The sequence below is a fragment of the Apteryx mantelli genome, chromosome 22 (genome assembly GCF_036417845.1).
Source record: "Apteryx mantelli isolate bAptMan1 chromosome 22, bAptMan1.hap1, whole genome shotgun sequence".
In the NCBI taxonomy this organism is placed as follows: Eukaryota; Metazoa; Chordata; class Aves; order Apterygiformes; family Apterygidae; genus Apteryx; species Apteryx mantelli.
The window spans coordinates 1,439,992-1,512,080 of NC_089999.1; the positions used below are offsets into that span (position 1 = coordinate 1,439,992).

General features: G+C 44.4%; 1 protein-coding gene across 1 annotated transcript; it reads right to left on the reverse strand.

Moving 5' to 3' along the window:
- Positions 1-11,337: 11,337 nt before the first annotated feature.
- LOC136993925 (transmembrane protein 164-like) lies at positions 11,338-42,334 on the reverse strand. Its single transcript, XM_067309552.1, has 7 exons — positions 41,966-42,334; positions 34,176-34,225; positions 32,280-32,346; positions 22,992-23,070; positions 17,627-17,727; positions 16,886-17,232; positions 11,338-11,355 (listed from the first exon to the last, which is right to left on the reverse strand). Exons 1-6 carry the CDS (start codon positions 42,332-42,334, stop codon positions 17,026-17,028), a joined length of 873 nt encoding a protein of 290 aa, XP_067165653.1. The 3' UTR covers positions 11,338-11,355; positions 16,886-17,025.
- Between the last annotated feature and the right edge of the window lie 29,755 nt (positions 42,335-72,089).

Sequence of the window (72,089 nt, forward strand, 5' to 3'; positions counted from 1 at the left end):
GGAGCAAGGTCATTGTTGCACTTTATTTCATATGATCTGGTGAAGAATTTAAACATACATATAAATCTAAAATGCAATATTTGACCTTGCACTGATGTCAGATGATGGAGCAATATTTAATTGTAAGAAAAGACTCTTCTATAAAATGCAAATTACATGTCTGTATAAAATTGATCCCCTTATAGGGATTTCAGTAAATTGTAGCAGTGTTTTGTTTCTGTTTTGTTTTTAAAGCAAGTCCTAAATGCAGTATAGCTATATGTGGAATGAAATATGGAGTGGGTGGTACAGTGCTATTGACCATCTTTACAGTTTGTAAAAGCTACCGACTTTCACGTTTGTCATATTGTGCTATTGGTGGCTTGCAGAAACTCTCCTAATTAAGCGATGGGATGTCTGGTCAGAGATTTTAACAGCTGATTTATCCCTAAACTTGCAGTGCTAAAGTTTTCTTCAGTTATGTACTACTCACTGCTGGTATTTAATCCCTTTTAAAAGCACTGGCTTCCTGGGGTTTTTTGGATAGACAGAAGGGAATTGGTTTCATAATGAAAGCCCAAATAATGTCATTATAAAAGTGTCCCTTATAACAGAGGCACAGACTGAAGCCTGTGAATTGAAAGAACTACGTACGGTAGTTTTGTTGGATAGCAGTCTGTTGTGCTAAGCAGCTAACTCGGACTACTCACTAATGGTTTTTCTCTTCCAGGCTTGACAGGATGTCTCAGTCTTTTAAATTTTGCATTGTTGGTGTTTGGTGGTTTTTTTTTTTTTTTTAATTTCACCTCTTTATGTTCAGATTTGGTGTACTAAAGAATACAATGAAACCTTCACTAAAGATCATCTTTAATAAATAATTCTGTCTCTAACCAGTCACTTAAAAGTTTAGATTGCCAAGGCTTTTTTTTTTTTTTTTTTTTTTTGGTAATTAAAGATCTGCCAGTTAGAGAAGTGTTTTTTCAAGATCCTTGATGATCACTTACAGGAGGTTTCATAAAATTCAGGAGTTTATTTAGGTAAAAATTTTTAAATATTCTTAATAGACCATACATAATGATCTGATTCTTCATGGCACCCAAAACTCTTCTGTTTTTTCCTTTTCTTTCTTTCTATTGCAATGATATGACTAATCTAAGCATAGCATGCCTTTGGAAATAACATGTCTAACCGCTCCCTTGAAATATTAGGCTTTCTTAAATCAATACATAAGAATTTTGAATAGCAAAAAGACTTTGAGAGCAATAATGAACCTAAATTCTATCTGGATTTTTAATCTATAATTTTTATTAACCAGACACCCATAACATGATCTAGTAGTTCTGAAATGAGAAGTATCATTGCAAAGTTGACAGCAATATTTATGGCGGAGTCCAATCTCTAAGTCCTTTGCACATGTTTAGCTAATCTTTCAAATTGTATTTCAGATAGAAATTTAACTTTTCATACTGTTGTATCCATTTATAATGTATAATAAAGTGATAGTGATACATGATCATAACTTAACATTTCAGAAGAGTGTAATTTTGTATGTAACCCCCAATCCAGGAAACCTGGGTTATAGCGGGTCCATTTTTAAAATATTTCAACTGCAAAAGAAAGGTGTGTGTTTGTACAGCAAACTTAATGTAGAAAGAAATCCTATGCATCATATTTCCTTCAACTGTCTTTTCTTAAATGGAGATGTTTTATAGTGAACTTCAACCAAGCACTTACATGCTGTACTGTATTTTTGCAGCATCTACTTTTATCACTATATTTTTCACTAACTTTTATTGCTATAAAATTCAACAGGATGGGACCACATTCAGACCATAGATTCCTTACTGAGAAAAGGAGGCTACAAAGCTCCAGTTACTAATGAATTCAGGAAAACCATAAAGCTAACCAGGTATGTATCACGGGGTACTACAGATAAATTGTTTTTGTAATACCGTGATATGTTCATTTGTGGTAGGTGGCTGTTTCGGACATTAACAGTAAGCATTCTTGTTTATATTAATTTCTTTCTTTCCGCAATAGCAGTGTGGATTTCTGAGAATATCTGTGTCTTGCATTAAGCCTAACAGGGGTTACTGGCGCTAAACAAGGAAGAGAACAGGCTGCCATTAAATATCAGGCTGCAGATGTGTCAGGCTGCCTGCATGTTTCGTTTCATACTATCGCTTTAACATCACAACTTTGAAAAATCTTAGCAGTGCCTTAGATCTTGGTTTTTCCAGTTTGTCTGTTGGCTGTGATGGATCTCTGCGGGCTGTGGTTAACGGGGATCCCTTGCTGTTGTCAGCCCGTATCTGAGCGTACGGTGCACTGTGGGCCCACTGCTGTGAGGTCCCGGCGGCCCCTCGGTACCAGCAGTCTGGTCCCTGAGAAAGCATCGCCTCTTTTTAGCCCTTGTGGCGCAGCAGCTTCCCCTGCTATCCCAGCTAGAACAGCTACGCCTATAGGTATGCCTCTATAGAGCTATACCTGGCTGCTATACCAGCGCTAGGTGCGCCGGCGAGGTGCCCCATGTGACAGTCAGGGTGCCCGTTTGGCTGTGGCAGCGTATTCTCAGTAGCAAAGCCATGGATCCAGTACTTGCTTTCATACTCTCGCTCTCGCACACTAGCGTGCTTTGATTTGCAGTGCTGGTTGTAGTGTTGGTTTAATCAAATATGTTCTTGAAGGCTTCTTGGTGGGTGAGGGCTAAAATATTTTAGAATTACTGGCAGATACCCTGCCCATAAAGTTGTGGTGAAGGATGGAGGAGTAGGTGCCTATAAGAAAGCCTCTAAAAATACGTATTTTTATGAGAAAACTAGAGCTCAGTCATTTTATACTGTAATCGATTCCATTCTTGGAGAACTAAGAATTTTATAAATCTTATGTCATAAGGAAGTATTAACTCTTCACCCATCGTGTTCTTTTTATCTCTTCAGGGAGGCCGCACTTGACGTACTATTAATACAGATAACAAACTTAGTAGTTAGAATGCTTTGTCCTATGTTTCATCAGTTTTTAGGGGCTCATAGGATCACAAGATTATTTTTAATTTTTTTTATATATATTGCCTTTTCTTCTGTGTCCTGATTTCCTTGGGAATTCTTTCCTTCTCAGTGCAGCTAGGCGTAAGCCAGACTTGACTTCCTGGTCCATAATTAAAACCCAATCCAATTCACTTTAGAGATTTAAAAATATTTGGATTCTCCTGATTGTTTGCTCACTGTTATAGGGCAAAGATCTGAGATTTTTGGTTCTTTCTAGCTCCTTCACTTGTCAAGAACTGTCCTGTGTATGAACAAAGCTTTCAGTTGATGAAAACTACTCTATTGCTAATTTTCCTCACTTCAAGTTGATGGCCAGTAGTTCTGGCCATGTTTTGAAGAATAGAGCTAAAATAAATGCAAATAACAGAGCTGAAAGAAATGTGCAGAATATCTAAGGTCTAGGATAACTGCATTTTCTTTCCCATCTCCTTAAGTGAGCAGCTGTGATTCTGGTCAGGCTGCCCTTGGCCTGCTTTGACCCATTTACACCCAGCTTCATTAACTGCCAAGCTTACGGTTTAGTTTGATAGTGGCAGGGGATTTCATGCACAGACCAGCTTACGCATCAAGTGCAGCGAGTGCCCCGCTCCAATCATATCAGCTCAAGAGGAGCTGAAGCTAAACTCTCAGCCAGAGCCACTGGCCATTTGTTAAATTAGTACCTTATGAACAAACATTGTTGTATCAAGTAAGCGTGGGCTCCCTGGTGCTCGGGAACGCATGCACCAAAGCAAAAGGCTGCACCTGCCTAAGGTGCTTTGCTCTGTTCTGCTGACAAAGATGGTTTCCCCTAGCAGAGGCAGCGGAAGCAAATGTGTTTGCCACCTCAGCTGCTGCAACTGGTAACCCAACAGTAGTTTAAACTTTTGTGTTGGGTTGCGAGTGCAAGTGGCAGAGGCATCTGTTGTATTTTTTCAGCCCTGAAAGGGGAGGAGACGATGGGAACGACTCCAGAAAAGACATACAATAAACGGGAGGCGGCAACATTTTGAACCGCTGTAGCTGGATTCACCACATCTGTCAAATCTCTTATGCAAGGTCTTTCTAGGTGATATTTGTGGAAATACAGAATAGCATTGTTTTGTGTAGATACATGATTTACAGTTTTACAGATGAGTGTAGATGTGGCAATATGTTCCACGCTGTTGAAAGTACTGATGCTAAGTTTAACCAAAATATTTGTTGTTGGGACCAGGTTTCTGATTTAGTCGCATATAGTCTAAAGAGGATGCAAGTCCACTTGATGTAGCTGTGATTCTTTTAAAAGCAGAATTTGGTAGACAATTGATATTTATTATTTTAAGAATCCAGAGATTTGTGGTGTTTTTTTCCAGGGTTTTTTCTCCTAGGCTTTGTGTAGAGAGTTGGCTGAGGTTATGGGACATTCTCAATAAGTCACCATCAGTTTCTATTCCTTCTACCTCAAGTAATGTTGTAGGTAACCATTTATAAGAGTTCTGTATTTTTAAATATCTTTATATGAGCACTTAGGTTATGATTTGTCTAAGTATGATTCAAGAATAACTACCCTGAAAACCAGTGGTAATCTCCCCACCCTTGTGCAACTGAGGTTAGTCTTATCCCTAACATGAGAAGTACAAAGTTGTTATCATTGTTAAACATACAACTAGTGCTATACTTCTACTGCTACTCGTAGCTTCCTGGTAAAACTTGTTGAATTCGCTTCTTTGCTCCTTTCTAGGTACCGTAGTGAGAAGATGACCATGAGCTACACAGAGTACCTTGCCCATCGTCAGCATCATCACTTCCAAAATGGCATTGGGCACCCCCTTCCACCGTGCAACCATTATTCCTGACACTGAGCCGCATGATCAGTCACTGGACCTCTCTGCAGACCTCTTCCCAGGAGACCCTGCCCCTTCTTGGTCTAGCTATCTCTATTACTGTCCCATTTGATGATGATAGTTTCCGTTGCCATGTTGAGGCTTCTCCTTAGTCGGTTAAGCTCATCGTGGCAACGGGTGGGAAAACTGCATTGTTACAAAGATCCCATACCTTTTTTTTATTGAGTCACTGCAGATTTTTTTGCAGCATATATAGCCCTTGGGTTTTTTATGAAATTTTAAATTTCTACTTCATTAACACTGAATTATATCAGTCAAGACTTTCTGTGACTGGATGGAAGGAAAGAGTTTAAGGGTTACAGTTAGGCATTCTTTGTTCAGAAAAAAAGGCATTTATGGCTTTTACATTAATAGCTGTAGCAGGGAATGAAACATATCAGATTCAGGTATTAAACTAGACAATGAATTGCATCTTCATTACCTTCTTAATAGTGTCATGTGTACACTATCTCACCCCTGCGGTAAAGATTTCATGTAGCTATATACATGATCTTCAGACCCAGCACATACAGCCAAAATTTGAAGGATGACATATAAAAAGCTTTATTTTGGATGAAGAGAAGCTGTTGTATCTACAGCGAGAGGTAATGTTAATATGGAAGCATTTTCAGAATCAAGTGGTCTAACTGCTAAGGCATGACAAAATCCATCAGGCTGCTAGATGCCTTTGTCTCCCGTTCCACTCTGGGAGCCGAGGGCGCTTTAGCCCTGTCAGGACTAGTCATAGTAGTGCATTTATAATGGGACGATGCCTTTCTCATGATCTCAAATTAGGAGTCACTTTGGTTTGTAAAAACAGGTTGGTGAGTAGCAGATGTCATATTAGGAAGAAAATGGATTTAGATTTTGGTGCCTTTGACTATGACATAACTATATACTTATATATAAAATTCATAGAAAAAATATAGCAAATGCGCCAGATGTTCTAGCAAAATATATTGAGTTCTCTGCTGATCTGGCATCAGGTTTCTTTTTTTTTTCTTTTTCTTTTTTTTTTTTTTTAAGTGGTGGGGGATATTTAGTTTGTTTGTTTTGAGCAAGCCTGTTTTGGAAAAGACACCTCCCCTCTCCTCCCCCCCTCCCCCCCGTTTTGTTCATTTTTCTTTTGGACTTACTGAGTTATATCAAGTCATAGTTAGATAAAAGTTAACTACTGTCTTTTAAAAAATATATGATTGTGTTATGAAAGAGCACAGGACAAGTATGCCATAATTTTACATGTCTTCATGTATTGCAGGAATAGTACTTGAGAGCTCTAAGTACTGTGTGGTAATTCTGATAACTCTCCACAAGTTAGAAGAAAGAAAACCAATTGGAACTTTTTACAGCTGTAAAAATAGGATTTAGTAAGAGGTATGTGTGGTATAGCCGCAAGCCCAGGACATGCTGGGAGCTAGCTCCTTGCTCGTGTGCCTGCAGAACTACCACTAATACCTGATATAGTTCAGTGCGTATTCTAAGGGACAACACATCCCATCTATTATAGAAAAGACCTTTCTAATATGGATGAGTAAACTACAGTAAGCAGAAATTACAGATATTTCAAATAACAAATGTTTGTTAAAAAAAAATATAAATATATATATATAATTCAAATAGATAAATTGAGTTAAGATGTAACAAATGTCAGACTAATTGTAAAATGTTTCAATGTTTCAAAAAGATTTGGATAAATTATGCTCATCCCTTATGTGAGATTAGCTTTGCTACTTAATTTTTATAGAGGTTCTTATAGAAGGTCTTCGGTATTCCTTCATCCACAGCATTTGATGTCCAAATATTAACATTTTCAGTTGTGATGCCTTAATTTATAAGTAAACAGAGGGCCTGAAAATTCAGGAGCCAAGAGGTGCCAGGCAGACGCTGCAAAAATTAATAGATGTTTATATAGAGGCTATTTTGGATGATACTGTTGTGTTTCTACTTGGGGAACATTTTTAAATGGATTAGTCTTCAAGTGGAAATTGTGAACAAGTGGCTACCTGACAGAGGTTTGTTTGTTTTTTGTTGTTTTTTTTTCCTTGCCCTTCTAGGGAAACAGAGCACAAACTGAATCATATTGTCTGCTGCAAAAAAAGTCATCCAACCCCATCTTTATCTGTCATCCCGTTACAGCAAGCTCATGCTTCTGTATGAGCTCATTGTTAGAAGTTTTTTAAAAAGATCTATTATATATAAAAATATATATGTATTGAAAGGTGCTAATCAACCTCAAGCAGGTCACGTGACTGGTCATGCGGATCTAAAATCATATCAGATTTTTTAAAAAATCTTTGATATATGCAGATATTATACAGAATTTCTTACCAGTGTAATAATGATATACTGATGAATAAACAATTCTGCAGGTTTTTAAGGACAAGGTCAGCAATACTTCCCACCATGGCTTGGGGGGAAAAAAGGATAGTTTTGTCTCCTTTTTGTATACAGCATCATGCACAACGCATTTTTGTCTATCTCTCAGTAGCTGCTGCTTAAAAATATAGTTCAAAGGGTGTTATACAAACTGTAAAGGTGTGCTTTTAAAATGAGTTAATGCCAGACCCTTCTGGACCAGAGTTTTGTATCACTAATTAAAAAACTGTTACAAAGTCTATGGTCAATCAGATTTGTATGATATTTTATAAAAATGCTTAGAATAATCAGTCTATCTACAGTGTTTCTAGGGCACCTACCTCCTCAGCATGCAAGTGCTGAGAATGCTACAGATTGTTTCTGTGTAATTGTGGGTTTATTTGTACAAAATGCGCAGTTCACTGTGACATGCACTGGGACAGAATAGGTCTGTTTGCTTAAAGCTGATCAAGAAACACTTTCATAAATGTCATTCCCTCGTAATTATGTTTATTGCCCTTTCAGATATATTGCTGGTTTTAGATGCAGACTTTTTTTTATTATTTGGGGTACTTTATGAGTAGTTAAGGTACAACCAAGTAGCCTGTTTCACTGTTTTTACGCTGGAACGCTAACTTCCACTGAGAACTAATCAGTTTGCCTTATTCTATTGAAAGGGTTTTCTTTCAATTCTTTTGCTTAACGTTCCTAAAACCCACGTTCTATAAACCGAGTTAGACGGCAGACCCCTAGAGCTGACGTGCAGCTCTTGCTCGGTCGTGCTTCGAGCGGCCTTCCTGCCGCCCAGGCTGCTGCAGCACGGCCGCTTCACCACCTCACCCCAGCGCTGCTTGTGGCGGGGCGAGGGCCCGCTCGCGCTCCGACCTTGGATGTGCTACTATTTAACCAAGAGCCAAATCCACTGGCACACCCTGGCGTTTGCATATGGACCTCCTTACTTGTCTTCAAATGTGCGGGTTTTTAAAATTGTTGTCTGGAGTAGGTTACATCTCTTGCGTGTGTTAGATTGAACCAAAGAAGCCTCCAGCTGTGCCCAAATGCTGCTCCTAAAGCCTGCCTTCCAGTCCTTACAAAATCCCTGCAGGATTAAATGTATTAACTTTTTTATTTTTGTGCAGTTTCTAACTGATTTTTGCTAGTGATGTTAATTGAATTAAGTTTATTTGGGGAGGTCTGAGTATCTGCTCCATTTAAATAAACTGGTGACTTTCCTTTTATGTTGGGGGGAAAAAAAAAAAAAAGAAAAGGAAACCCAAAGTGTGCCTCTCAGATTTAAGGGTTTCTGGTTACATTTATTCTTAAGACCAGCAATGATTCTTTATATACAAAGATATGTTTTCCTCTTTTTTTATTACTGTTAAAGAAAAAAATAAAGGATAAAAACCTCTTTCTTTGCTCTGGACCCAGTAATTGCGCTGGTACATAAACGCACTGAGAAAACAAACTTTTGTTTGAAACTTTTGTAACAACTTATGACTGTTTTTGTATATCAAAGTTGATTCTTTCAAAATATTTGGATCTAGTTTCTAAGTTATTTGAGTGTTTTATATGTTTCAGAAAATTACTTTGAATTGTTCACCAGCATCTTGAGTTATCTGTAATGCAATGGTGACACAGTAGGCTCAAAGCTACCTGGAGTAGCTTGTAAGGCCTCTCTCTTTTCCTTCCTTCCTTAGTAACTTGATTGATTACAGTAATATCACAGATTACCCGAAACCCCTTCCTTTATAACTAGATCCTCCTTCCTTCCACATTTAATTGCTATTAGTGTGAAGAAACTGTTGAAATGGGCATTTTAATATAAGTATGGCTTAAAAAGATAAAAATGAGGAAAAGCAAAAAAAATTATATAGAAGGTTATCTGTGGGTCTGTGAGATATGGCTGTGGAAAGATATTGTAGTAGTTTTAACACTATTGTTATTACCTTTTAAATCATTTATCCAATAAAATATGGAAGAAGAATCACCATTTCTTTTTATGTTTCTCTCCTTAATTGTGTGGCTTGGTCAGGGTTTTTTTTGTTTTTTTGTTTATTGGAACATTTAAAATTAATGCTAATTCTAGATGCTAATGATGTTAGGAAATATTTCCCTGTGATTAACTCAGTCTTCATTTTGCCTACTGTAGGAACAAATTGGACAGGTGCAGCTTGCAGTCTAATTCAGAAGTGAGTCACTGAACACTCCAACTTATATCCGCATTTCAGGTCCAGTTCTGTACTTTTTACGTCTAACTTTAAGCACTGAATTGTGTCCAGCATTGGGCCTTTTACTCTCTCGGAACTTTTTTAAAACAGGGCTTGGCTGCAGAACCAGTTATACTGGTGTGACCAACACGCTTCCCTGCAGTACAATAGGAACATTATTCAACAGGATAAATAGTGTTAAGTTGAAAAATGAATTCATGCAGCAAAACTTATATCAAATAATATCTTCAAGTAAATAATTTCAGTATACTTTCTTTATATTACTCTCACAGTAGAAGGTGTAATTTTAAAGAATATCAAGGTTTGCATTGCCATGAGTGGTTTATTTCACCCCAAAACTCTTAGTCTAAAGCAGTATGGCCCTTTTTAAGTTTTAACCTGGGAAGGAGAGCCAGTGAGAACAGCGTACCAGAACCACTAGAGTTCAACAGCTGTAACTCTCAGCAGGGGCTTTCGGTGTCCCCGCAGCAGCAAGGGGCTTGGGGGCAGAGCTTGCTGGGGCGCCCGGCAGGAGGGGAGGAAGGCTGGGCGCACCTTCCCCTGGGCGGGCGGGCGGGCGGCTGGGCTCCTGCTGAAGGGAAGGGAAGGGAAGGGAAGGGAAGGGAAGGGAAGGGAAGGGAAGGGAAGGGAAGGGAAGGGAAGGGAAGGGAAGGGAAGGGAAGGGAAGGGAAGGGAAGGGAAGGGAAGGGAAGGGAAGGGAAGGGAAGGGAAGGGAAGGGAAGGGAAGGGAAGGGAAGGGAAGGGAAGGGAAGGGAAGGGATGTTCGTTTGAGGAGCGAGGAAGGCGTGTGTCCCTGCGAGGCAACAAAGCCCCCATCCCGCTGTGCTGATGACAAAACACAGTCCCAGACAGAGGTAAAACTGACTTTTAAAGCCGTGTTTCCTGAATTAAATGCCTATTGCGCTGAGAGGCATTTTCTATTGCGTATGAGTGAAAGGGAACATACTCCCTCTGTAGGATAATTATTGAGACAAAGCAAGAAATTTTTAACATGCCTCTGCAAGTGTTTTTGTCTTTGACTAATCTAAGACTTGTGTCTCCTGTCCATAGATGCAAATTCCTAAAAAATAAATAACTAAAAAATCCACGTAACCTTTAGATGTCGAGGACTGATACAGACATTACTCCGCTTGCTTGAAGCCTCGATGTGGAAAATAAAAATTAACTCTGCAGGGAAAAGCTCCTCAAGTAAATAGCTTACCTTGTCATTTTAGCATTTTACAGATTTGGTAGCGGTACCAAATCCAAATCCATCTTTTGGATTGATGATTAGCTGTCAAATATTCAAGGCCCTCTAGGAATCTGTTAGTATTACAACTTGAAGTGGAAAGCCAAGTTCAGTTTTCCTACCTAGTTTTAAAAAGTCATAAGCAAGACACAGTGTCTGGTATGTCTAGAATGAAACAAACTGTACAGTATCCCTTAAAATGCATTTATTTGTTTTAATATAAAGATTTAACAATTATTTGCCCAGTGAGCTGGACTTAGGGCGCAACAAAAAACAATTGGACCAAATAATTACAAAAACAAATACACAGATTACCCCTTCTTTGCAAATGTTACCTCATAACCAAATTTTAGCACATTACAAAGTTTACTAAATGCAGAACACTCTTACAGATTATTCAGAACTAACAGCCCATGCGGCAGTTCAGCCTCCCCACACCAACCCTTGTCCCTGCCATTCCATCCTGTGCCTGCATAACACGATGCTTGAACGAGAGAGCTGGGCAAGCGGAACTGCCAGTTTCCGAAGACAGCGTTGTGCCTCAGCCCAGTGCACGAGCAGCGCCAGCTCCCTGGCACAGGCCGGTTGGCGAGAGCGGTGGGGGCACGCTCACTGTTCTGCCTGCTACGTCCTCTGCAGCACTGAGATAATGACATGGTAAATGCAGAAATGATCTTTAAAAAAAAGTACGAAATTGACCCTGAAGAAAAATAAAATCAATTTTAAAACCACCTTGGCTTTAACTTGGAAGTTGAAAACTACCCTTCAAAGTGGAGGGGGGGGGAGATACTGCAGCTCCCGCAGAGGGAGGCAGGGCAGGCCAGGAGGCCGGAGGAAGGCAACGGGGGCAGAGAGACAGCGGCTGTTGTCGAGAGGTTTGCAGTGCCTGGAAGCACAAGTGCAGAGGGGGAAATGGGGTAGTGGAAGGGAGAGAGAGAAAAAGGAGGAAGGAAGGAAGGAAGGAAGGAAGGAAAGAAAGAAAGAAAGAAGGAAAATGAGAGAGGGTAGGGGAGAGAGGGGGAGGGGAGAGAGGGGGAGGGGAGAGAGGGGGAGGGGAGAGAGGGGGAGGGGAGAGAGGGGGAGGGGAAGGGGGAGGGGAAGGGGGAGGGGAAGGGGGAGGGGAAGGGGGAGGGGAAGGGGGAGGGGAGGGGAAGGGGGAGGGGAAGGGGGAGGGGAAGGGGGAGGGGGAGGGGGAGGGGGAGGGGGAAGGGAAGGGGGAGGGGAAGGGAAGGGGGAGGGGAAGGGAAGGGGGAGGGGAAGGGAAGGGGGAGGGGAAGGGAAGGGGGAGGGGAAGGGAAGGGGGAGGGGAAGGGGGAGGGGAGGGGAAGGGGAAGGGGGAGGGGAAGGGGGAGGGGAAGGGGGAGGGGAAGGGGGAGGGGAAGGGGGAAGGGAAGGGGGAGGGGAAGGGAAGGGGGAGGGGAAGGGAAGGGGGAGGGGAGGGGAAGGGGGAGGGGAGGGGAAGGGGGAGGGGAAGGGGGAGGGGAAGGGGGAGGGGAAGGGGGAGGGGAAGGGGGAGGGGAAGGGGGAGGGGAAGGGGGAGGGGAAGGGGGAGGGGAGGGGAAGGGGGAGGGGGAGGGGGAGGGGGAGGGGGAGGGGGAGGGGGAGGGGGAGGGGGAGGGGGAGGGGGAGGGGAAAGGGGGAGGGGAAAGGGGGAGGGGAAAGGGGGAGGGGAAAGGGGGAGGGGAAAGGGGGAGGGGAAAGGGGGAGGGGAAAGGGGGAGGGGAAAGGGGGAGGGGAAAGGGGGAGGGGAAAGGGGGAGGGGAAAGGGGGAGGAGGGGGAGGAGGGGGAGGGAAAAAAGGGGAGGGAGGGGGGAGAGGGAGAAAAGGGGAGGGAGGGGGGAGAGGGAGAAAGGGGGAGGGAGAGAGAGAGAGGGAGAGAGAGGGAGTGCACGAGAGAGAACGCATGCGAGAAAGTGAGCGCACGAGAGAGGGCGCATGCGAGAGGGTGAGGGGGCAAGAGAGGGCAGGTGTGGGAGAGAGAGGGGGGGGGCAAGAGCCGGCGCACGAGAAAGAGAGAGAGAGAGAAGGAAGGCGCGCGTGCGAGAAAGGAGGGGGCAAGAGCCGGCGCGCGCAAGAAAGAGAGAGGGGGCAAGAGCCGGGGCGCGCACGCGAGAGAGAGAGAGAGAGGGGGCAAGAGCCGGCGCGCGCACGCGAGAGAGAGAGCAAGGGCCCGCGCACGAGAAAGAGGGTGTGCGTGCGTGCGTGTGTGCGAAAGAAAGAAAAGAAAGAAAGAAAGGAAGAAGGGAAGGGGGAGGGGGAAGGGGGAGAAGGGGGAGAAGGGGGAGAAGGGGGAGAAGGGGGAGAAGGGGGAGAAGGGGGAGAAGGGGAAGGGAAAAAAGGGGAGGGAGGGGGAGAGGGAGAAAAGGGGAGGGAGAGGGGGGAGAGGGAGAAAGGGGGAGGGAGAGAGAGAGAGAGAGAGGGAGAGAGAGTGAGTGCACGAGAGAGAACGCATGCGAGAAAGTGAGCGCACGAGAGAGGGCGCATGCGAGAGGGTGAGGGGGCAAGAGAGGGCATGTGTGGGAGAGAGAGGGGGGCAAGAGCCGGGGCGCGCGCGCGAGAGAGAGAGGGGGCAAGAGCCGGGGCGCGCGCGCGAGAAAGAGGGGGCAAGAGCCGGCGCGCGCGCGAGAGAGAGAGAGGGGGCAAGAGCTGGTGCGCACGAGAGAGAGGGGGGGCAAGAGCCGGGGCGCGCGCGAGAGAGAGAGGGGGGGCAAGAGCCAGCGCACGCGCGCGAGAGAGAGGGGGCAAGAGCCGGCGCGCGCGAGAGAGAGAGAGGGGGCAAGAGCCGGTGCGCACGAGAGAGAGAGAGAGAGGGGGCAAGAGCCGGCGCATGTGAGAGAGAGAGAGGGGGCAAGAGCCGGCGCGCACGAGAGAGAGAGAGAGAGGGGGCAAGAGCCGGCGCGCACGAGAGAGAGAGAGAGAGGGGGCAAGAGCCGGCGCGCGCGAGAGAGAGAGAGAGGGGGCAAGAGCCGGCGCGCGCGAGAGAGAGAGAGGGGGCAAGAGCCAGTGCGCACGCGAGAGAGAGAGGAGGCAAGAGCCGGGGCACGCGAGAGAGAGAGAGAGGGGGCAAGAGCCGGCGCGCACGAGAGAGAGAGAGAGAGAGGGGGCAAGAGCCGGCGCGCACGAGAGAGAGAGAGGGGGCAAGAGCCGGTGCGCACGAGAGAGAGAGAGGGGGGGCAAGAGCCAGTGCGCACGCGAGAGAGAGAGGAGGCAAGAGCCGGGGCACGCGAGAGAGAGAGAGAGGGGGCAAGAGCCGGCGCGCACGAGAGAGAGAGAGGGGGGGCAAGAGCCGGCGCACGAGAGAGAGAGGGGGGGCAAGAGCCAGTGCGCGCGAGAGAGAGAGAGAGGGGGCAAGAGCCGGCGCACGAGAGAGAGAGAGGGGGCAAGAGCCGGCGTGCGCGCGCGAGAGAGAGAGAGAGGGGGCAAGAGCCGGCGCGCGAGAGAGAGAGAGAGGGGGCAAGAGCCGGTGTGCGCGAGAGAGAGAGAGAGGGGGCAAGAGCCGGTGCGCACGAGAGAGAGAGGGGGCAAGAGCCGGCGCGCATGAGAGAGAGAGAGGGGGCAAGAGCCGGTGTGCGCGAGAGAGAGAGAGGGGGCAAGAGCCGGCGCGCGCGAGAGAGAGAGAGAGGGGCAAGAGCCAGTGCGCGCGCGAGAGAGAGGGGGCAAGAGCCGGCGTGCGAGAGAGAGAGAGAGGGGGCAAGAGCCAGTGCGCGCGCGAGAGAGAGGGGGCAAGAGCCGGCGTGCGAGAGAGAGAGAGAGGGGGCAAGAGCCAGTGCGCGCGCGAGAGAGAGAGAGGGGGCAAGAGCCGGCGTGCGAGAGAGAGAGAGAGGGGGCAAGAGCCGGCGCGCGCGACAGAGAGAGAGAGGGGGCAAGAGCCGGCGCACGCGACAGAGAGAGAGAGGGGGCAAGAGCCGGCGCGCGCGACAGAGAGAGAGAGAGAGGGGGGGGGGCAAAAGCTGGCGCGCGCGAGAGAGAGGGGGCAAGAGCCAGCGCGCGCACAAGAGAGCAATGGCCCGCGCGCGAGAAAGAGGGTGTGCATGTGTGCGTGCGTGTGTGCGAAAGAAAGAAAGAAAGAAGGGAAGGGGGAAGGGGGAAGAAGGGAAGGGGGAAGAAGGGAAGGGGGAAGAAGGGAAGGGGGAAGAAGGGAAGGGGGAAGAAGGGAAGGGGGAAGAAGGGAAGGAAAGAAGGAAAGAGAAAGGGAAGAAAGGGAAGAAAGGGAAGAAAGGGAAGAAAGGGAAGAAAGGGAAGAAAGGGAAGAAAGGGAAGAAAGGGAAGAAAGGGAAGAAAGGGAAGAAAGGAGGGAAGGGGGGAGGGAGTAGAGGGGGGGAGAGGTGAAGGGGGGGAGGCCGCTTCTCTTTTTGTTGCTCAAATTTTTCCAGTAGCTACAGTATTTTTTAGAACAGATGAGGAAACAGGAATGGTTCTTCAAATAATAGTAACTAAAATTAAAAAAAAAAAAAAAAAAAAAATCAATAAATGCCAATGCTGCAAAATTTGATGCAACGCCAAACATTCTTCCTAAACCGGATTTAATCCAATTCAAGGCATTTTGCAAATTTCTTAAGTAAATAAATAAAACAAGATAAACTTAACAGTAGCTGGGGGGAGGGCAGAGTGTGTGTGTGTGCCTGTATTTTACAGCCAGGCACGGAAGCAAGCCAGAAAGCAGTTTGTAAATTAGAACATGGGGCAAAGCACTCCCAATTCAAGTTTGGGGTTTTTTGGTTTTTTTTTAAATCAAGTGGAGTTAAAATATTTGGAGAAGCCATTTGCTCTCTCTCCAATGAAAATTTTGCTCTTTTAAAACAGGAAAGAAAAAAAACCCCACCACGCTTATCATTCTTACTTTTCTTCTTGAGGTATGCGTGACTGTACCTTAACTCCAGAATATATCTTCAGGTGACTGAGCTGAAGGAGGAGGTATGGTGGTTTTGTTTTATCTTACAAGTCACAGCCATGACAATGCAATGAAAAGAATCTATAAATTGCAACAAACTTCTGTACAACAAAATTCCTGCAGCCCTGAAATACAACAGTCTGCACAAACAATGGCCTTAAAACTAACTATCGGAATAGCTACAGGTCACGAGTTCCCATCTTGCCGCGCAGCCCTTTCCCCCTCTGGACGTGGCAGAGCTGAAGAGGTTCACCAGCTGACTGTTTATAATGCTCTCTACTTGCATCCCATTCTACTCCAAAACGTGTCAACAAGAAATTTAGTGCTATCTCTTCATATAAATGCAATCATACTAGTAAACTGGAACACTGCCTCTCCAGTAGAGGGTGGACTGATTTAACTCTGCTTTTTATACCTATACTTCTAAATCTGTATACAGAGCATATCAGAGCTGTAGAGAGAAAATAATTTAATTTTGTTCCCTCACTAACCACTCTACTGAGGTCAGTGCAGAGCACAGAGCAGGAATGTTTCAAAAGCTAGTAAGTTTAAAAAAAAAAATTGGATGTTCACATTGCACTTTGTATCTCTACTCCCGCTCCAATCTAAGCTAAATGTCAATAACCATCTTGTTCAAAGGCAGGTCAGAACAGTGGATGAAATACCTATTTTAGCCTAGATGTTACACGGCTTTTTGAAATAGTTTCAACCTGGTGTTTTTCCAGTCACTCAAAAACATCTCCAAAGCTTTAAGACAAATGGGACCTAGTTGGATATTAATCTACAGCAGCTCATAAATAAAGTAGCCGATTAAAACATAGTTTTTGTTTGCAACAATTTTTGTTGTTACAAATATTGTTGCAACAAGTTATTGTTGTTATTCTCCCATATTTTCAACCAGCTTAATGAAAATACAGTAGAACCTCATTGTTTCACACTTGTCACTGGGAGATTCAGTGTACATTTCTTCACTGTGACCATTTGACAACATTCAAGCACTAAGAGTTAAGCTAGGATGATGTACTTCAAGATATGCTCTGTTCTTATCAGTGATGAGTTATAATTCAGCTTTATCTCCTATTCCGGGATGTAAGTGTACTGATATTTAGTAGAAAAAAAGTCATAAAACGAGGCAGCACTGACACTCTCTTTGCTGGAATGTGGACAGATCCTGGGCCTAATTTTAAAGGGTGGCTTCGCAAGATTCTACTGTAATCTACACAAAATGTATAAAACACGGACCATTTCCAGAATAAGGCCACTAATTCTGCCATTGGCAATTAACAGTGAGAAACAGCAGTTAAAACACTCACTTGATTACAGAGGTGTTTTTGAGGCAATAAACTGTGGGAAGAAGTATAAACACACAGTCCTCTCATCCCTCCTCTTTCTTTTCCAGTATGAGTATAGGTGTCTCTGCTTCCTGTATGTACCTATTCCCTGAGGAGAAATTTCAGTCTGTTTTCTTAGTGGGGAATCTAAACAAGCCCACGCTACATTTAAAGATGGGGACGGCGCTGTAAAACAGTAGGATTATAAGTTTCCCATGAGTCATAGTCATGACAGTCTGATGTCCAGATGCCCAGATTCGATACCAGCGCCCATAAAAAGGGTCCGAGATGGCTGGGCATAACATGTCGTTCAAATTCACTTCTGTGACCTAGGAAATGGACAACAGATTTATAAATTAGTAACATTTTGTGTTGCGCTGATTCAGACACCTAAAATGGTAATTTTCAAATTACCAGAGTAATCAAAAGTGTTTAGCTGGCAATCCTTTGTTCACCATCAGTAGGCCAGCTTTCAGAAGGAAAGCAGATCTGAAGGCAGTTGTGCATTTAAGAGATGGATTTATACACGTGCATAGCTGATTTATACAAGGTTTTGCCACTACTTGTGAAACATGAGATACAAATGGCCATTAGGATGTGCAATTAAAAATTTGTATTCAAGTAATTTTATCCATGGGAATCTGAACACTTTGAAAAACTAATGAGTGTTTTTACTTTGAATGTACCTGCAAACTATCCATGTACTAATGCACATTTACTTACCAATCCCAGAATCTGCAAGATGCTAAAATGATATACGAACATAAGCCCAGTAGACAGAAGAGCCCACCAGAAATTGGAGAGTGGTTCTGGAGTGTCGATGCCTTGAAAAGAAAGGAACACATTAGTATTCAGCTGAATTACTGTGTCCAAACACTCATGGAAAATCCTCTTTTCTCCTCTAGATGTTGGGGTATCTGGTTTTAGCTGATAACCTAGTGACTACTGTTATAGTAATTAATATTTGAGAACCTTACTTCTTACCTGGAGCATCTGGATCAGTTTCTTCCCTCCTTCTGCTCCAGCATTAAAACGTACAGTGTATTAGCTCATTAAGCTTGCCTATTTTCCACCAACACCAGTGATTTTCACCTCATTTACCTAATTTTTCCTTCTAACACAGAAGTACTAAATGTATCTAAAAGCAGGTTGTTAATCGTACTCAGACACCTGCTCGTTATGGGAGCTATAACTTTAGCATGCACAGAACTAACCCAGGTAGTGGCAATTACTGCGCAGTCCTGTACTGGAGTGTGGCTTGATAGCCATTTCCTATTTTATTGTTGGTTGACATCTATTCAAGTAATTTGCACCAATAATGCACAGGAACAGAAAACCTTTATAAAGTAGTCAATCCATTAGTGACAGACCATGCTCTTAAGTGAAAATTGCTGTGGAGATACTCTCAAATATACCCTATAAACAATTTTATGTTCAGTAGATATCACAGATGCTGTAAAGTATTTGTCCCCCTCAAATGAAGCAGCAGGTACCACAGTATTTTGGGCCTCTCCTCCTGAAAATGAGTTTTGGCAATTTAGTGAAAAAAACACAATGTCACATGATCTAGAGTTTACCAAAGAAGTAAGAATACTCTAATAAAAGTACCTTCAGATGCAAGACTATTTTTAGAATTAAATAGTCACACATATAGCGAGAACAGAAACAGCTTACAGAGTTGTCAGTCTTACTAACAGACACGTTAATAAGATGTGGGGAAAATATTACTTTCCTTATGACTTTAATAACCTAGGGACACACACACAAAAAAGATGCACACTGTCATGCTGTTCAGACTCTGTAAAAAGCTGTAGACTTTCAGACAACTATAAAAATACACTGTCATTTTTATCTGCCTTTGCCTGCTCTCTGCCCTGTTAGATATTATCAAATGTTGACACGTATATTCATTACTCAAAGGATGCCTTGTGGCAGAGACGGGCATATTCATATTACCCTTCACTAGCTAGCACATTCAGCAATAACCATAAAGATTCAATAGACTTCAGCATAGGCTGTACAAGCCTACTGGAGACTGAGAATAACTATGCACATGTGTAGGTAGCTATGACTACTCACTACACTAAAGCTGGTATGAGTATGCCTATGTACGGTATCTTATGAAGGAAAAGGCAAATAACTCCTTTTCCCTGCTTCACCGCACCACCATTCAGTCATGCATGCTCTCTGTTTTAAAACCACCAGAGGACTGCTTTCTCCATCCTTATTGCCCTTTTACAATCCTTTCCTGCATTTATTTTTCTGTAATTTTGGCTGTCATGCCAGGTAGCTACAGCAAAATCAATGTAATTTAAAGAGAAATTTCTGAAAGTTACAATATTCTTCCCAAAATTACCTGCACTTTACATTCTAAAGCAGTAGAGCTATCCATTGTCCACTGAAAATAACATAGCGGCTCCGTTCCTAGTCAGGAAAGAGCAAGAAGTTGGTTGTATACTTGAATGACAGCACACGTATGCACCCCATATATCAATCGCTCTCACTGTGACTTTAATAAACAACAACATTACTGTAATTTTACCCAAAATACAATTGCATACCATTGCTGTGATTTGATGCAGCCATGACAAAGAGGAGCAGGGAAGCTACTTTGAAAGCGTAAGGCAGCTTATAAGAGTTCTTTTCCAGTGGGCGGATGAAGGTCAGAGGAAGTGTCTGAACTACAAGCAAAATCCAAAGTTAAAAGTGAACTTGATATGAATAACGGAGTCCTCTGTAGTTAAAGGGAGAAAATTCAGACTCGTCTAATACTTCTAACATACTTAGCAAGTATGATCTAAGAGCTGGGGGGTATCCTGTTTACAAACTAGTACAGAAAGCTTTACTTAAATAGCAATGATATTAATTAAACTCTGCTACCTGAAAAGGTCGGTAAGATGGCAGATACATGATACCACCTGACATATGGTTTTTCATTACAGATAGTGAGGGAGGAAGCAAGTAGCTTTGGTGTCAGAGCTTAAGCGACCACAGCTCTATTACCAAAGTACCAACTTTAAGTGACCTGGTCAAGCTATACATAAACTTTTGTGCTGCCTCCCCAGCTGTAAAGAAAATGTCATTTGACTTGCAAAGTTTTTAGTGTTGTCTTCGCAGTTTTAGGTGCATTTTTAACCTAGATGCAATATACAAAATAATATTTAAATAAGTTAAGCTATCTAAAACAGCTCCCAGGAACTGGCAGAGTAGTGCTATACCATATTTGTTTTCACATGAACTCACCTGGTTGACATCTACTTATGTTATTTCAGAAGTATTCTATAAAGCCTGAGAACAGATGGTACTAGACTAAAGAGGTAAACATTCAGAAAAGCTAGGATTCAGAGACCTTGATATTTGGGGGACAACTTAGGGGCCTACATTGTTTCACTAGGCAACGTGTAAAACTCTAAAACAGACAAGCGGTCCTAGCTATGAAACAGGCTTGGAGGAAGAAGGCAGTCTTTAAGAGATTAAGTAAATTGCCCAAGATTACAAAGCAGAGCAATGGCATAGTTTGGCTTTGAACCCATGTTTCTCGTATCCAGCTCGAACAATCTAGTCAGAGAATCATGTTTCAGCAGACACTTAGGAGAGCTGTTCAGGTTCTTCCAGCTAAGAATTTTGCACTACTACATCCTCTTTTTTTTCTTGCAAAATTAAAAAAAAAAAAAGTTACTCTCACACTCCACAGACTTCTGATCTCACCAAATAATAGAAAATCCCCCTCGCTTGCTAGACTTCACAATCCTGAAAACAACAGTATGATATTCAGTAGTGTCATTATCCAGACATCGAGGGACAAAAAGGAAACAACGACCTCCACACAGAAACATTTCAGAGCGATCTGGATTCCCACATGTGTTTTGGGATACTAATTTTAAATTCATATCTGGGATATTTTGTGAACGTTTCTCATTAGATAAATAATCGCTACAGATTCTACCTCTCTGCAACAGTGCTATTCAACAGATGACTGTTTAACAGGCCAGGGTGATCTACTTTCCTTAGCACACAGTCTGTTAACAACGGCATACAAAAAGGAAAACTGAGATCCAACTGAGAGGTTGTTTGAACGGCCTGCGGTGGGTTTGTCACAAGCTATTTGCTGCTCACATGGGAAATCAATTTCGATATGTAGCGGTGAGCTTCACCATCTCTCTATTCACTACGAATCACAGGCAGTTCTTATACGGTATGTTAAGCACATTCAAAAAAATTTAATCCGACTGCCAGTCTGGCACTAATCTCATTCTCAGAAACGCTCATGCCCCAGACAGTTGAGACCATTCCAGATCAGGGGCATCCAAGTAGGCTGTATATTTGCTCTTGTGTTGAAATAGCATGGTAATGGATATTTCAGTTTAAACTTTATTATTTCAGTAGCGCTGTTGGGAAGGACTTAATATGGATTCAGGAGATTTGGGTTCATCATCTGCTTCTGCAATAAGAACTCATGTGACCTTGGACAAGTCAAATAGTTAATTTTGTCATCTAGGCAACGGAAGTGTGGCTTTAAAATCTAAAGATCAACAAGGAACAGAGACTACATTTCTTTTATACTTTTTCCCCCATGAAGTCTTGTGCTAGTTCTAGTGTCCTTACTAATTATTTATTTTTATTCAAACTTCTCAAAAAATAGGCTTGTGAAAATCTTTACAGAATTTAACAGAAACTAATACTCTTTTGTATTTCCATCTAAGCATAAGGTAGTAGAAAATTACTCTTCTTTTGATTGCAAGCGGAGATTTATTTTTTTCCCCTGCCCAAAATACAACCAAATCAGTTTACTCTCTCCACAGTGTGGACAACCTGGGTTTGAATTGTGAATTTTGCACACCCATCTTAACAAAGAGGATGCTGGAGACTTAGCTCCCCCTGCAGTCTAATATGTCTGAACCATACAACGACGCTGTTTGACACTGAAGTGACACTGATACAGAGGCCTCTGACTAAGCATAAAGGATATTCCTGGAACTTCAGGTACATCTGTTCACACATCAGATTGCTCCATATGCTGGAGATCTCAAACTGTAAGAAGGATTATCACCTGAACTCTACTGCTAAGGAGTAGCCACATATTAACTCTTATTCCATACCATTGTGGAATGATGCCATTTGCCCACAGCACAAATATGTGGCTGGCATATTTCACTAACAAGAGACAAACAGAATGATCTCTGAATTACCGTACTTCACTTTTTCTTTGGATCATTTTTTACTTCACTTCACTCAATAGTCAAGAACAAAAAGAAGGTTACAAACTTATAGTATAGTAAGCGCAAAGGATTATAAGTGGCGGCTGCTGCTGTAAAACACAAGAGATTCACCAGAATGAAACAGGCTGAATTTGTTCTGAGCATGTGCTAAATTGTATCCCACTGCTTGGCATCACATCCCTAGGTTGTCAACTGAAGCTACTGAACATCCAGACCATACATTATGAGCTTCTATTTCCTAAATGAAACAGTGCAGCTCTGCTGGACAATGCAGCTGAGGGCACATCAACACTAGAGGGGGACAAAGCATCGCGCTTGAGGAATACGTTCTACATTACCTTCTCGGGGTGATGATTAGAAAATCCCCTGTCGGCGCAATGGTTTAGGATTCCCACACTTACTGCAACAGTACAGTAAAGTGAATGCAAGATAGTAATCCTGTTTGAGCAGACAACAAGCAAGCTAGCCTATTTTACTAATGTGTGCCACTACAATTCATTAGAGCTTCAAAATTCCAAGAAATTATCTAACTAGCTGATTAATATTTACCTGGGATCTAATGATAAAAAGAGATCTTTTCAGCTCAGTTTAAGGTGCAGTACTTCCCAAGAAACATCCAAGAAGGCAAAAGTCTTGAAAACAACATAAGCCTTTGGGCAAAAGACCATCTTTTTATTCCCCTAATTCAGGGCCTGACGCTGTTATCCAGGATGGAACTCCAACATATCACCAGAAGCTATTAAGTAACAACATACAAAACAGTAATATATACTTTAAGAAAAAGAGCAAAATTTGTGGTAGCCATTAGGCACATCTTGTTCCATTGGGTGGGACGAATTCAACATACAAAGGGCAAAGTGCCAACCTACCTCCTTTCCGCAGCAGATAGATGGGCACAACATAGAGCATCACATGCTGGATGTAGTAAATTTCCATTTCAAATGGGAGCTGAGGAATAAGGAAAACATTTGTAAATATTTTTCATTATTAACACCTGAGTCACAAGGAACCATTTTTAAGAAGGAAAACTGCTCCTCATGCCCCACAAGAATCCCTTCATTTAAGTTCTTCTGTCACTGTGTATATTAACAAAGTGATGACAGACATTAATGGTCAGTGCTTTGAAAACGCAGCTATCTCTACCCGTCCCATCCTCCTTGCCGCTAACACAATACAGTGCTTCTAGCAGAGAATTCGCAAAATTAGCCAGCAGCACAATAAAGGAGGAATAACATAAGATAACATAAGCTTGCTCTCTTCCTTTTCCCAGTTAGCATAAATTACCAACAACAATGCAAAAAAGCAAAGTAATCAAACCCCCCCCACATGGCAGCAGCCTATTTACAAAAAAAGTTAACTGCTAGCTTGCAAGTGATAGAAGGCTATAAAGCAGGTATTTTAAAATCATTGTAATGAAAAACAAGTTATTGCTGAGAGAGCTTGTGCAAAAATTTTCAAAAGACCTGATTTAGCAAACTGCACACATGTGCAAAACTACTGCGCTTCTCTTAAAACCAATAAAATTCAAAATAGACGAATACCAGTCAATCTTCAAGCTGCAGAAGAATGCATATAAACAAGTTACCTGTTAGCAGATGAGCAATACCTGATTTACCACTAACAACTTTTGAGAAATTACTGTTAGACATTTGTCTGTTTAGTTGAATTCATGTTACCTCTCACAGGAGAGGTCAGACAGACTGTGCTAAAATAATACTGTTCTAAAATTAACCTGAACCAGAGCCCAACTAATTCTAATTCTAGCTCTGTACGAGTTAGAAAAAGTAATACACTATATCTGAAAGTTATTCCCATCTCCTGTAAGTGTTTTTGTCTATATCCATTTGTTACAAAAAAAAAAAAAAAAAAGGTTCAAACTAGACCATAACACATTTAAAATTGAACAATGGCAGGAAAAATTCAAATTCAAACTTCAGAATCCAAGTTGTTGTTGCAGTTCACTTAAAAGGCTGAAAAGACATACTTTTCTAATATATTTCAGATGTGAAAATTGGACAATACCCTTACTTGAGTCTGAAATCTCACAGGAATAATGCAAAGCCAAATCATTAGCTTTGGTTTAAACGCAGGCTCATTTTAAATGCTAAAATGCTAAAGTGACTCCGGATGCAAGTATTACTATCATGGCTTGTCTGTTCAAAAAAAAAAAAAAAAAACCAAAACCCCCACAAAAAAAAAATCTGCATCAGCAGAAGTCAGAGATGGAAACAGTTCAATTTTCTTCCTAAATAAGTCAATAAAGAGCAGGTAAATACTACAGTGATGTTTTAAAGTCTACAATTTTTTTTAATCCAATTTTGAATGTAAAAGCTGTTAAACCCAACAGCTGGATTCCATTAGTCCTGGCATCCCCCAGCTGAATACTTTAAACACTATCAGTGTCCTGATTGCAAACTCCAACATGTTAGCTTACTCTCCCAAGAGTTGGCTGAAAGGATCTTCCATACAAGCTGTTGGGTTAACTTGCTCCAAGTATTCTGTATCAAAACATAAAACCAACCAAGATAATAGTATGCAAAAGCAAGAACTTCACAGAAATCCTGAAGTTTCTTCAATATTAATCTTTCTTTTGTCTCCTGTATTACCTGTTGAAAGACACCTAGGGCAAAATAAGGAAATCAAACAAGAAGATTTGAAAAGAGGCTAACGCAGCTTTAGTAATGGAAAAAAATCCCTGTACCTCTCCCAGCTGGAATACGCACACTTCAGAAACAATAGCTCCTAATAGAAACAATACAACACGAGGCACTCAGTCCCTGCCAAGGAGCCTTCTCTAGGATCCTGTGGTTTCATAAGGGCTTCTGCACTCGCCGAGTTGTGAGGGTCAGTTACACAAACATCACACTCAGGACACTTCTGAGAACAGAGTAACAGTTATTTTGCCGCAGTAGTGTGGACAGTAACTTTTTGTGTAAAACAAAACTACATTTTTTTGCTGTGAAAGATTGATTGTTCTGAAGCCCGGCTAATTATGCAAGTGCATTTCCTGGTATGGAAGTGACAACGCAGACTTCTCTGTACAGGCAGGCACTCAAGCTGTACAGCCAGGCTACAATAAAGAGAAAAGAACAAACACAAAAGATTAACTGTAAAGTGGTACAGAACAACTGACTCATCCGGCTCTAAAGGTCTGGTGTGTAAATTGTTTTATCAATAAACACTCATTCACAGATAGCAGATAGGTATCTTGAATGTGCAACAAGAATTTGCAAGTGGAAACAACACAGAAAGGATCACCCATCAATCCAGGATTTTAAAAACCTCTTCATGAAAACAAATCAGCAGTTTAGAATGTGATCAAGTTTGAGATATCCAAAAATCAAAGCAACACTTATTCACAGAACACAAAGGAGCTCAGAATACTGCCTCCTGAGTTAATTCATCATCAATTCATTTGATGGTATGCAGCTGCAAAGGCCATGAGGATCTAAATCCACACTCCAACAAACTAAAGTAGACCCTTGCCACAGGCCCCAACAGACGTGTCTTCTCCCATCAGATGCCTTTGGTGGAACACAGCAGCCACTCTCAAGAGCAACAAGGAATTCCCTAGTAACAGACCAATGTCTTGATGGTATATTTCTTTATCCACACCCGTCCCCACATTCAGAAACATTGAATGTTCATTACCAAGATGGACCACTCTGAAATCTGTATATTAATTTTCAATCTGTTTGCTGACTGTTTGCCCTAAACTCCTCTCTCCCTTGCAGGCTGCTAGCATCACTCTTCCTGCATTTCACCTTGTTTCCCTTCTCAGGGCATTAAAACTAATAAAGGTACAAGACAAAATGACAAATTATCCATTTCTTCTACTAACTCATATTCTAGGCTCTTAACAGTCTAAATGAACACAGAGTACAGGCTGCCCCGTTACTCAAGATAATAGGTTCTTTTCCTTTAAAGGTTCCTACTCGAAGAAAAATCTGTTCATTGTCCAGTCACTGGTTTTAACATTGGTATAAAATCGTGCTATGTTCAAAACACAACCTAATACTGACATACACAATTCTTCAAACAGGCATACAAAATCCAGAGTACTATTAGCATATTTTGAAATAAACATTCAGACTATTCAGTTTTTACATTTTCTGATGAAATTTTGGTTAGAAGATATATACGGTGTTTTGTTTTTCCAGGAAGAGTTCAGCTCAAAGTAGCCACATCTGCTGCTTGCCCCCACATCAGCCCAGTATGGTGCAGATTCAAAAGTGCCACATTCCCAGGAGACTTGCTAAGGGCTCACTGGAGACGTACCAAGAATAAATAGTGAGCAGGCAGTAAGTTTTCATCCCAGGAACAGGTAAGTTACGTTCAGTGGTCTAGCTAAACTCTTAGCAGCCACTTCTACTGCTTGTGAGACTGCAGAAAAGAGAAACTATGTGATGAAGGATTAGAACTCGTCTCTGTCTTTTATCTGAGCAAGAAAAGTCACAGCCATCAACAGCAGTCCTCTGAGCACGTAACGGATGCCCTAACTTAAACCAGCTATTGCCCTAAGGAAACAATTAGGTCTTTCCATTGACTGCACTAAGATTTAGAAAAAGCTCTTCAAAACTATAGGCTTCTGGGCTGAACTCTATTCGAAGTGCTGATATTTAGATGCGAGTTCCTCCCTGCCCTGCAAAGTGTGGCAACTAGTGTAAACCCACTTCAACTCAGCAGTTGGTTTTCAGTGGAATAGGAGGTTGCTACTTTGCTCTATTTTCTGAAAGCAGTACTCCTCCCTCTGTTAATTATTTATTCCTTGGTTTTATATTTGCAACAACAGCTCAAGCACCGTGTTGTGCAAGAACTCTCCCTCCACCATCCCCTACAAAGACTGCAGGGTATGACAGAAAAAGGGACAAAAGTCATTCAACTCTGCCCTTTTCTATAGCACACCCAGCAGGAAGGCTAGGTGTCTGCAGGAAACATCAACTGGCATTCTGTACCAGTAGCTTTCCTAGACACAGTCAGTAACCCAGATTCATAACCTATAATTAAGGACTAGTTTCCTAGACAGGGTCAGTAATCCACAAATAAACCACAAGCAGATTTTTTAATTTAACCTGAAAAGCAAACCACAGTATATGGGAAATGGGAGATAGGGGCTGTGTGTGTGTGTGCGTGTGTGTGTGTGTGTATATATAGCTGTACAATGCAGAAATCATGGGGCAAACAGCTACTAGGCCCATGTAACAGATGTTGGTTACTTCTCAACATACTCAGGATAGCAAATAACTTACTTGGCAGAGGAGAGACAGCTGCCAGAGAAGTTTAGGAGAATGGTCTAAGGACAGACAAGGAAGTCTTTAAAAAGAAAAAAAAAATCCAAAACAAAAACACAAGTGGCCTTCAGAAAACAGATTATTTCCAGTCCTGCTAGGACTCATTTCTCAAGCAGACATCCAAACTGGCAAGTAGCCAAGAAGTTGACCAGGGCTCAAGTTACTGTTACACTATTCAGCCAATTTACAGCTCAGGCACCAGTTTGTCCACCTGGCATAGATCAGATAAGGGATTCCCACATACCTGAGTGAGGCAAAAATAAAGATATGCTAATGTTGGCATTAATGTCAACAGCAAAGCCACTTAAAATAAGTGAGTAACAGGGCTGTAGCTAAGTATCAGGCACCCATCCGTGTGACATCTGTGCTAAGGTCTAAACCAGTTTCCCCAGATTTTATTTGCAACAATTCCTTTTCTTATATTTTAGGGGCAGCTTGTTGCATTCAGATTTCCTGCCATACACCTGCTTGTCTGTAACTGATACAAATACATATTGACGAGTGTCATCCCCCCCACCCAAAAAACCCTAATCTCAATTTCAAGTAGGCATCTGCCATCGTCTACACAATCCAGTCAGTAGAGAGAATTATAATATAATCCCTTAAGGTAGCATTAATTGATCAGTTCTATCCAGTTTTATCTAGTTCTCATTTTCAATTAATCCTATGAGGGTGGGCATATATACACAGAGGGAGAGAATCAGAATCTGCATCTGCTACCAAAGGGAAGTGTTAGCATGCACAAGCACAGTCATGAGATTTATAAAGAGAATCTGTTTGTGCTGAAGATTAGTAGAGTTAAGACATGGTGGAACACAGGACTAGGAAAAACACCTTGCTACAGGGATGGAGGGGATCAGAAACATAACAAAACAAGAACAACAACTATATTTTTACTAGTATACAAATGCCAGAAAATCCAGCTAGGGCAACCCCCCAGGATTCCAACTCATGACATACCCAAACGCTGCTAACTTGAGAGGGAATTTTTTTCTTGGCCTGTCACTACAGAGGATGAAGCTGACCAAGAAAGTTAGGAAAATGCAGTTGTTCAATGCACTGCTGAGCTCAACGGTATGCGTTTATTTTAACTTTTATTAGTGTTTTCCTTATTTGACCAGTGCTAGATTTGATGTTTATTGTATCTCATAAAAAGGCATCCCAGTCTCCTGGTCACTCAATCTGATCGTACAAACCAGCTTACATGTAATGACTCTAGGGACACAATCAGGCATCTGTAGAACTGAGTCCAAGATAGAAGATGTCAGTTTGGTACAATCTCTCAAGGTGATGGGAAGCAACAGTCTCCTGTTTCCTTGATCTCACTGATCTCAGAACTCTCTCCCACCTACCTGCCCATAAGCATGATCTCCCTCCCCCATTTTTAAATGAGTAGTTGGGTCAGGTGTCCAGCTTCTCATGCTCTTACTTTCTGCCAGACGCTATCTATTACAACTCTTTACAGATGTAACTAGCTATACAAAGTTTTTATATCAACCATGTATACAGTAAAATATATGTCTTAAAATATCACAAAACTGAAATAAAAAGTTGAGGCATAAAATGATGACCATTCCTGACTGAGTCAAAAGCTTTTCAGGAAGGCATTACAAATCAGAGCAGAGGAGCAGAGAGCATGGACAAATTTACTGCACTTTTTTTTGAACTTCCTACTAAGTGTTAAGAGTTATTCAGTGCTTTCAGGAAAATGTCATTGTAGACAATTGCAATGACAGTTATAGAGCAGAATGCGTGTCTACCAAGAGATAATTTGGGCCAAAGCTGCAGTGCTATAAAACATCACCCATATTATCTTGTGCCAGAAGACACACAGAAAAGAGACCGGCCTAGCAAGCAGCTGTTAAGCCAAAAATATCTTAGAGCTGTATTTATTCCAAAAATATTTTCTCTTGGACATAGTCCTTTGGCTCCTCTACCTCTAGTTAAGGGCAGAATTTTATATAAGTAGTCTGTATTTTTCCTGTTCAATCACTACTGCCCAAATATAAATGAGATCTACTATAATATCAGAGAAAATACAAGCTAATGACTTATTAAAACATTTCAACATTAGTATTTTAACCTTAAAAGGTTACTCCTAAAAATCCGATAGAAATCAGAAAGCTACCTAATTTGAAATATGAAATGAGAAGTATTCGATTATGAAGAAATCATATTTGAATTTTTCATTTAATGCCCTTTCTATTCAGCAGTAACTAGTTTTAGGAAAAACAATTGCAAACTGAAAATAAGCATTTCTAGTATGAAAAAGAATATGTGTAGTTACCAGATTAGGAAGGACAACCTAAATCTTGAAGAAACTCTAGGCTTACGCTACTGAATACACTGAAATCTGAGAATGATGATCAAGCCTTCTGTGCATGTGTGTCTTATGCTGTATGGAAGATTATTTCTAACGTGCAAAAGCCTACAGATGAACGCCATTAATATCCTTTCTCTGGTAACTAAACCATGTCTCAGTGCAAAGTTTCATAGTCTTAAAGAAGGGAAGGAAGAGACCATGTACAAATCCATAATAAAATCTTCAGTTTTCAGGTCTCCTAGCTACCAGTGTGGCCAATCAACATATCATCCATAAAATTCAATATGGAAGCAGATTTTTATACTTAATCCTACTAAGACTGTCAAGATTTGCAAATGGACAACCACTTGTAAGATCTGCAATGGCAACTTCAGACTCCAGTAATATAGATAAGTAATAATCTTGCTAATAATATAATTAATTCATATGCTATACAGATACAGATATGAACATTTTATCCAGACACCATATATATGTAAGCAGGTAAAGTTAAGAGTGAACACTATCTTAGAAGAAACATTTAAATAACTGCAACAAAAAAAATTCTTGCAAAGAAGTCAAAGGTATCTTTACTTGAAAAAAAATGAGCAAGCATGTGTACATACATACATACGTGCCCATATGTGCATGCATAACAGCTCTTAAAAATAATCCTTAGAAATATTTTATCCGGCTCAGATTCAGGACAACTTTTCTTAGCATTAATTCTTGATAGGTTTGAGTATTACTAAGGACACCAACAGGCTAATTTTTCTTCCAGAAGACAGGAATTTTGTGGCAGTTTTGAAAACTTGGAGGAAGAAACCCTGCTGTGCCTAATTTGGGGGGAGAGCAGGTGACAGACACCAACAACACTGGGCATTTTCCAGGCCTGAGGAATCTCCCATACTCACGTGTACCCATTTCTAGTTGTTTTAGTCTCCCACTACAGCATTTTAACCATGGGCCACATGCTTTCCTTGAAGCTGCTTTCAAAGCCATCATGTTCACTGTCAGTTTAAAGATCAAGGTGGAACCGACAAAGAACTTTGTTCCACACTTCCACTCTCCACGTTATTAACTCTCCACATTGATTTATAAGCACAATCACAAAAAATTCCAAGACTAGTATTTTGGATCCATTCTAGTGACCTGTACCAGGAATTTACAGGCTGGTAAAGTGGACTGTGAATTTTCCTAAAACCAAATATATTTACTTAGCATTCACTTTGATCGTAGGAGGGCTGTTATGTGACTTCACTCAGGAAAAAAGCTTATTGATTGAGGTAAATAACTTGAAGCAAAAAATCTAATTCAAACTATAATCTGTAGGACTAATAGCTCCCACCAGGCTGAAATAAAAGACCATATCTATAGCATATTCCAAGGCTTAAATGATGCTGACAGGCATACATCTACTAACAATCTAGCCTGCTTCAGTACCAATAATATCAAAACTTTGGCAGCAGAGATTTCAGCACCAACTATACAACTCGAACCCTGAATATGCCCTTGTATTAGCAGCCTACACAAACTGCATTGCCACATCTTCACTGGTCTTGCTTGCCAAAGTTTCCTAGATTAAACCTACCCTGGTTACGATACGATGCCACGGCTACATTCCTGAATGCACTGCTGCCACCCTACAAAAGAGCTTAGACTTTTGAATTAACCTAATCATGTGAAAGATATAAACTACTTTTTTTCATTAACTTTTTTTCCCCCATAATCAATTTACCCTGTAAAACACAAGGACAAAAGGTAGGGCAGTGTAGCAACCGACCTCCAAAAGAAGTCACGCTTGACAGCTCCATCTCACAACTTAGCCATTCTACAGTCTAACCTTCTTTTTACACTTAAATTTTATTTATAGTTTTACATGCACCTGCTTGAAAAGAAACTAGTTCTTCAGTTTCAGGCATTCAATACCGTTGTCTCAAACACCGTCAAAATACTTACAAATAAAAAACTGCATTTCAGAAAGCAGTTTGTTTGCTCCAGCAATGTAGAAGAAACACCTTTTAGATAGCTTTACAAAAAGGACTGGGATGAAGAAAGGCAGCTACTTGCAAGTGTTAGTAATCTGACTACCATATTCAAAGTGGCAAGTTCTTCATAGTAAAAGAAGCAACTCAGTGATAATCTAGTACTTCAGAAAGATCTTAGCAAAAGAGCTAACTTACCTGCTTTGAGTGAAACACTCTCATCCCATCGTTTTCTCACTGTCTTAGATATCTCTCCAATACACAAATCCAGCAGGTATTTATAGATCACTCAGATTCATTATGCAAACAGTATGTATCCTGCTGAATTTAATTAAGAGGGAGGAAATATTTGCAGAAACAAAGATATGGGAATAAAGAAGTTTTCCATGGCCAGTGAATTTACATGCAGCAAGAAATTTTAACTGTCAGAACTTGCTTAGTATTTTAGAAGTATACCTCCTAAACCAAATCTGTGTCATTTAGCCACCTCTAAAGACAGCTCAAGCAAGGGTCAAGCACGTTTCTAGAGAAAGCATTGTAGAAACACACACAAGAGAAGGAAAGGTATAGTACACTCACCAGACGCGTGTTAACAACAGGAAACAGCAATGCCAAGAGGGCCCCATTTAACATATGCATCTGTAACCTTAGAAGAGAGATGAGACATCATTTTCACAGATTGGAAATGAAATGCAAACTTTTTTATGTAGTATGTCATATGTATATGTTATGTATAGTTATGTAGTATTTTATGTAGTATGTCTTTCATAAACGGTAGCAAGAGATTTGAGAAAATTCTGCTGGCTTGAATTTGAATAAAGCCACTGTTAACTGCAATAACCAGGATAAAAACTCTCTTTAAATAAACATTTAAATAATTTCCTGAAGTAGGACTGCTTTCTAGAATGAACTTTGGATTCCTAGAAGGTTTGGACTGCCTGTTCATATTAATCCTGTTCATGGTCCAGGCTGCTAAATGGTTGAAATTGTGCTGTTCATTTTGCTTTCAGAGCTTAAAATACATATTTGATGAAGTTTTTACTTCCATCCAACTCCATAAACGTACGTGACATCAAACTAAAGCTTCAGGAATTTGGAAGAAGTCTGATTTTTGAGTCACTTAAATAAAAGAAGAATTATATTTGTCAAGATGCAACAGTGAATCCCAAGAGAAGAACAGGGAAAGAAAGTAGTATTTAACTTACAGTGCTGTATTTCGTACAGCTTTCAGTCCTCTCTCCCTGAACCACTGTTGCATCAGGTGCACACAGAAGTAAGGTCAGAACTGTTTAAGTTTACTTTATATAAGAGATAAAGTAAGGCATAAAATTCATTATACAACCACTGCCTGTCATAAACTCTATTAAAAATTACAAAGTTTGTAAGTAACTTGGGGGGGGGGGAAGAAAAAAGGTATTACAATTTCAAAACAGTTCTTCAAATGTCATTTATACATCAGGACCTCAGAAAACAGAGAGGCTCATTCTGAAGAAGAACAAATACTGCAGCCTCTGCCCTGCAACCAGGCCTTTGCAAATGCATAGTAACTCCAGGATTTCCTAGACACCAGACTTACTTTGCACGCTCTCTGAGATGAAGAGGCACTAGTACTGTATCTCTGTATTCAGCCTACTCCCTGCCCAAATAAGGAGCAGCAGGGAAAAGTTGCAGCCAGACAGTAGCACCTCCAAAACAATTCATGAGGCATGCCCCCAGCATCATATTTTCCAGGCACTGCCTAGACCAAGACAAGAAAGAGACGAGTGAACTGTCATGGTGGCAACTACAGCCATTCCTGATTATCATTCTGTCTGGGAAGTCCCATGACCCTCCTCACAACATGACTAGTGGTACCCCTATCATGCAATGCACCTGAGAGAGGGCCTTTGAGAACAAGAACTCTAAGACCCTATAGGCACAAACCTGTTAAAAGTATGGGCTGTTTACTGGACTCTACTGCACTAGTCCATTAGACCATTTCCTAAAATTAGTAACGATAAGCAATATTATAGAAAAGATTGCACACATTTGAGAAATAGCCAAATCAGTAAGAATTTGCTTTAACTATTTAACTTATCTCCACATTTTAAAAAATAGACCCATACTGTACATATGGCCTTCCATGAAGATCAGCTACTAGTTTTCAGTGAAGATAATCAGAAAGTACAAGGCACATGACATAAATTAAACAAGCCCATAGGTTAATCTGCAGAAGGACACCTGTGCTCTCATCAACTAATGGATGTTGTTAGTGAGACCAAAGCCACCACCAGTACAAAAGAAACAAGGGTAAGTGGACTCAGCACCCACAATTGAAGCCATGATCCTTTTCAAGGTCTCATCTTTCAGTCCAACCAGTATGTCTTTCTAACCAAGGGCTGGATGCATATCTTAATATTTTATGACTTAAGCCATGATCAACTTCTAAAGCACATCATGCAAGTAGACAGAAATGTAGCAAGGACAAGGCATTACCTGAGAAGAATCATTGCAACCCGGCACGGAGGACAGGCAAGAAAAAAAATCTGAAACATTAGGAAAAAAAAAAAAAAAAAGAAAGAAATTAATGATACAATCTTATTTAAACTCTATTTTGTACATCTTTCTTCCCCAGTTTTGTATGTCACAGATCATTTCTAACTAGAAGGACTGTTTTACAGCAGAGCTGCAAAAGACTAAAAATCATGAACAAATTAAAAGGTCTAACATTACCTACATATACAAGGATTTAAGCAGTATGAGCAGCATCTAGGATTCAGCTTCTGCCAGTTCCTAAGAAGCAAGTCAAACTCTAGTCCATTTGAAATTCTGTCATTATTAAATACATATATATATATATTTAGATATAGATATATCTAACTCTCTCTCAGGGCTTTTTGTAAAGCAGATTACTGTATTACCAATCACTTAGATCTTCAAGAGCTGGGTCCTGCACTGCTGAGGCAAAGGAGAGCTTTGTCATCATAAATGCTTGGTATTCAGCACAGCAGGGACCTTATCATGACCGGAGGATATCTCAGTATCCGTTCTATGGATAACCTTAGTAGTCATCTTTAAATACGCCTGTTGCCTTATTTCCATAGAGTATTTTTGAAGTACTGTTTAAATTTCACCAGTAATTAACTAGCTATTTCCTAAGATGAAAAGTAACATAATGCAGTGTGAGCAGCATATATCTGTTTCTTTTTATAGGCCAGACTCCTGTCATAAATACAACCTGGTTTAAATCTTTATGTAATAAAATATTGTTGATTAGCAACAGTCTCCCATCCAACTTTCAAGGATAACCGTCATCCTTTGATACTGTTGTCCAAACCTCTCACAGCAACTTAAAACACTTCATATCAGCAAGTTTTACTCAGAATACAAAGAAAAAAAATGTGCAAGTGTTCAGTGCTAAATCCTCCCCCCCTCCCCCCACCATTTTTCTTTAATATTGCCCACTACTGGGAGGAAAGGGTGGGGGGGAAAATCCTACCTAGTTTAGTCTGCTCTGTGAGAGAAAGTATTTCAGTGAAAAATGGATCATGCTTTTTTCTTTGTTTCTAAAAGAAGTGCACAATAGATTATTTCATTGTCAGGCTACTAGTCAAATCATTAAATCCCTTCAAGTGAGAATATCTGAAGAACATATCTGCTTTGGGGACAAGTTGGATAAATTCAACAAACATATTTCTTTGAAGTGCTACAGGGCCTACCTGGCCAGGTAACTGATAGATGTTCAAATTAATTACTATCAGGTCATGTACTTGCTACAGCAACAATAGAAAGGTTGAAGCCTGGATCATTCTATTCAGCCCTTGTGTCTAAAAGGGCCTGTTATTACCATATGAATAAATGTGCACATTTCAAATATTTTATTTCCAGTGCAGGTTCCTAATATACAGCCATTTATTTCTCTAATCAACTTGTATGTTTTAATTCAAGTCCATCAGTCTCAATAACAGTTTAGAATGTACACACACTCACAGGAAAAAAAAAATCTTTTTCCTTAGTCATACAGAACTCTACAGTCTTTTATTTAAAAAGCAAGGCATTTCAACTCATCAAGGAAGGTTAAAGAGTAAGCGAACACAATGGATGCATGATGACAATCTGCTAGTTGAGGCTTTCTTTGCAAAGGCAAAAAAAAAAAGTATATACCACAAAATCTTATGTGAGGTCTATATATCACCTTACACATTAAGGCCCATATGGCTTCTGGGAAAAGTGTCCAGCACTTACTAATTACATTTCATTATTCCATCGTTTGATATTTTTGCAACAGACTGTCTACTAACTAGACTAAAGTTCCTTCAGCTGTGGAGTATATCCCTTCTGTGGTGGACCATAAAATTTTCCCTTCTGTGGGGACCATAAAAGTTTTCTACAGGTCTTTTATAAGACCTAGTTTTTCCCATGCTCTTTGTATATATTAGTCAAACTTTTTAAACATTCCATGAGATAAGGCACTTAGAGTCCTACTAGTTTATTTGAAGCTTTAAATTCAGGTATCTTACGATTTCCTTACATTCATAAGTATGACAGAAGAGAGGTGTTACATTAGAAGCATAGTTCATACTTAAATGAAGAAAATTCTACTCCTCCAGTACATATTTTATTTTTTCTTTTTATCTCCTACATCTTAAAAAATATATATATTTTTTTCTCTGTGTACACAAAATAATCAAAACAGAAATGTGTCTTAATCACACCAGTCATTTATTTTTCTGACTGCAGAGCACTCCAATTACTGAACAGCAGAGGAAAAACTAGAGTACAACTCTATGTACCAGCTGAATCTTAGTGTACCAGCTGAATCTCACCATTGTGGTGAAACAATAGCAAGTATTTAAAAAGTATGGTCGTAATAGTTACAAAGATTGAGACGAACACATCAGCCTAATCAAAAATACTTTACTGCCTCAGAGACAGGCAAAAAAGAGAAAAGGATTCACAGCTGCTCATTTTCAGGTCAGCTCTACAGCAACACACACAGTTTCAGGATTTGTGATGGCAAAAGAAATATTTACTATTTTGAGCATGCAAGTCCCTCTGTTATGAGGGATCTTTCAGAAAAATGTGTTTGACTTCCATTTTTGGAAAGGATAGCAGGGAATTTAACTAGAATGTTTATGTTAAAACTTAAAGACAGTGGAATAGATCTTCAAATGTTTCAGCTTTAGCAATTTAATATCAAGCACTCTCTCTCTAAATACCTACTTTCCATGATAAATAAACCTCACCACCTCTTAAAAGGAACGCTTTACAGACCCCTTGTATCAGATTTACAAAAGATTATTTCACAGAGTACATTTAAACATTAGAGAGCATTATCATTCAGCTCACATAGTAATTAGCAGCCTGAAAATATCTCGTTCACAGCAGACACTCATAAGCTCTAACATACTGAGTGTTCACATACTCATTCCATAATAATATTACGTTTCACTTTCATACTGGAAACACCATCCTTAGCCTTTAGGTAGAAAACAGCCAAGTCTTATAAACTGAACAATATCATATTAAGTTAGTGACATGGCTGTGAAGAGTACCCAGCTTCTGTTTTCCTGGTGAAACTCTGAAGGTTTTACTTGCTCAGACTAGCAGAGACAATAGCCCCCATCCTAGCTGATACGTTGCAGACACAAGACAACATCTATTTTAAAGTACACTGAAGGAGGCTCTTCCACACACGTTTTTATCTGATCATCACTGCATACATTCAAGGCAGAATAGCTAAACTTTCAATTTAGAAAAAAGCTAAAGAAACAACCTCAATATCCCTCCTCATTTTGCCAGATGTGTTACCCATTACATTTTCGCATGTTACAAAGGAAAAGAAGGACAAAAGAATTAACTGGAAGCCCAAAATGTACAAAGTAACATTTTAGAGAGGAAAAATAAGCTATAAAACATCCATTGTTTGACATGCTGAATTCTGGGCACAGTTCTAGTCATTCCCTTCCCTCTCACGTCTATATACACGCCACTGAAAATACAGCAGATTTGGGAAAGGGTTACAGAAGTCAACAAGAACGATCAAAATATATTGAATAGCTTCTATACATGGATCAACTTAACACATCAAGAATCTTCAACCTGAAAAAGATTTTGGGTGATGGGAGTGAGAGAAAGAGAAGATACAAAATCATGTGTGGTCTTAGGACTTGTTATCTGCGCGTTTCCTTAATGCGGGCACAGCACTGCGAGTCAGGATGCTTGAGAGACAGAAAGCAGCGTTTCAATCTTTCACCAGCACAGGATCAGGAGATTCTGAGATTCTTTTCAAGTAATAAACTACAAAGAAATTCAAAACACTGGTAAATCTGCAAACTGAAGTTCACTTCAAGCCTGAGGACCCAGAATAAAACAGAAGTCAGAAAGCCAGTCAAATTCCTAGTTGCTCTGCAAGGCCATAAATATCGTCCATCCCCATGGGAAATATTTCTGGCATGAAGAACTGCACGACCAGCACTCCCTCTGCACAAGCCCAAATACAAAGGTCACACCAGAACACATGATGGGTCAGCAGGGCTGTTATAAGTTGTAGACTGTAAGGAAGAGGCAGATTGCACTGCCTAACTATTCGTCTACTGAGAGGAGACCTGAAAGAGACTAAACTCATGGTTGCATTGAACCAACCCAAGAATCAGCCTATTCCACATTCCATTTCTTGAGCCATGCACCAAGAAAGAGGAGAAAGCTCCAAGTGATATCTGTAGGTCTGGGACAGACTGCAAAGAAGGAAAAGGATATTTTCCCCCCTGCAGTAATATGCTTAAAAATTTTCTAGAGTGAACATATACGTGATCCAGTCATTCAGTATTTGATGGAGTTTCCAAGAAATACCATGTCTGAGTTCCTTAAACATAAGAGATCATTATTTTCTTAAATCTAATTTATTAGTCATCTGCATTACTGTGGTAGGTAGTAGAGCCTGTATGTAAAAGGACTATTCTGAAGACCATATCAAGATAATATTGCATGAGTTCATTCAGGAAAACTCCTGTAATCACAAACAGGATCACGTGAGAGACTACAGAGCTGCACAGGGATCAAAAGACAGAAACATCATGACCTAGAGCAAAACATTTCTTCCTTTGGACTTAGATGCACTGTTCTCTCTATGAAGTAAACAGAGCAAAGTCTATAAGGATTCACACCACTGTTAAGTGAGGTCAATGCAACATTTCTTTCCCTTGTGTATCAATCCTCTCCTCCCATGCAAAAAGCACAGAGAGATGAAAGGCAGTCTTCACTATTCCTATGGTAATGTATGAGAGGAGGCATTCTGTAGGACTTCAAAATTACTTTCAACTCTTCATTTGTCAACTAATCCAAAAGGAATATTTTGCAAAGTATGCCTTCCCTACCTTTAATTTCCTGGCAGCATTGACAAGATAGCGATATGTAGCTATCACAAAGTATTACATTTGCCCTCCACAAATTCCTGTTAAGTTCCTTCCCTTTTAATCACTGGAAGCAAGCATAACCACTCAAAGGAAATAAGGAACTGGGAAAAACAGGTATTTTGTTTTATAAATTCATTTTTAGAAGTCAGAATTTACAAAAAAATTACTCCTTGACATTGCAATAATATCTCTAGGTAGAAGTCAAAAATAACATTCATGGAAAAAAGGCTAGATATCCACTGAAATAAAGTGGTATCTTGCAGCAGGTTTAGGGGCTTTGATTGATTCTATCAGTTTTCCTAGGGGCAAAAATATTAAAATGCATCCACATCTCAGAAGTGTGAAAAAAAAATCTAATATTGGAACAAACACCTAAAATTCACAGAAGACTGCAACTTTATGAAACCACAATGAACTATGTTAACATTAACCTGACGGCTCACTTAATACGAACTAATTTTCTAATCTGCATGCACTATGGTAACCCCTAATAGTATTTTCACTTCTTGCACTTTAAAGCATTACTTATGCTGCAATTATCAGATCAATTTTGAGATATCAGAGGTTTCCATTATTTGATTTTTCCAGTTCATACAGAAATAATTTTATTCAAACAATCTTTCACAGTTTGCAAATCTAGACTTCAGCAATGCGCAAGCGCACCAGTATGAGTTGGAAAGAGGTGAAGAACACAGTCAGACACACCTAGTTTTCTATTTTCCATTTAACTGTATTGCCAGATTGGACATGGTAAGAAAGGAAAGGAATTGGGGGGCGGGGGGGGAGGTTATTTGTTTGTTTGTTTGTTTTTTAATCCAGCGGTGCCTCTTTAGTACATTTGCTATGAATCTCTTTTGGTGGAGGGGAAAAAAAAGGCCATCATGCAAGCAGATTTTCCTAAATCAGCATTATTACAACCCCAGCATACTCAGATGTTGAGAGAAACCCAAACTTCAAGATGTAAATGTCCCAATATGTTGCCGGGCTACTACCTAGAGTAGCTAAAATTTACTACTTTATTTCTGCAGCTCTTGCATAACTTATGTTTTCCATGTTATGGAAACTATTAGGCTCGCTGGCCTCCATAACAGGGTCCGACCCGAGGTTCCTGCTGAGGCAGAAGTTCGAAGTCAGACTGGAGAGAAATAAAATTTAGTGATACACGTGCGGTAATTACAGCTCGAGCTGGGGGCCTCTGAAGAGGGACCCCGAACAAAGAAATCCCCGGGCAATTATACCCTTACAATCTAAATTCCCCACCCCTTAAGCGAGAGTTTGGACCAATAGTAATAGTTAGGTCTGGGTTCTTCCCCTTCTTCCTTGGGCCCCTTCATTGTCTCTAGGCAGGCTGTTTCTTTTCTTATCTTCAAGGTTGGCTACTCCTGCTGTCCATGTAACTTCTTTATCCCTCCAGCTTGAACCGGCTCTGGGGCCCCCTTTTACTTATCTAGGTAAAAATTCACAGCCCGAGGCCTAAGGCTTCAGCAAATTTAGCTACTAATGCTAAGCAAGTTATGCTAAGCAATTAATTCTAGACAGCTTCAGTCCAATATTCTCTAACATCCACTTCATTACCAATACTGACTAATTGATTGCACAGCTCTTGTTACCACTTTATGGGCAGCAAGCGTCCTATAGTCCTATGAGCTAACGTTGCATCACTGCTAAGGAATTTACATACCCTACTAATTAAGTTCTGGAACAGCAAGTTAATCGCTGTAAACGTCTTGAATATTTCTGTAAGGAGCTTGGTTTTCCCCTCTTAAAAGGATACCCATCTTCCTTAGACCTCTGGTACAACAAGAAAAAATGTTACCGTTCCTTTTTCAGGAAATACTCTCCAGGAGTGAAAGTAAGAACTGGCTTGATCTGATATAGCCTAGATCAGTTGCCTCAGATCCTTTGCCTTCTGCAAAGGGAGACTGAGAGTAAGAACTACATTGGTTTGATTTTTATTTGTTATTGCTATTAGACAGATGTTTTTATTATGGCAGCTTTTATGAAAGTCTTTTTGACATTCTTTTATTAATTTTTGAGCTTAAATTTTGTAAATTGTCCAGTGTTGAGGCTAGAGCAGTAGAGAAATTAAATAGAATAATAAAGGAGTTTGGGAGATGTCAAAAATAATTAGTCTCAGTGAAGGTGACTTCTAGATACATGTACAGGACTATTGGAAAATATAGCTCGTATCACAGATATCACAGTTCAATAATTGTTTATGAGTATTTCCATTATTCCAACAGCTACACAAACTGTATATTAAAGTGCATCTGCAAGCTAGACACAAGTCATTAAGTTACACAGTGTATCCACAGGCATTCAGCCAGCCCGGTTATTTCATCCCACAGACAAATGTGACACAGGTAACACTGATTTCCTTACCATTCGGCTTTTAAAATTAGAAAGTCAAAATCAAAATTCTGCACAAGCAGTAATTCATTTCTTCAACAACTTCACAAAACACATTTGCATCCCTGAAAAACTTACCTGTGAACTACATAGGTCCTTTAGCAATAGCCTGCTTTCATTAAGTTTGGTGAATTGGTAAATTGGTAAATTTTACCACTACTGTCACTGGAAACAGCATTTTCTATTTTTGAAGCAATAATCAGGTAAAGGTAACTAATGAGAGTTTTTATCTTTTGCCTTTCCAAGCAGGAAGTCTGACATTAGTATTTTCATTTGACTTTTGTTTCTTCAGAGATTTCAGTTCAGCCAGTTAAAAACTAAATCAGTATTAAAATGTTTATATCAATTCTTGACATTTGTACCCTTGCTATGCACTTTTGGTCCACAACTGACTATATAAAAATACTGCTTTGCAAGTATAAAGCTAAAGCAAACTTCCTGGTAATCACACATGGGCCTTACCTGCATCATAGTGACCACGTGACATGGATTCAGCAGGTAAATGACAGTCTTGGTAGCAAACTTGAACCCCACCTCCAGCCCAAAGACAAGACAGAGAGCCACCAGTAGCAGGTTTTTGCCCAAGCTCTCCTGCTTAGCCTGGGGCTGCTGTAGCAGATGACCCTCCAGCTCCCTGAAATGCAGCTGCCTCAGCTTCCACAAGGACAGAAGGATCTCCACAAAACCCACACTGAGGAAGACCAAGCTCTCCAGCAGACGCTGCTGCCCGGAGAGAAAGGCAGCACACTCTGGCCCTCCATTGCCAGCAAAGTTGGCGTCCACCCCCCCGTACAGCCAGTCCAGGAGGTTACGGAGGCTGTAACGGGACATGGTGGGATAGCGCCTCTTCTCCTCCCCGTCACTATCTGGCAACAGGTAGGAGCAAGATGGAATCAAAGCCAAAATGCTGTTGGGCTGACGAAACATGAAAGGTAAGGACGTCCCCTCTGTAAACTCCTTCCCTCCCGAGCTTCAGGAGAAGCCAGCAGCCCAGCTCAGAGCAGGGCTAAATTTGGGGCTTTCCTCTTGACGCCAGGACGGTAACTGCAAGCAACAGCCTGCAAGGGGAGAGGAGTTACAGGTGAAGGGGGTCACTGAACGGCGCCGCCAGCCCCTCGCCCCCAGACCCATTACCCTCCCACCCCCGCTAACGCCCCTCGCTCTCCCCCGCCTGAACGTTACAGGACTGCCCTTCTCCCCGGCCGGCACCACCACGCGCCCCGCCCCGCAGCCGCCTCTCTCCCCTTACCCGGCCCCAACGCCGTCCTGCTCGGCTCGCTCCCCTCGGCCTCGGCCTCGGCCTCGGCCTCCCCCACCTGCGCCCCCCGCCCCTCGGCAGCCCTGCGCGGCCAGCGGCGGCCGCTGACTGGACGCCGAACGCCCGCGATTGTCTGCCGAGCGCCCGCTGATTGGACGCCGAGCGGCCCCTCGCCCGCGCGCCCAACGGCCGCTGCCCGCGCGCCCAACGGCCCCTCGCCCGCGCGCCGCGGTCGGCGCCCTCAGGGCAGCGGCAGCGGGGGCGGATAGCGGCTCCGTTAGCGAGCGCGGCTCAGAGGCAGGCCCGGCGCCCCCCGCCACGGGGCTGGCCCTGGCGGGCGGGGAAGGAGGAAGCAGTGTTCCCCTCAGCGGCGGCGCCTACAAGCCCGAGCGGGCGGGCTGTGCCCACCGCTACTGCGTCCCGCGGCTCTCCCAGCCCCTTCCCAGTGCCGTAGCATCACCCCGCTGACGTGCCTGACTCGCACCGAAAAATGGACGAGCCCCCGGGATTGGCTGCGCTCGCCCGCCCGCTCCTCCCTCCGCCGCGGCTGCTCCCGCCTCTCGCGGCTGCCTCCCCCGCCGCTCTCCTTCGCTGCTGCTTCTTCCTCTTCGTCCTCTGCTAGGTGCCTCTCGCTCGCCTTTCTCTCTTGTTTTCTCCTTCCTCTGCTCTCCCTTAGCTGCCTCCCTTTCCTCCTCCTCCCTCTCGAAACCAGCCTCCATGAGACACCCGAGGGTTGTTCTGGGTCCTCCCTCGACCCGGCTCCCCTCTACACTCGGCAGAGAGGAAGTAAAGGAGCCAAGAATAGTTCTTTCTGTGCTCCTCGGGCTCTGGCTGCTGCACTGCTGCCTTTTGTGGAGCTGGGTGCTCACCATCACAGTGCTGTTTGCTGAACTGATTCAACAAGCAGCATTAACTTGATAAACAAGTTTTGCAAGTGCCATTGCAGCATTAGTCAGCCAAGAAATTGCAGTGGTCTGCTTCCTTCCGGCACACCATGGAAGGGCAAACTTCAGAGGGGCCTCAGCTTAGTCCCTGTCTGCACGCATGGTAAGTATATGCAGTCAGTTATATGTGGAAATTGTGGTCATGCAATATGTACAGTAGAGACACCGCTTATATGCATGCATAAGTGATTTACACACATACCTGCAAAACTGAGTCTTTGCAAACAGAGGCCAGGTTTGGTTCTTAGAGTCGACTGGTTTATGGTTTTGTGAAGTAATTATACTGCAAATATGCAGTTCTGTTTCTATCTGAAGGACAAAGGCAGATGGAGATGTAGGTAGAATAGTGGATAAAAGAGATATTGTCAAGGTAGTTAGAACTGTAAGTGAATACACCCTGACAGCTGTCTCACTTTATAGATTTTGCTTCAGAGAGTCTGCCCATTGCCTGGGTGGAACTAGTCATTTCATGTTCGGTAGGGTACTGTATAATGCGTGTTGTACTGGGAACAGTTTGTATTACTGTTTCGTTACAGCCTGTGCGTGACAATTATTATAGTGTAACAGTGAATCTAGAGTGCTCAGTTTATCAGAAGCGCATGCATTTTATTTTGGGAGCTTGCATTATTACAAGTGGGGAAATCAGACAGACTTCTTTACATAGATTTAATGAAAAAATAGACCATGTTTCAAAGACTATAGCTATTGTATGTTTCCGGTTATTGTTATACTATCAGTTGTCAAGGATATTCTGAGGACTGTCTACACTAACTACACTGATACTACACTGATATATCTTCTGGAACAGTTTCTATTCCAGAGACATTTATATTATATGGACTCTTGAATTTCAGCACTGACTATGATTTTTATTGCGTGTAGGCAAGTAATCCAATTTCTTGCCAAAATGTCACAATTGTCAAATGGTGATAATAATGCCTATGTTGCAAGGATGATATGAGAAGTGAAATTCGTGTCTGAAGGAAAAGAACGTTTATGAGCAGCAAAACTCATTTTTTCCTACAGATATATATTCTACATTCTCCTACCTCAATATTCGCAGTTCCCTGATTCTCCCCACACAGCCCCAACTCCCACCTTATCCACACTTCTCCCCACACAACCCCAACTCCTGCCTGATTCCTTTTTGTACCTCTAAGCGTTATCAGCATCGGAGGCCTCAAAGCCTAAGGAATGTCCCAACAATCCCCTGCCTCCAAGCTTCCTTCCTGTCTGCAGGGGCTTTCTAAATTTTAAGTTTTCTTACCAGACCCCTCTCAAAAGTGAAGAGGTCTAGTAGCTCAGCAGTGTAGGGGATAACAACACCTCATACTTCTGTGTGTTTTGAGAAACTACTGGCTACTCCAAACCAGCATTCCAGCTCAGGCTAGTTCAAAAATACAAATGCACCCATGGGCTTGTCACTAGCCCATCAAAACAGATCATTGTTGCGCTCATGTTCTGGCCTTTTCCTCACTTGCTCACACATTTAGATCTCTTGCATATACCCAGTTATGAGGAACAGGGTTGGTAGAGCCTGAGTGCATAGGACTCATTTCCTTGTGAAAGCAATCTAAGGAAATTGCTGCATCTGAGGTAAGACTGCCTGACAATGTATTGCTCTTCTGGTTACAGGTCACTTTCACCTCACAGAAGAGGAGTTCAGGAGATGAGAATTCCCAGAAGCAGACCACAGAGGCTGCAAAAGGTGAGAGACAAGATGACACACAGACGCAAGATACAAGTCTGTCTGCCATGGCTTTTAGCAGCAGTAGCTGTTCTACTGTATGGGGTTAAGGAAGTGGAAAGAGATGGATCTGTTCCAGGTTGTCCAGAGCAGCAGATGATCCAGTTGGTAGACCCCACGAGGGAAAATAATCTGTGCTTGTCTTTATGAGCAGTATTGTTATGTTTTAGAAATAGGGAAAGAAAAGAACTGCCAAACTATTGGTGTTAGTGCTATTTCTTGCGGGGGGGGATCTTGTTACTATTGTTAAATATAGAAACCTTGCAATAAAGGTTGCAATAAATCTTTGGAGAAAGAATATATATTTAATATATAAAAGTAAAAATGTTATTTATATAATATTCAAAATCATAAAGTAAAGAAAGGAAACAAATTACAATCACAGCACATAAGAAGCAGCTGAAACACATTCAAATGTTCAAGACCGATCCACTTAATTATTGATCACTCAATTTGTTATTGTCATTTAGATGAGAATAGCTTAGATCTTAATCTTACCAGTGGATTAATGAGGAATCCATTAGAACAGGAAAGTGAAACTACAAGAGACTGCTATAGCCTCTTTCAAAATTTAATAAGTGAAAATTTAACAGCAGTGGCAAAATAGCCTATGTTTCTTAACAGGTATAAAGAGGATTTTATAATAATAATGAATTTAGTTCTATCAGCCAAACTTTGAGTTTACTAAGGGCTTGTCTTACACTGTATCCATATGGATACATAAGAGGCTTCCTAAAACCAAGAGTCTTTTCTAGACATAGATGATTTCAGCAAGTGTATTGCCAGAAGGATTTATCACTGTATGGATTATTTCTACCTGAATACACAGAAACACCAGTTGGGTTTCAGTTAAAGTGTGTAGTCAGCAAGTTGATGGTCTCCCAAAATAAATATTAACATTTAAAAATATAATGTAGTAAGTTCACTAGTTAACTGAACATGGCCTCCTTTGAAAGCACACAAACATTGTCAAGTTTCAGAATCTTAGAGTATGATAGCTCTATTCTGCTTCCTCAGCTTCAAAAGAGCTTTGAATCTCTCTACCACTGATATGCATGATGCTTTGTTAACAAACCAGAGGATTTTGTTCTGTGGATGAATGCACATTCTTATGTAACAAGGCATAAAAACTAAAAAAATAGTTATTAATAATAGAATAATAGGCAAGACAAGGAACTAATTCTTTTAGATATTGGTGTACTAATTCAGGGAGAATAAGAGACATTGGAAGTCTTAAAATAAGATCAAAATGATGACTTCATTAGCATGAATAGTTCCATATAATTAATGTATAATTTAACAGAAAACTAGAATATTAATATGAGGATATTAATATATCCTTACTCAAATAAGGATAGGAAAAGGGAGGATGTTTTGTTTTGCTTTGTATAGCAAGAAAACATACATTGTTTTGGGGTGCAGAATATGTCGTAAATTAGACTTGCGACAATATACATGATAATAATGAAAGGAGAGAAGCACATCACAGCAAGGTGAGCTTACAGTCAGACCATGAAACCCAAGATAACAAGGTGGATGGTTATTTTAAGATCAACTAGCTGAAATGAAAAACTTAGTAGTAATAAGGCATTTTAACTACTTGGACATCTATTGGGAAAAGAGCATGGACTAGCCACAAGAATACGGCGAATTGGTCAGTTTGTTTGGTTTTGTTACAGAGAATGCAGAAAACAACTAGAAATAAGGCTCTTAGTTCAGTTCTAACCAGTGAGGAAGAACCGGCTGAGAATGTGAAAGTGGGCAGTGTTTTGTGTGAGAGCATTTGCAAATGAGAGAGTTTGTTGTCCATAGAAAAGGAAGGAAAGATGACAGCTAAAAAAAAACCAGTTAGACTTCAGGAAAGCTTCAAAAAACTTAGGGAATTAATAGCTAAGATCTCATAGGAAGGAAGTCTTAGGAAATAAGGAGCTAAGAAGAGGGACAGTTTCTCAGAAAAATAATTCTAAGGGCACATTTATCCCAATTTTGAGTAGAATAGGGATAATAGTAAGGTTAGCTTGACCATGACATGAGCTCACTATTGACATTAAGCATGAGAAGAAAATATAAATCAAGATGGGTCAGACTACTAAGTATAAAGACTAAAAGACTAAAAAGATGTCATGAGAGGATTAAACTGTCAGGAGACATCAAAGATAACAAGAATTATTCTGTATTAGTAGTAAGAGAAAGACAGAGAAGAGGATTAATACCCTACTCAATAGAGAAGAAAATCTGTCGACAAATGATAAAGAAAGCTAAGTAATTGTTGCCTTTGTTTTATCAGACTTCATAAAAAGATCACCTGCAAGCAGATAGTTAGGACAGGTGATGCCAAAATCTTAGCCCAGAATGGGGAAAGAACAGATTAGGAGCACTCAGACCATTTGAAAACATCTGATTTATCTGAGTCTGATCAATATGATCCAAGGATAATTAAAGAATTGACTGAATTAATATCAGAACCATAAACAATTATATCTAATAGCTCTAGGAGGATGAATGAGATGCTGAAAAACAGAAGCAGCAGCTGTAAATTGCTCTTATTAAAGAGGGAGGCAGGAGCTGAGAAATACAGATTGGTCAATTTAATTAACTTCAATCCCCAGAAAAATTCTGGAACAATTAATCATAGAAACTATTATTAGCACCTAGGTGATAACCAGGGAACGAGAGCAATCAGCGTGGACATGTCATAAATCGTGCCAGATAACTTGATTTTTTTCCTCCAATAAAGAAGAGAATTTAGGGAAAGGACAGAAGCAGATGACCTGTTGTCATGTGAGTGTCAAAAAACTAATTAAACTGACATTTTCATTAAAACATTAAAGAAATACGGTCTAGATAAATCTATTATAAGGGCTATACAGAACTGGCTGGATAGCCAGCAGTAGTTCACCCTCAGAAAGGAAGACTATATTGCTGGATTCCTAGAGTTTGTGTTTAGTCTGGTTCTGGTTGGTATTTTTTATTAACAATGTAGATGATGGAATCGAGAATATGGTTATTAATCTTGTAGGTGACACAAAGCTGAGGGTAACAGAATTAAATTTTAAAATAGTCTTTACAATTTTGAAAAATGCTGTTTAAGAAAATAACAAGGAACATATTCAATAAGAACAAGTTGCATCCTAGTTCAGCACTTCATACTCGTATAAGTCAGCTGGTATAAACCATCACTGCCTTTCCTCTTCCCCTTGCTACTCATTTTCTCTCACACCGCCTTATGCTAGCATAAGCTTTTCTGGGGCTATGTGGTTGTCTGTATGAGAAAACTGATTCACACTACAATTATCATCTCAGAGTTAACTGTAATCTGGAGCATTTACCTGATCTATTTGATCCTACTTTGGGTTACGGCGATGGATGAGGTGACCTTGCTAGATGTCTTAACAGCCCTGTTTTTCTGTGATTATCCCCTCATTAAAAAGAAGGGGTATATTTGATATAAAATTGACATACCAGTATGATTTTTTTTTTTTTGGCAACAGCACAATGTTGTTGATTCTTGTTCAGATTGTGATTCACTGTAAATTCAAGAGATCTGTGTTCTCTGATCTTGATCTACTGGGTGGCTTAGTCACAGTTCCTTGATTTGCTCTGTTTCAGTTTCTTCAGCTTCTTTGAGAAGCACTTTGAAATCTGTGAAAAAGAATTGTTGACAGAACACTAAGCCATTGCTCTTTCCTGTTTGTTAACCATTTCTTCTCTTCCTTTCACTAAGTAATTTACGTTCTTTCTAAGATCCTTTGTAAACATATATATCGCATATGTCAATAGAAATGGTTGTCTAAAAGCAATAAATTCCTGCGACTAGGATGTTTGCACAAGAGCCTGAGGCTTGTTCTTGTATCTAACATGAGATTTATTTTTCTTTCTGTGAATTCTTAAAATATCAAAGTAGTGAAATCTAATGTTAATCCATCAAGAAATGCCAGGGCCCTGTGTGCACCAGTAGGCCTTAACTACCCTGAGCAGCTTTGTCTGGGACCTCTACCAGGGAGCTCTATTTAAGCTCTGGCCTGTGCCCCCAGTCCTCACCTATGTTGTGGGCAGCCCTGAACCCGTGCTCAGCCCTGTCCCCCAGTTGTTGACTGGACTTCCCTGACTGACCATGGACCTGACTTGTCACCTCTCATTTCTCTGATGATCACTGGACTGTCAACAGAACCCGTCACTGTCGCCAGCCCTGTTCTGCTTGCCTGCCTCGGTGCTGTGGGACTGCACCCCTGTTGGCAAGGCCACTGCCCCTCTCTGTGCGTGGTCACCCTTGGCTCCTGGATTGCTTCCCGTCGTAGAGCAGCCCCACTCTTGCTGACAATAAAAAGATTAAAAGTCAATTTATGTGAAATTGCTTCCACTCCAAAATAAAGCTGTATGTTCTTTTCTATTCCTAATACATCACTTGCAAATTCCCACTAACTTTCCTAAGTACAGAGGTAAAGGCAAAGCCTGAAGTCTTGCACATGGTAGATAACAGTCAATAACCATCAGAAGTTGAACTTCAAAGCAGAAGAACTGAAAGGCTAAAGGATATTTTCCTTAATTCTTATTCAGTAGAGCATTTAAGCACAGACTTATTTTCAGTCTGTCCTTAAATTCTCTGAATTTAAGTACATAAGTTAAGAGCTTTCCTCTGTCAACATCTAGCTATGTTTCTATACTTTAGAAATTTGATTCTATACATCAGTATGTAGTTACACCTATAGGTTTACTAGAAACTGTGCATCCTTCTTGTCATGTAAAAAAAAAAAAAATTTTTAACCCAACAAAATAAAATAATATTTTAAGCCTTGAAATGGTGAGGAGTAATGTTCCTCAGGAATAATTATACTTACAGTTATAGCTGAATACATCAGCAAAGTTACATTAACAGTGAATCTATAATTTACCATGAAAGTTTTTTGCACAATGTAGTAAAATTCTGATGTTTAGTTGTTTATTAGATTCTTTGAGCCGATGGGAAACTAGATTATTTGAAGTGTCAGGATGAATGTTTAATCCTTTATATATAATCCATGATGTCTCATACAAAATGGAAAAACAGATGACCACAGCTTTGGGAAAAAATCCATTAAATTGTGTGTACTAATGTTAAGACTTTTAAAAACAATAATCTGAGAGGGACTGCCATTTTCGTAATGGTTGGAGCTGGCCCCAACTGACAGGGCTCTGAGCACATTCCTCCCTTCCAGTTTTGTTGGCTGAGTTGAGTTTAGCTAGCTGCTCCTTCACTGCTAAGAGCTGTTGTGAAGAAAGCTAGATGCAGGGGCCTGCACCGTCTTTCTTTTGTGAGCTGCTGTTTAAGCTGAAGCTTTATCACTGGCCCTCGGCTGTGCTACATCCTAGCTGTGCAGCAGCTATGTCTGTGCCCAGTCTCTTACCTCCTTGGTTCTGGCCCTGATCCGAACTCACTGGCTTGGCTTCCTGGCTTGACCTCAGACCCGTCTCGTCTGTGACTTGCTGGGTGATTGCTGGGCTACGACTGACCCTGGTCACTGTCTCCAGAGCTGATCCTGACCTGAACTTGCTGGCTCAGCACCGAACTCCTTAGAGATGAGGTCACTGCTGCCTACCTTGTTAGCACGCTCAGGTCCTGGCTCTCCATCCCTTGCAGAGCAGCCAGGCCTTGCTGTCCACTGATACCAATCCATTATATTGGAGCTGATGCATCTCTTCAAAGCCTCGTAAAAAAGGTGGTATTTATTCCTATTTGACGAAAGAGACATGAAGTGCAATGCGATTGTGTCTTATAGTTCTAAGTTCATATAAGAAGCCTGTGGCAATCAGGAGTTCTAACTGAACCAAAAAACCTTCCCACTTCATTATATCAGTAACTCTGTTTCATTTTCTCCACTCTTCCTTTGTCTGTTCTTCTCCCACCTTTAATAAGCATTTCTTGGTCAGCCATGAGTGTTACAGTCTTGCAACATTGACCATGCACTGGAGACAAAGGTTTGTTTTGTTCCCTCAGCTTGGAACTTAGCATTTTTGTAGTTTCATGTGCTTGATCTGAATAGTGAGGAGTTTTGAATTCCTACTGGTACAAACATAGATACTCAGAAAGAAAGGGGAATTGCTTAACTGAGATAGGAAGGAAAGAGTGCAGCTGGATTGAAAGAAAAAGCAGTAATGAGGACAAGTTTTGCAAAAAGTTGTGATCAGATGCCTATTAAAGTACTGCTGTTTATTTAGAGGGATTTTTATTAAAAGAACATAAACATTATGTGCAGGATCTTTGATGGTCTGATGATCTTTGGAGGTGCATATGGAGTCAGAGTTAGACTCGGCAGCAAATTTATCATTCATATATGCTTAAAATGGAAGCTGGGTTGAGACTCCCCTTTAGCTTGTCATTTCTTGTCTGAAGGGTGGTATTTGGCACAGTATTGCCGTCTGGAGTATGCTTTGAGCAGTCAGAATGAGACTTGGAATAGCCACAGTGCCAGTAGTTAACAGACTTGGGGCATGAATGTATTCAAGTCATGCCCGCAGAAAGCAACAACTTTTCTACTGCTTAGGCCTGTAAGCCAGAAGGCTTGTTTCTGTAAAAAATAGAAGCTGGAGTGTCTTTGGCTTTCTAGTGACATCCTAATTCTTTCCACTTTGCACCTGGCCTTCCTGCTGTGCTCCTTGGAACCCGGGAATTAAATCAAATGTACTTTCCTTTCAGAAATTAGGAAAATTGATTCTATAACCTAGATAATTCTGCAGAAATGTACCTACATTTCTCTCTCTCTCTCTCTCTCTCTCATTTTCCATGTTTTTTCTGTTGTTAGGATGGCTTTGGTACCCCAAGCTGAGTTCTACTAAGTCCTGAAATTTTCATCTAGTCTTAAGAAAATTCTTCCCTTATTTTCCATCTCTTAAAAAGTAACCAAAACCTTGATCACTGGCAAAAGCAGTGGGCCTACAAACAGTGCTGTGCTGACCATGGTAAATGCTGTTTGTTTACTCGTTTTCTTTTATTCAGTATGAACAAGGGAAATAGATTGATCAGTTTTGATTTCCATTTTTAAACACTTCTGTTGTACTTCAGTGTAAGGGACATGGGCAAGGGACTATTGAATCTAGTCTTCAAAACTGTTTAATTTGGGAAAAAACATCTAACCAAGATTATTTCCTTCAGTGCTAGTTTTGATAAATGTATTTCTCTTCACAAAACAGTTTGAGCATAAGATGCTAATTCAGAAATGTTTTTTTTTTCTCTTCCAGTTCTTTCGTATATAACTGTTATAAATGGTCGCATACAGAATAACTGTTGATGGTTCTCTCTCACATTTTGGCAAAAAAAAAAAAAAAAAAAACACATTTACCCTCCAGGGGCACCAGAACAAGACGCCTCCCAACAAATCAGTAAACAAGTCTTTCCTCTTGCATGCTGATATCAACAAGTGAAATAATTAAGAGCCAGTAGTTATATTGTCATTAGTCCCCTGGGTTAATATTTAACCCCCTCAAAAATGGACATGCTTATGGATATTACAATTTTTCGTGTTGAATTATCTACAGTATCTGATATGACTGCATCGCCTCACCTATTTCTTCTTCCTGAAGAGATTGTCTACAGCAGACACCCATTACATGGTCACCCATGCTGGTCTGCCCCCCAGTCCTGACCCATGAGCTCTCAGCTGGTCCCTCACCTGTCCCCACGGAGAGCTCCATGCATTCCAGCTGCTCATTCAAGTATTTCTCTTCACACTTGAAACAGATTGCATTTTAAGCAAGAGCCTAAATTTTGTCAAATTTAACTTGATGGCTTCAAGGAAGTGCTTCAGCTGCTGCCTTGTACATCATACCCATTCAACTTCATCTGCAACATCTAAAGTTGATTGTAGAGAGGGGCACACTATTCCTGTACTCATCCTGCACCACAGGTGTCTGCCTCCTGACAATATAGAGAAAGAAGACTGAAATCAATATTCAGAGATATTACATCCCCGCTGTTGAAGGGACCATGTCTGTACTTACCAACAGTTTGTGCCATTAGGGACAAATTCAAAAGACTCTTTTGCTCTTCCCACGAGTCTGAACAATAGTGTACTAAGCTGTCACAGCAGAAAAGTCTGGCAGGTGACCGTTCCACAAGTCAGCTGGTGACCACTGTTCAAACAGCCTACATAAGACTTTCTCCAGGAAAGCAATGGTTCTTCCATATCAAAACCATGATGCTACAGAGCCTCCCACAGAGTTCAGTGTCCTGACTGACAGTAAGGGTGGGACTCAGTTCTAAGAGACACTCACAGACACCAAGCAGCAGTGGGGTGAAGGGGGTGGTCATGGCCACGTATTTTTCATTCCATCGACACACCCTCCAGTAGCCCATCTCCTGCTTGGGGTCCTCTGCATGGCAGCTGGCAGACACATAACAGACACCCAGGGCCCAGTGGGTTTTGTCTCCTACTTCAGCCTCCCAGCAGTGGCAGCCTGATGAATAGGCAGATGATCCCAGCACACAGGGGTAAGTGGTGAAACGCCGAGAGCTGTGTGGCAGCTCCTGGGGGATGTCAGTGAAATAAACACTCTTGAGATTCTCCGAGAGCACCACACTGGCATGAGCTGTCTGAGGGTCCGGAGACACATCTCCTTTGGCAGAGCAGAGACTATGAGAAAGCAGGGAAAACCAAGGGGGAGGGAGCAATGGATTCACACACCTCACCCCAGAAGAATCAGCTAGAGAAGAGCAATTACACAGCCATTTGCCCATTGACCACAAGGCAGCTGGGCACCTGTCAACCCTCCATGCCCCATCTCCTCACCATACCACACGCTTGAATTGCCTTCTCTGAGTCCCTACCCCAAACTGTCTTAGCTCTATGCTATGCCACCTTTCTCCTGAAGTTGCTTACCTTCCTCTGATAGTCTGCGCTATCATCTGTTTCATCTCTCAAGCGCCCCACTCTAGACCCCTTATTCAGGCAGGCACCAACAATACTGGGACCAGGGGTCACTTCTGCACTTTGGCAGAGTGACAGGGGTGCTGTTGAGCACATGCACTGATATAATGGGCTTTCTCCACAAAGGGGCCCACAAATGAGCCCTCAAGCCCGTTCATTGGGTTCACCAACAAGATAACCATTTAAATGAGAAGAGTCAAGTCTAGTCACTTCAACATTTTAAACCAGGCCTAGACATACAGGTGAATTCACTGCCAAACAGAAGACACTTTTCAGAGCCAAGGACTGGACTCAAGTCCCAGACCTAGGTCTCTATATAGCTTGACTACCAGTGCACTTTTTCAGCATCTTCTTAAGCTGAAATAACGGCCTAGGGAAACAGGCCATTGCCTTCTTCAGCTCAAGAGGGACAGAAGGTAGCTCCAGGTTCTTAAGTGTTTCATGCCTAAGGAAAGAAGTGACCTCATCTAGCAATCAAATCAATCACAGTGTCTAGAAGATGCCATTCCCTAGTACAAAACACAGCAGCTGTTTCTAGGAATTATTGCTATGCTAAGGTTGAAATGCTGGAAGCTTACCAAAAGTCTATATTCCCACTTAGAAACCATGAGAGGAAAAAATTAAGGGGAAGAAGCTGACAGTTCATATATGTTGGGATTTGGCCCAGAGTCAGTATCCTGGTCTGAGAAAAGGCAAAGGATGGAACTGACCACCAATATATCAGGTTTTATCTTCCAGGTGTATCATTCTATTTCAGTGCAATACAGCCAGTCTCCTAACACTGCACTGAAACACTGGCATGGCATTAATCCCAGAGGAAAGGAGCACTCCTACCAAGCAATTGCATCTTCAACTACTAACGGCTCCTTCCCTACCCCCTCCCTCCCCTCCCCCCAAATAGGAAGAGGAATAGGGTACATCACCTCTGCAGGACACTCTGCATGTCCTAGAAAAGGAGAGGGAAGACAGTAAGTCAGATCCCACCAACCCCCCCCCCCCCCCCATCAGCATAAATATTGTAGGGTGTGTCTGCATGCCCAGCAATCCTTTTGCCTGTTAGTGCTGGGCTTTATCTAACCCAGGTGTCATTAATTCTGCTAATTATTTGGGGGAAATGGAAAGAAAAGCAGCACTTGTAAGGTCTGGCTCATGACATCTGGATGAGTCACACCCCATTTTTACCCTTTGAGTATAAAGTCTTGCTTTCCAAGGTGGAGACCTACCATGACTAAGTTTAAAGCTCAGCCTTTTCCTCACCTCACCAAGAAAGATGAAAGTCATGTTGCTATCAGCTAGACCACATGGAAGAGATTAAACAGGGAGATCCAGGGCTCCTGGTTGCAGAGGGCCATACAGATTAATAGTGACCTCTAAAAATGCAAGGCAGAGCTTCACCCCTGCCCCAGAGAAAGGGACTGCCACAAGAGCTTCTTTGAAAGGCTGTGATCCACACATTGGTGGCAGGAAAAGCCCCAGCATACAAACCTTGAGCACCCCTGCTCTGGACTCCAGGCATCTTTCCATGTCCACCATGAGGGTGTTGAGAGAGCAGCACTGCTCCGAGAGGTGTGCTGTGGTGGTCTTCAGCCCCCCCAGCATCTCAATCTCTTCTGCTCTCAGGCAATGCAACTGCTGGTCCTCCTCTTGCTCTGGGAAGGAGCGCAGCTCCTCAGAGTCACAGGTAATGCGCTTATGACAGTTCCACACTAACTCCTGTGGGACAGAGAAGTCACCAGGAGATTAGAGAGCATCTCCCAGCTGGGGACTGACCTGAGGCAACACCCCCAGGGAAGGGAAGAGCCCCTCTTGTCAACTCTTCTGAGCTCACCACACCACTCCAGTTCACTCCAGCTGGGTGGGCCTAAAGAGAAGGCCCCTACCCCACTCCTCCCAGCTCTGCCCCTTCTTCCACTTACTCTCAGCTCCTTGGGCTTTTTCTCCTCCATGGATTAAATGTTCCTTCAAATCCTTTGCTTTTCTGCCCAGATGCTCCACGCAAGCTTGTAGCTTATCCTGGAGAGGGAAGGGCAAGAGATTCTACTCAGGCAAAATGGTCCAAGGCATCAGATGCTGAACCAGCACTGAGAAGGCTTGGATCATATCACTTGAGAATCATATACCAATTGATCTGACATGTCACTTCATGCACTTTGCTTTCATGGGGTGTCAATTATAAATTCCAGCAATCCTCTGGCTATTCACACTGAACATCTGCATCAGGTACTACACAGAGTGTTTCTGGGTTAAAGTTCTGAACACCTGCGTGTACAGCAGCAATACAGGTTACAATAGTCCTCTGCCTTCAAAATTTAGCTTCTGAACAGCAGCTAGAAGTGCAGACAAGGAGTCAAAGCAAGATAGTTCTACACTGTATAGATTAATTTTTTCTAGGGAGTCAATCACCAGAGCAACTTTCCAGGAAACCTACTGTATCTCTGAATCAAAATGGAACTTCTGACTCCACCCTCAGATATGGGACAGCAGGAATTACTCAGTGGAACATCACAAATTTTGCTCTAACACTCCCTCCTGCCTCTGAAAACGACTAATCGAATCCTAAGTTGTGATTCCGAGAAAAAAAAAAAAAGAATGGGGGAGGGCCCTGAAAAATGCCTCCAACATTTTGGATGCAACTTGTGCAGACATCTTTGCTGGGATTCTGTCCAAGACTAAGACATCTAAATTTAGATGAATTAGATGCCTAAATTCCACTAGATGTCAGTATAGTCACAGGAGTATTCTAGAAAGCTAATTAGCTGACCATGCATCTACTGTCGGGTGAAGTGAATAAGTACACTTGTCAGACTGTTGGTTCTAGCCACCAACACAGCCAGCTCAATTGGTTGAGGTTGCCTCAGAGGGTGAACCACACATCCCACTCAGCTGCTGGAATGTTTCTTCAGCTTCAAGATGGAGAGCCCGTGAGCAGTAACATCAGTTTCTGATGTTGGAATCATTACTGCAGTTTTGGGTGGTCTCACCTCAAGCTGGCCATGAGGTATAGGTATACTTCTACATACAGCTGCCTTAGTTCCTGTTCTTCCTTGCTCTATCCATTAGACTCCAGTTTCTTTACTGGATCATAGAAACGAAACCCTGAGCCCCCAGCACGTACCCTCCTCCTTCTGTAGCAGGGACTGTCTTTCTCCTCCCTGTTTGCAGAGAAGAGCGGAATCTACTAATAAGTTCTGCTTCGCTGCTTAGAGTGGGTAGGAGCCAGTAGTCATTGGGCCTACACTCAGCTCTTATGCCTAGATTAAACTCCTTCGCAGAACTGGGGAGGTCCTACATCCTCTTTCATAATCTACTCATGTTCTGATCCCTAGACTCCACTTCCAAACTGTGGTGCTTGAATACAAATTTCTCTAGAGCTTCTCTGGTCACTAGCACCCTTTTGAAATATTTAGCGTCAATGTCTAGATAGAGATACAACACTTGTTCCCAGACTGTTCTGCTGCATTCCTGTGACTTAACAAGTATTGGTGGGTCTGAACTGCCCTACTTCCTTACTTAGGATGAGATGGTTAGAAGTTTAAAGACTGGAGTGGAATGCCAGGTATCTCAAACCCTGTGAAGGAAATGCTTTCTAGCAGTACCTCTGGGAGATACCACTTGCTTACCTTGTGTTTTTTGAGGGCTTCATCCAGGGGCCCTCCTGTATGAGCGAGATGGCTGTGGGAGACTGCACACACCACACACATGGCTTCCTGGTCCTCCTTGCAGAAGAGATTGATGACCTCATGGTGCCGGCAGCAGAGCTTCTCGTTCTGCATCTTTTCCTTGACAAAAGGCAACTGCCGGGCTGTCTCCACTATGCTGGCCTGCTGCCGGTTGGGGTACATGACTTGCTGAGCACAAACATGCTGACACATTGGGCAGCTGAAGTCCTTGACCACTGGCTCCCAGTAGTGGGTGATGCAGGCTCTACACAAGCTGTGGCCACCAGGAATCATGACAGGGTCCTGCAGGTAGTCAAGACAGATGGAGCAAGTGGTGTCTATGTTAAGGACCTCCAAATGACTGAGGCAAGCCATTGGTGGTAGTGCTATGAGATGGGCACAGACTTCGGGAGACAGTTCCTATATCCTGATCTAGGAATAGTCACCTGGAGAAAAAAAAAAGAAAAAGAAAAAAAAGAAAACCACACCACAGAGCAAATAGATCACATACATGCATTATTCACCATGTGGACTCAAGGAAGCCTAAGAATCAGGCCTCATAGATATTCTCTCCTAGCTTGAGTGAGGAGAGAAGACTAGAGAAAAGACATGGGTTATGTAACCCAGACACCTGCTTCAGCTTCACTGTCCTGTTCCTCACCGACCAAGGCAAGCAGTAATTTAAGTAACAAGCATTTATTGAATTCTCCAGTACCTTGCAGGAGAAGGAGTTCTTTCCCCATATCAGACATGGGGGGGGTTGAAGGCAGGCTGGAAATAGCATGCATGTTAGCAAGCACAGTAGTACTGAATATTTCTGCTCTGTCACCTATGTACAGACTTTTTCCCTTGAACTCAGTACATGGTAACTAGACACACAGAGAAACAGAAATGAGAGGTCCCACTTTCATACATAGCCCATTGAAGCCAGTCTGGAAGAGGACTTATTAAAAGATAGCCCAGGCCTCATGGCATAGACTAAATAGACTAGCTTCCCCCTCTCACTGTTTACACATGGTGCTTACAAGATGAAAAATTCCAATGCAAACAAGTTTTTTAACAAAGAAAACATTTTTCATCCAGAGGGTGACAAAACGCTGGGACAGAAGCCTAGAGAGACTGTGAAACCTTCATACTTGGAGACAGGGAAAAACCAGCTGGATAAGACCCTTAATGTCAGAGGTACCCGAACTTGCTCAAGGGTGAGAGCGCTGGGCTGAGTGCAGCCAAGCTGCAGGATGAGGTCTGCAGTCACCTGGTGAGTGAGCTCTGCGCTGGGGCCCACGTCCCTGCGGCCGGATGTCCCATGGCTCCTGCGCCGCAGGGCCGCCCGGCCGTGGGTGGGCAGAGGGGCGTTTGCAGCCGGAGACGAGCTCCCACATCCCTGCTTTGCCCTAGGCCCGAGACTGCCCTGTGCTGCTGGAGAGGCTCTTCAGCACGACCCAGAGCTGCTGCACAGGGAGCTACCAGGCATCGCAGGCAGCAGCCGTCATTGTCCTGGGTGAGAGGCAACACCGAGCTCTCGCACTCCTCCTGGCTGCGTCCCCCGGGTCGGGGTCGGGGTCAGGGTCCAGGGCCAGGGTTGGGGTTTAGGGCTAGGGCCATGTCCTGATGGCTGCGTTTTCCTGTGTGCCAGGCGTCCTCCAGGACACCGCGCCAACCAAGTGGCTCCAGCAGCGGGACCTGGCATTCCTGTTGGGAGGTAGGTGATGGCGGCCGGGCTCCCGCCTCGAGGGACAGGGAGGCATCCGGAGGCCCCGTGGGTGCCGGGCCAGGGACGCTGGCGCTGAAAGCCAGTGGGGCGTGGGGAGAGGGGACTTGCACGGCCCCCAGGCTCCTGGCCAGGGAAGCCACCCCCAGCTGGGCACCGCGGGGCACCCAGGGCCGTGGGGGAAATGGCTGCCAAGCACCCATGGTGCCTCCCTGCGTTGTCTTTGCAGCTCAGCAGAGGCGGCAGCGTGCTGAGGCCTCCTGTGCGTGGCGGGCGGCAGCCCCAGTGCCCTGCGCTGGGGGACCCCAGCACCCCGGGGCAGGAGGGCAATAAAGCTCCGTCCACACAGGGAAGGTGCCGGCTGTGTCTGGGCTCTCTGGAGGTCTTGCGCTGACCCCGGCCCTGCCGCGCCCAGAACATGGCCCTGGTGCCCCCCCCGCCATGCCCTGCCCAGGGACACGGCCTGGGGGTAGTAGGGACACAGGGGAGCAGAGAGACCAGGGGTGAGTGGGAGGCACTGGGGATGATGGGGGCACCGGGAGGTGCCTGAGGACGCTGGGGGGCACTGGGGTGGGACAGGGGATGAGAGGGGCCCTGGGGATTCCATGGGGAGTGGAGGGACCGGGGGGCAAGGGGGGGGGGCTAGGGGGGGCCAAGGGGCCCCAGGAGTCCCTGGGAGGCACCTGGGGGTGAGTGCAGACCCGGGGGTGGAGCTGCTCTCCAGGGGCGGCGCCAGGAGCATGGGGTGGAGCTGGGAATGGGGCCAGGGCAGGGCGAGCCCCAGGGGCGAGTGTGGGCTGCCGCGGGTGGGGAGCTCAATTTGGCCCCTCATGGCAGCTGTCCGCCCCTCCCTCCATCCCTCCATAGTGACCTGGGCGCTGGGGGCTGGGAGGGCAGCGGCGGTGGCCTCGGGTGAAGAGTGGCAGGGCTCGGCTGTGGGGCCACGCCAGGCTGGGGGGACCGGGGCTGGGGCTATGAGCACGGCCAGGGCGCAGGGCTGCCTGGCTGCAGCGGGCCAGGCCAGGCTTGGCCAGGGAATAAAGCCCGAAGGGCTGCAGCCCAGCACCCCCTGCTTCCCCAGCGCCACCCAGGCTGCCTCGCACCCGGGGCCAGGCCCTCCCCACAGGGCCACCCCAGCCGAGTTCACAAGCACGGCCCAGAGCCGCCCAGGGCCAGCCCGGGATGGGGCTGCTCCCGTGAGCCCCGCACACAGGCCAGTGGCAGGGGCAAGCAGGAGGCTGCGTCCCAAAAACAGGGATTTGGGGGGCCACGTGCCAGGGCAGGCAGGAAGGGAAGTTGTGAGGTTTTGGGGCCCAAAACGGAGACTTGGGGATGCATTTTTGAGCTCAGAAACAGGGGCCTAGCCATCTGTTTCTCTGGTTGAGGACAGAGACTAAGTTCCCCGTTTTTGAGTCAAAGATGGGGACTAAAATCCTGCGTTTCTGGGGCCACAAACACAGGCTAGTTCGAGCACTTCAAGGACCAGAAATGGAGCCTTAGTTGGCTGCCTTTGTGTCTGAAAACAGGCCAAGAAGTCCTGCATTTTGGGGGCCAGAAAGAGGGGCTTTTAGTTGGCTGCCTTTGTGGTTGCAAACAGCAACCGAGGCCTGTGTTTTTGGGGCCTGAAGTGGAGGCTTAGCTGGCTGTTTTTACTACTCAAAATGGAGACTAAGTCCTCTGTTTTCGGGTCCAGAAACAGAGACTGAGACGTGTTTTGGGGACTTGAAAACGGTGGCGAGGTTGACTGTTTTGGGGACAAAAAACAGAGGCTACATCCTACATTTTGGGGGCTGTTTCTGTGGCTGAAAATGGAGGTTAAGTCCTGCGGTTTGGGGTGGCTTATTGCGCGGTTGGATAGCACGGGGATGGGGGGGGGTCCTGGGTCAGATCGGGACCGTGTCAGGCGGGGGGATCCCAGGGGCAGCACTGCGGGGGGTCGCGGGGGGGGCAGGGGCAGTGTCGGAGCTGCCCCAGGGCTGGTCGCGGCGGTGTCGGGGAAGCCCCGGGCCGGTGTCGGGGATCGCGGGGCCGCGCTCCTGGCTCTGCGGCCGCTTCCGGGTCCCGGGCAGGGGGGGGCGGGACGGAGCGGAACGGAATCGCCACAGGGTCAAACCTCACTGAGCGCTGCGGCACGCAGGGAATTCTGGTCTTCCGGCACCGGGCTTCCGGGCGGCCATTTTGGCCTGCAGAGCATCCCGGGAGGCGCAGTGTTCCGGCACCGATCCTCCGGGCGGCCATTTTAATACGCAGGGCGTTCTGGGAGATGTAGTCTTCCCGTTATGGGCTTCTGGAGGACCATGTCGCGCCTCTCGAGGTGGCGGCAGGTTACTTCTCTGCAGGCGGTTCTCACTAGCTGGCTGCCTTGTTCTCTGTGGCAGGCCAGGAGCTGTAGTTCCTGTGCCTTCTCAGCCCTGCAGCAGTGGCCCGGTGTGTCTGTCCTTTACTGGACATGTGCCGTTCACACCAGAGTCCCTGTAGGACACTGGAGACAGTGGAATTTCCCTGTTTTTCCCTGGTACAGGGTTAGGGTTAGGTTAGAGGGTTAGGGTTCGGGTTTGGGTTAGGCCCATCTGTTGGCCCTCTAGACCCCTTAGCACCCTCCTAGTGCACTCTGGACTACTCTTTCAGTCTTCCTTCTGCCCCAGAGCTGCATCTCGGCCCTCTAAACTCCTTAGGACCCCTCTTGTTCCCCCAGAACCCCTCCGGAGACCTTGCTTGTGCCCCAGAGCTGTCTTTTGGCCCTCCACACCCTGCAGAATCTCTCTTGTCCCCTCAGACCACCTCCGCAGGTCTTCCTTGCTCCCCAGTTTTTACTTTTTTGGCCCCCTAGTTCCCTTAGGACCTCCCTAGCGTGTTCTGGGCTACTTTGGGGGCCTTCCTTGTTTCCCAGAGCTGTACCTTGGCCCTCTAGACCCCTTTAGGCGCCTGGTAGTCCCCTCAGAATCCCTCCGGAGGCTGCCTTCATGCCCTGGAGCCCTCTGTTAGCCGTTTAGCACCTTTAGCAGCCCTCTCTTCTGCTTTGGCCCCTCCTTTAGCCTGTTAATTTCCCCCTGCAGGCCTCTGTTGGCCCTCTACACCCCTTAGCATCCCTCTAGTGCACTCTGGACTACTCTTGCAGCCTTCCTTTGTGCCCCACAGCCGTCCTTTGGCCCTCCAGCCCCTTTAGCTGGGGCGGCCCTGACAGTGGGACGTGAAAAAGACACCTTTGACTACATCCAGCTGAAGAAATGTAAGCCAAAGGATCAGAGTAAATAACTGCTTGCCTAGGTTTGTTACCTAGCAACACATTGTCAAAGTTTTTTTAGGAACAATCATACTTGATCAGGTGCCTATTCATTCCATGAATATTAGCGCAAAAATGCGTACGTTACCGATCCTCTAAAGCAAGTCCATGGCACTGGGGTAGCATGTGTAGTGAAGACTAAATCCCATAATAACACATTTTGATGTTGTTCTCTTACATGAAAGCACTTAGAGCAGATTAAAACATTTATCGTACTCTTTTGTTTGTTGAATGGACCACGATACTAAGAGAGACCTGCAGTGAAGGAGACATAGTAGCCAGTTTCCTTAGAGAAGGTGTCTTGTCCTGTACTTTAGGGCTTGCTGTACATCTTGAGAGACAGTAGTGAATGACAGGTCTCCTTTTAACTCCTGGGGAGCAGAAAGTTGTGACCTGAGGGCAAATTGTTTCTTGCAGCTGGGTTAGAAGGAGCTGGCTACCAATCAAAAGTAATGACAATTCTGTGGAGTCCCTGGAAGTTTTGAAAAGACCGTATTTACCTTTTAGAGAAGGCTATGCAGTTTCATTACTAATACCTGTGGTAATCAAGCCAGGTAAGTGGTACACAGGTGATCAAGCCATTAGTCTTTTGCAGAACGGCACCGGGGGGGGGGGGGTGCGCATGCGCACTGCGCCCCGCCGTGCTTACTGCTGCCCTCGCGTGTCGAAAAAGTAGTACTGCACCCGCAACACGCGCACTGCTTCCTGCCGTGCTCGCAGCTGCCGTCGCGTTCCGAAAATATCAGTCTCTCCCTGGACAGTGTCGGGGGAGTCCCGGGCCGGTGTTGGGGATCGCGAGGCGGCGCTCCGGGCTCTGCGGCGGCATCCGGGTCCCGAGGGCGGGCGTGCGGCGGGAAGAGGGGCGAGACGGAACGCAGTCGCCGCAGGATCAAACACTGCAGCATCCCGCCCCCCCGGACATGCTGGGAGCAGTAGTCTTCCGGCACTGGGCTTCCGGGCGGCCATGTTGTTGCATGGCATGCCGGGAGCAGTAGTCTTCCGGCACTGGACTTCCGGGCGGCGGGGGGGTATAGTTTTCCAGCAGTGGTTTTCCCAGTGGCCATTTTAGTCTGCAGGGCATGCCGGGAGATGTAGTCTTCCCATAGGGGGCTTCTGGGAGACCATGTTGTGCCTTTCGAGGTGGCGGGAGGTTCAGTTCTCTGTCAGCGAGGTTCCCACCAGCCGGCCGCGCTGTGCTCTGTGGCAGGCCTGGAGCTGTACTTCCAGGTGCCTGTGCCTTCTCCGCCCTGCAGCAGTGGCCCGCTGTGTCTGTTCCTCACCGCACATGTGTCGCTCGGGTGTCGAAAAAGCACTGCTGCACCGTAGCGCATGCGCCCTGCCTCCCGTCGTTCTCACTGCTGCCCCCGGGTGTCAAAAGCTCTGTACTGCACACGCAAGGCGAGCGCATGCGCACTGGCTTCCCGTGCTCACTGCTGCCCTCGGGTGTCGACGCGCCCGTGCTGCAGCCACCACTGCCCTCCCCCCGCGTGCAAAGAACACCGCAGCCAGCCGGCGCGCACACGCAGTGCCCGTCGCCGTGTTCGCCACTACTCTCTAGTGCTTCGGTAACAGGTAAGTGAATGGGCCGTGCTCGTCGCCCCTTCCCGGTGCTCACAGGCCGGTGGCGCAGAGCACTGTTCCTTATCGGTGCTTCCTGGTGTCGCGGGGATGGGCGGTGCCATCTCGGAGCTGCTCCGCGGTGCCCTCTCACAGGGGCAGCACCAGAGCCTGCTCGCTGATGCCCACCACAGGCACGGGCATAGGCACGGGCATGGGCACGGGCAGCCTCGGGGCGCTCGTTGCTTGGTGGGAGCCCCACGGGGCCGCAGCGGGCTGCGGTTCACACGCCCGAGCCGGCCGGCTGCGGCACCATGCGGCAAGCACGCGAGGGCGCCATTGCAGGTCTCACCTCCCTCCTGCTCCCCCTGCTTCCCCCTGCCCCTCCCGCTCGGTCCGCAGCCAGCGCACGCGCGGTGCTCAAGCACCGGGCCCTTGCTGCAGCCGCGCTGCGTTGGCGGCCTGCACATGCGCGGCAGCGGGGAGCAGCACGGCGGCGAGCGGGGCTGGCATTTTCGCTCGGTGGCGGCGGTGGGTGAGGGCCAAGGCCGCCCGGAGTCGAGGATCTGGGGGTGCCGGTGAGGCGAGCACAGGCCTTTGGGCGGCTGCGGGCGTCAGGTTGCGTCCTGGCCGCTGGTGCCATCGGTGCGTGGAGGCGGCAGTGCAGGGCGAGGGGTGGCGGGGACTGGGCCTGGCGCCGCGCCGCACAAGGAGCGCAGGGCAGGGTCTGCGTGGGGCGGGGTCTGCCGGAGCATGGTCGGACTTTTCCTGCCTCGTGTGTCGCCTTTAGGGCCCCAGTTCCTCCCCAGCGCGGGCCGGGGTGTGCGCTTGCCCCTGCGGATGCGGCCCGGAGGAGCGGGGAGGCAGGTGGGCCCCAGAGCAGGGTTGTGGCGCGGTGTCCGCGGGAGGACGGCTCCTGTTATGGCAGGCATGCCCGAGAGCGCTGGTAAGTCCCAAGGAGGTTTAAAACTTCTGGACCCAGCAGGTTGAAGGTCACTTCAATCGTACGTGAGGTACAATTAGTGCAGCCCCAGGTTATTTCCCTGAGAGTTGTGGCTAGGCAAGCAAGAAGATGGATAGAAGAACGACACTCCCAGGCACCTGGAGCCTCCCCCACCCCCAGGCACAGACTGTGGGCACCAGCCAACGCGGGCACCAGTTGACTGAAAGCCCCGCTGAGCCCTGCTCCCTCCTGTACAGCTGCCCCAAAGCCATGGGCTTCCCCACTGCGGTATGTGGTGATGGGACCTCCGTTGCCTCTGACATCTCCCCAGGCACAGGGGAGCTGCACATATGCTGCACAGGGGTCTGGATGTCTCCAGCAGTGGCACAGCAGCCTGATGTTCCCTAGCCCCAAACAATCCTAAAACCACTCCCAGACCCAGTGCCCACGGCAGTGAGGTGTTCTAATAAATGTGGGGGGTGATCTGTGTCTCCCCTTTGACTCAGTCCCACTTTAGAGAAAAGGGAATTTACAGCACTTCTTGGTGAAGAATGTTGATGGGTGGGTGCGCAGATGACAAACAGACTTTTCTCTCTTTTCTTCTGAGCCATCTCTTAGAAGCCTCTGTGCGTGCAAGAGGACTCTGTTAATGCGGTTGGTCTCGGATAATTGTGCTGTGCACAGTGCTTAAGGGGAACGTTAACATAAAATTGCAGGCTAAGGAATAACCTAAAAAAAATACAGGGCTTGGGAAGAGCCTAAGAGAACACTGGTGGGCTATGGGAAGCCCCAGTGATGCTACTACAGAAAACAGCATGGCTTTTAGGCACCTCCTCAGAGCAGGAGAAATGTCTTACTCCAGCCCATAGGACAATGGATGCTCTTAATTCCCACCTTTAATTACCAAAAGCATTGTGATAGCAGAAGGGACTAGAGATGATGCGTAGCAGGTTATGGACTACATGTAAAGTTTCAACAAACAGCAATCCCGTCTTAAAATAGAAACAGCAACCTGAGTATTTCCTTTGCCTACCTGTAATCAGTGATTACAGTTTTCTGCTCCAATCGGGTCCTGTGGAGCCTTTGTTGCTAATGGCCCTCAGTGGGACCCGGTAATGCTCTATGAACCTTTGGGGTTTACTTCTGACTTTGACTTCTTCGATGTTTTGTTCACTTTCCTCTCAGTAGCTGAGGTTCATGGACTCAGCACCAAATACACCATGGGGCTCATTAAAATGCAAAAAGCCCTGACAAACCATGTCTCTACCTATAATTTTCTTCAAGTCTTGCATGGCTAATTGGAGAGGTTTGGGGAGCGTAGCTGAAAGATGGAGACTTCAGTAATATACAGGTATTTTTGCTTTTAAAGGGTATTATTATTATTATTATTAACATTATTCAGCTACAGCATAAGTGCTAATTGCATAGCACAGAAGTTGCCAAAGAAATTTAGCAAAGCGTACCCCACTAAGTATTTGTCGATCAGCTGCTTTCATTAGTTCAGTGAAGACTCTATCATGCGTCAATTCTCCAGCACTAAGTTCGTCACAGAGGGCAAAAGGAGAGAGCAGCCCCGTTCTTGGGAAAGCCTTCTGGAGGGAGAAAGTCAAAGCATGCGCGCCATGATGAGGACGCACGCTAATACTAACGCGTAGTAGCGTCAGGCTTTTCTGCTAATTCCTGGAGACAGGTGAGCTTGTGCCGAAGCTGCCAGAATGACTTAAAAGTTTTCTGGAGTTCCAAGGTGTTCACGCAGGCTTGCTCATAAGGGCTGTTGAAGGGCTGTGTTTCTCTGGTGCCAGTATTGCAAAATCAGCCGATTGCTTTCCCTCCTGTCCTTGACAGAATTCCTTGAGAAGGGCCCTGTAGGACAGCAGGTGGTGTGCTCTACAAGTCTTTGGGACAGAGTGGCGGACACCAGAAGAGGGCAGAAGACACCCCGCGCCAACGTGAACATGCCAGCGCAAACTGCCCAACAGGTACGGTGTCAGCAGCATGCCTTTTTTTCTTAGTAGGCTGCTTCTGCCTGGGAAGGAGGCGTGAGCTGTGCCGGCGGAAGCACAGCCCCTGCCCCTGCCGCGAGTGGGGCAGCGCAGCGGCCGCAGGCTGCGGAGGGTGCCCGGCGGTCCCTGGCGCCAGGGGAGCGCGTCTCCGCCGCGGCCTCGCGTCATAAAGGGGGCAGGGCCACACCGCCCCCGGCAGCCGCCCGTCACAGACACTCTGCGATCCGATTGGCTGTGCCACATCAGGACCGGCCCACTCGACTGCTACGAGCCTCCTCATTGGCCGAGCTGCCCGCCATCACAATGGCCCGCAGGGCTGGGGTCACTCTGCGGCAGAGAGGGCGGCGGTGCAGCAGCTGCTCGCGCGCTCTCTGCCCGGGCGCTCGCGGACGCGCTGGCGGGAGCGAGCGTGGGCTGAGCGAGCCTTCTGGATAGCTGGGCTCATTCCTTTTCCACTTGGAATTGTATGTGCCAAAAATGGAGTCACGCTCTGCAAGCTGGGGTCGGGTACCACCTGCAGGAGCTGGCCGAGAAAGGAGCTCCTCCTGTGAGTAAAGACTTCAAGAGTAAAGGGTAACTTTGTGACTCCCCGAAGGCAGCGGAAGTGGCTAGTGTTTGTTGCAAGGCTGACTTTCAATAGGTTGACAGGCTCTGGTGGATGCTGGGGAGTTTTCTGGTAATACAGAGACTTCTGCAGGTGTGCACGACACTTGAAGACTACATTGCCTAGAAAAAGACGTGATCCTGGGAGGGCTGCTGGCTTCTTTGGGGGTCTTTGTTCTTCCCTTTATTACCGTGTAATTGCAAGTCTAAGGGTAAGGGTTAAGGTTAGGATGAGGAGAAAGAACCGAATAATTGCACTGCCGGATGAGCGCCTCGAGATGGAAGGGACTCAGCAGCAGTTCCTGAAGGCCGAGTAGTAATTGTTGCCCATGAGAAAAAGCAAAGCAGAGGAATAAACTCTTCTTCCCCAACCGTGCGCTGGCCAGCCAACATGAGCGGCAGCCTTCGTGGGCCGTCTCTACTATGTGCTTGTGTTCTCCAGGGCAGCTGGTTCTTGTGGGGGCTGCTCTCCAGAACGCTGCCTCTGAAACCTGCGTTCCTAAAACAAAGGCAGGCAGTCTCTTTTACGATCTGATTTCCTTGCAGTCATTGCCGACGGAATTGCTCCGCCACAAAGGATTCTTTTCCCACCCGAGAAGATTTCTGTGGCTTGGCGGCAAGGGCAAGGTGTCGGAGCTGGACTCTGCAACCTGGGCAATACGTGTTTCCTCAACTCTGTTCTACAGTGTTTGACCTACACTCCCCCTCTGGCCAATTACCTGCTTTCCGGGGAACACAGCCAGTCGTGTGAGTACTTGTGAACATGTTGCTTGCAACCTCCTGGACAGCTCTGCAGGTGAAAGAACAAGAATGGCTCTGTGAAGCAAACTCTGAGTTTTCCTATTTTCCCTGTAGGGGCTGGCTTTTAAACGCGCATTCACGGCAGGCTCAGGATAGCTGGTGGAGTGCTTGCTTTCATTTAATGCCCTGCGCTCAGATGTCAAAGAAGGGTTCTTTCTTCCCTCGTGTGAATGATCAAGGGCATTGGGAAGTAAGGCACTTCATGAAAATTTGGCCCGTGGCTTTCCAGCTGGTAGGAAGAGGATAAAATTTTGGAGGAGGGCATCACAGGTTCTCAGTGTTCCTTCGCAGCCGGGTTTCCCTAATGCACGACTGCTGTGAGAACTGATATGGTCACTGTTGAACCGTGAGAAGAGTAAAAGTCCCGAAGAGCACCGTGAAAGCAGCATGAGCTGGTCTGGCTACTCCTGTGCACCTCCCTGCAAAAGAGGGCTTGGCAGTAGTCCTTCAGGTGTTTCATCAGAAATTGCGTGCCAGTACAGACTGAGTGGTTAATGCTTATGCACACGGGCTGGGCTGTTGGCACCTTTGGAGAAGAGAGCGTGGAATGGAGAGCAGAGACTGCACTTACAACTTCAAGACTGCTGTTGCTTCAGGTTTTCCACAGGTACGTAGGTGTCTTTCACTAGGCTGAGGTGGTTTCTTCCTTGACTCTTGACAGGTTGCGAGCAAGGCTTCTGCATGCTGTGTACGATGGAAACCCACCTTAAGCAGGTCCTGTTCTGCTCTGCCAGTGCCGTCGAGCCTACGGCTGTCTTCAGTAACCTTAGACGTAAGTCATTTCAGGTGGCGTTCTTTGCAGAAATGTCTGAATTTTCAGAGGGTTATTTCATGGGTGCAAAGGGTTTGGAGAGTTTAATTTTTTAAGGAAGAGAGCTTTCAGAAAAGTACGCTTTCTGTCCCTTCTTATGAGATAAGCGTTGTACCCTTTGTATTTCTTAGGAATAGGGGAGCATTTCTGTTTTGGCAGACAGGAAGATGCTCATGAATTCTTACGTTACACCGTGGCCGCTATGCAGACAGCTTGTTTGAATGGAAGCTCCGAGTAAGCAGAACCACGTTAACCTTTAAGTGTTCTCTAGCACGTTTGACGCCTTCGTTTCCTACCCTACGTGAAAACCTTTGTCCAGGGTTTTCGTAGAAAAGAAAAGCTCTTTGTTCAAAGAGCTAACTCTCTGCCTCAGCTCTTCTGAGCGCTGATGATCATTTGTTTCCAGCTTGGACGCATCGTCGCAAGCCACCACGGTCATTCACCAAATATTTGGAGGATTTCTAAGATCCAGAGGTACTTTTTAGAACTATTACCGTCCTTAGAACTGATCTGTGCCTTTGTGTCCATTTGTCGCAAAGAGCTTGCAGTGTGACTGAAGTAGTGGGTCTCAGTAATGTCAAGGGGTGAAGTGAGTCTCCTTCGCATTTTGTGACGTGCTTCTGTTTGGATTCCAGTAACATGCTTGAGCTGCCAAGCAGTTTCAGAGTCCTATGAGGCGTTCCTCGATATCCCTTTGGAGATAGAGGTAAGACATTTTGGAACTGTGGCCAAAGATGCGGTTGAAGGTGCCGAGCTTTTGGGGTTTGTTCTTTCTTCTTGTGGCTTCCTAAGCTCGACGGAGTTCACCTAGGAATGTATGCTGTTCACAGCAAAAACGCTTGGTGGTGGCTGGCAAGTGGATTGGACTCGGTCCTCCTCTGGAAGCCCTGTGAATGGTCTCCATGTATGCATGGGGTTTAAGCTGGAGAGAGGTCAATTAGCATATCTCCACACGCATGTTCAGCCTATGATACTTCCCAGTTTTGGACTACCTCGATACACTTCTGATCGGGATACGATGGCTCTTTTTGCTTTTGTTATTTATGAGACGGCATACCACAGATAACTTAATTGTGCACTACCGCAGACAGGCAGCTCTTTGTATCAGAGTCCAATCATTTTCAAACAAGGTCGGTGCTCAGCATGCTCAGCTTCTGCCTCTTTCTTCATGGTGTTTGCGGCTTCGCAGTACGTCTCCCACGTGTGAACGAGGGAGGCCCTGCAGCAAAAGAGCAGTCGTGGGTCGGGATTTGCGTTTCCAGGAACTCAGTGTCCTCCTTTCTTCCTCATTCAGGCCGCCTCCTCTGTCCCCGGAGCACTAGAAGGATTTGCGAGACCTGAGCTGCTGGATGGTGAAAATTGCTACAAATGTAGCAAGTAAGATTCTTCCTAATGCCATCTGAATAGGAGATACTGGCTGAACCTATTGCCTGTCTCAGAGCAGAAGTTATCCTTTGACTAAATTCAGAAAGACAAACGAGACAACGAGACGCAGCTTTTTGTTGTGCAGCTGATAGCCTGAAGTCACCCAAAGCCTGGAGTAGAGTGCATGCGCTTCTAAGAGCGGGATCTTTGTCATTCTGTTCAACTAGTTGGAAATCTTTGATAAGAAGCGCAGACGCTAGCTCGCAGGCAAATTTTATTCCTAGTGTTGTCTTCCCTGGGGGTGGTCAGCCTTGCTAACTGTGAAGCTGCGCACCGACCTATTCCTACGGCCAGAAGTTAAAAGCCGTGTCCTCTGTGCTTGAGCAGTGAGCTCAAGCAGGAAGGAGCTGTGCACAAGGATTTGGGGTGGGAGGCCACAACAGCTTCCGGAAGGTCCTCGTGTTCCCTGTGGAGCGCACCTGTGGGCCTAGGTGACTCTCAGCTGGCTCGCTGGTAATGAATGTTAGCAAGCTCTGCTGGCTCACTAGCAGAACATCTTGCGCAGTTCTTGAATTGTAAAAACTGCAGCTAGGCATTCTGTTGACGGGTTTGGAACTCTCTGCCTTGTATTTTGACCTCGGAACTGGGGAGGAGGCTATTTCAAATAGCTCTTTCCACTTAGTAGCTATCAACAGTCTTTTTCCTGATGAGCTAAGCCAACACCTTTCAGGGTGCATCTGTCACATATCCTTTGTGATAGCAGTTGAATGTCACTGGCTACCCTGTATGTCCTGCCTTTGAGCGGGCCATGGAGCAAGTTTACAGTGAACCAGTTCATTTCCAAGGATTTCAGCTGGTTCAGTCTCTTTCCAGGTGACTGTTGGCATCTTGTATTTTTGATGCTGATAACTGATCCATTTGTGAAGTTCTTTGTCGTTCCTAGTCCTGAGGACTGAGGCTCCCTTTTTCCAGCTCTCTTTCACTGTTGGCACTCCAGCAGA

What these genes read in the sequence shown, in the direction of transcription:
- LOC136993925 (XM_067309552.1), bottom strand. Translation starts at nt 42,334, where the DNA reads ATGTCCCGTTACAGCCTCCGTAACCTCCTGGACTGGCTGTACGGGGGG. An exon ending in GTTGCAATGATTCTTCTCAG is followed by an intron (nt 32,347 to 34,175) that starts GTAATGCCTTGT and finishes CTCTCTTCTAAG; the next exon opens with GTTACAGATGCATATGTTAA. An exon ending in CTATCTGCTGCGGAAAGGAG is followed by an intron (nt 17,728 to 22,991) that starts GTAGGTTGGCAC and finishes TTTCTTTTCAAG; the next exon opens with GCATCGACACTCCAGAACCA.